Below are 72,089 nucleotides of genomic sequence, written 5' to 3' on the forward strand. Positions count from 1 at the left end.
CCCCCAGCAGTGCAGGGGCACCCTCCACCAGGCCCCCACTCATGTCTCCCACCCACCCCCACCCCCCCAGCAGTGTGGGGCAGCCTCCACCAGGCTCCCACCCATGTCTACCACCATCCCCACCCCCCAGCCACCATGGGCAGCCCCCACCAGGCCCCCACTCATGTCCAACTCATGTCTTCCACCACCCCCACCCCCCAGCAGTGCAGGGGCACCCTCCACCAGGCCCCCACTTATTTCTCCCACCACCCCCACCCCCCAGCATCCAGGGGCAGCCTCCACCAGGCCCCCACTCATGTCTCCCACCACCCCCACGCCCTAGCCACCAGGGGCAGCCTCCACCAGGCCCCCACTCATGTCTCCCACCCACTCCCACCCCCCAGCAGTGTGGGGCAGCCTCCACCAGGCTCCCACCCATGTCTACCACCATCCCCACCCCCCAGCCACCATGGGTAGCCTCCACCAGGCCCCCACTCGTCTCCCACCACCCCCACCCCCAGCCACCAGGGGCAGCCTCCACCAGGCCCCCACTCATGTCTCCAACCACCCCCACCCCCCAGCACTGTGGGGCACCCTCCACCAGGCCCCCACTCATGTCTACCACCACCCCCACCCCCCAGCCACCATGGGCAGCCCCCACCAGGCCTCCACTCATGTCCAACTCATGTCTTCCACCACCCCCACCCCCCAGCAGTGCAGGGGCACCCTCCACCAGGCCCCCACTCATGTCTCCCACCACCCCCACCCCCCACCCACCATGGGCAGCCTCCGCCAGGCCCCCACTCATGTCTCCCACCACCCCCACCCCCCAGCATCCAGGGGCACCCTCCACCAGGCACCCACTCATGTCCTCCTGCACCCCCACCCCCCAGCAGTGCAGGGGCACCCTCCACCAGGCACCCACTCATGTTCCCTATCACCCCCACCCCCCAGCAGTGCAGGGGCAGCCTCCACCAGGCCCCCATTCATGTCTCCCACCACCCCCACCCCCCAGCACTGTGGGGCAGCCTCCACCAGGCCCCCACTCATGTCTCCCACCACCCCCACCCCCCAGCATCCAGGGGCAGCCTCCACCAGGCCCCCACTCATGTCTCCCACCCCCCCACCCCCCAGCCACCAGGGGCAGCCTCCACCAGGCCCCCACCCATGTCTACCACCATCCCCACCCCCCAGCCACCATGGGCAGCCTCCACCAGGCCCCCACTCATGTCTCCCACCACCCCACCCCCCAGCCACCAGGGGCAGCCTCCACCAGGCCCCCACTCATGTCTCCCACCACCCCCACCCCTCAGCACTGTGGGGCAGCCTCCACCAGGCCCCCACTCATGTCTCCCACCACCCCCACCCCCCAGCATCCAGGGGCAGCCTCCACCAGGCCCCCACTCATGTCTACCACCATCCCCACCCCCCAGCCACCATGGGCAGTCTCCACCAGGCCCCCACACATGTCTCCCACCACCCCCACACCCCAGCACTGTGGGGCACCCTCCACCAGGCCCCCACCCATGTCTACCACCACCCCACCCCCCAGGAGTGCAGGGGCAGCCTTCACCAGTCCCCCACTCATATCGTCCTGCACCCCCACCCCCCCAGCAGTGCAGGGGCACCCTCCACCAGGCCCCCACTCATGTCTCCTACCACCCCCACCCCACAGCCACCAGGGGCAGCCTCCACCAGGCCCCCACTCATGTCTCACATCACCCCCACCCCCCAGCATCCAGGGGCAGCCTCCACCAGGCCCCCACTCATGTCTCCCACCACCCCCACCCCCCAGCATCCAGGGGCACCCTCCACCAGGCACCCACTCATGTCCCCCTGCACCCCCACCCCCCAGCAGTGCAGGGGCACCCTCCACCAGGCCCCCACTCATGTCTCCCACCACCCCCACCCCCCAGCATCCAGGAGCACCCTCCACCAGGGCCCCACTCATGTTTCCCACCACCCCCACCCCCAGCCACCAGGGGCAGCCTCCACCAGGCCCCCACTCATGTCTCCACCCACCCCCACCCCCCAGCAGTGTGGGGCAGCCTCCACCAGGCTCCCACCCATGTCTACCACCATCCCCACCCCCCAGCCACCATGGGCAGCCCCCACCAGGCCCCCACTCATGTCTTCCACCACCCCCACCCCCCAGCAGTGCAGGGGCACCCTCCAGCAGGCACCCACTCATGTCCCCCTGCACCCCCACCCCCCAGCAGTGCAGGGGCACCCTCCACCAGGCACCCACTCATGTCCCCTATCACCCCCACCCCCAGCAGTGCAGGGGCAGCCTCCACCAGGCCCCCACTCATGTCTCCCACCACCCCCACCCCCCACCCACCATGGGCAGCCTCCGCCAGGCCCCCACTCATGTCTCCCACCACCCCCACCCCCCAGCATCCAGGGGCACCCTCCACCAGGCACCCACTCATGTCCCCCTGCTCCCCCACCCCCCTGCAGTGCAGGGGCACCCTCCACCAGGCACCCACTCATGTCCCCTATCACCCCCACCCCCCAGCAGTGCAGGGGCAGCCTCCACCAGGCCCTCACTCATGTCTCCCACCACCCCCACCCCCCAGCATCCCGGGGCAGCCTCCACCAGGCCCCCACTCATGTCCCCCTGCCCACAGGCCCTGACAATCCTCAAGCATGTGCCTCATGGCCAGATACCACAGCCCAAAGACACAACCAAGTATTACATGTGCCCATGATACTACTCCAATGGAAACAATGTAAATCAACACATGTGTCTCACACACACACAATGGTTGCAAGTGAACCTGAAAACCCATATCATGACATGCATGAAAACAATGAGATGAAACCACACATTGAAGAATGAAAAAGTCCAAATAATGTATTAAAAACAACAGCAATGGCAATCAAAATTAACCAAAATACACAAGTAAAAAAATAACAAAATTAAGCTGGCTGTCCCTTTTCAAATTAAAATCAATAAATGATAATCCAAAAAAATATCTTCCAAAGTTCAAGTCCATGAAAAGGAAATGAAGGGAAAAAAGAAATAGAAAACCATTGCTCCATGGGAAAAAATATTCATAGTAAAAAAAATATCCAAATCCAAAATCCAACTATGTTCAAAGTATTCAGGGTCCATCCTCCCAAGAGAAGAAATGAAACCTACCAAAAAACCTATCTAAAATGGCACTATATACAAAAGGTGGAGCAGTGTCCGTCGACTCCAAATAAAAATAATCTACAAAGGAAACCTATCACTAAATAACTATATACAATGGCGGCGGGCCAGTCCAGCGGCTCACTTAGTGGTGTTCCGGGCCAGGGCATCATCGAACTCCTCGTCTATGTCCCGGAGGCGGTCCTGTTCCATGGCCCCGAGGGTCCGCAGGGACACCGACATGTTCACCTCCAACTCCCTGCGGATTGCCTCGAGGCACTCGGCCCGCCTCAGGGCCCTCCGCATGGAGTTCTCCGCCCTGACCATCGTGAGCCGCTCCTCTTCCACCTGCCGCCGCTCCGCATCTATGGCGTGGCCCAACCGCTGGCACACGGAAGACACTTCCCGTCCAGGGTCCTCCTGCCCTCTGGCCGATGCCTGCCCCTCCGATGTTGAAGGCCCCGAGCTATCGTGGCTCCCACCTACAGCCTCCTGCTGCTGCAGCTGCTGCTGTCCATGTGCCCTGTCCGATGGTGCCTGCACATCCTCCTCCAGCTGGGGTGCAGCCGTTGATGTGGCCACCCCTGCTGGACGTCCGACTCCCGACTGTGGCAGGGATCTGCTGTCCACCAGCCTGGCCGCACGGTCGGAGGCAGCTCCACAGGGCACCCAGGTGACACATGGGTGGGAAGATGGCATGGAGGACGACTGGGGCATAGGGGGTTCTGTGGAGAAGGGGGTCGGAACAAGGTCCAGGAAACGGAGGAATCCAGCCCTGGTGAGCTGTCCCAGTGGGTCAACGCGGTCAACGAGCCATGCGAGAAGACGTGCAGACTCATCATGAAAAGACTGCAGGTCAGCTCGCATGGCCCGTTGACGCAACGCCACCCCACCCTGGCAGGCTCAACCTGGTGCAGGATAGCCACATCCGCAGGGAGAGGAAGGCCAGGTGTTGTAAGCCAATCCTCTCCCTGAGAACGGGTCTGGAGGTAGGCATCCCCGCTGGTGCAAGATGATGCAGTGAAAGGAGCAGGGACAGGACCTCCCCTCGGCAGCTGCGGCCTGGGACACGGCACCGGACTCCTCACTCCCCGACGAGATCACAACCTGGGAGGGGATCCGGTCCTTGCGTCTCCGGCTGGTGGTGCGACCCCTGCCGCTGTGCTCCACAGCACCTTCTCCGCCCTCTTCATCAGTTGACGCTGCAGACAGGGAGAAAGAAAACACAGGCATCAGGGCACTGTAAAATGGACTCATACACACATGACAGTTATACATGAGAGGCATTGGTAAACCTCAGACATGGCATCACAATCCCCAACACACATGTCATTTCAACTTGCACACATGAGCCATACCACAGCCATATAGCAACAGCCAGCACCATCCATTCACATACAACAGCATGAGCAGCCAAAGGTCATCTACACATCACATGCAACATATGGAGTATACTACACATGCACACACAACACCAAACTTGCATGCATGTGTACTCCTCCGCCAACTGTCGCAGTGTTTTGATCGACACCCATGTCACACCTGACAATCATTCCTCCACATCCTGTGCCATGCAAGCCCACACACACACAAGCACCATCCATGTGTCACACATGAGACCCCTCGCATGTGTCACCCTCACGGCCCTGTACACCCCCCCCCCCTACTTGGCCACATAAAAATACATGTTCAACCTGCACACTCCTGGCACACCACCACACGCACAGCATACAATCAGTATGCATGTACACTTACCGCTCGACTCCAGACGGGTCTGCTTCTCAAGGACCTGGATGTGGAGCGCTGGGGATATGCGTTCCAGGACCCTCATCTGATCTTCCCACAAGTGGCCCCGGCGCCCCTTAGCATCCGCTGCCTTCAGGAGGCGCCGGGCCTTGTTGAGGGTCCTGGACCTGAAGTCCTCCCAGCGCTTCCTGACACGTTCGTAGTCGCGGACTGTCACCTCCTCCGCGTTGATGGCAGTCACGATGTCCATCCAGATCCGAGTCCGTCCTTCCTTGTCGGCGCGCAACCTTCCGAAGAGGGCATCATACTGCCACCAGGACACCAACTTCGGTGGCAGTGAAGCTGGTGCCCCTCTGCCTCCTTGGCCGGGGGTTGCCACTGGTGCCAGATGTTGCAGTGCCCGACATGGCAACCCCAGAGGCAGGAGTGGGTGGGCAACTAGGTCCTGGGGCTGGGCTGTGGGGCGATGGAAAAGCAGTCGGGAGTCTTCGGTTCCGGCAGGGGTGGTCACAGCAACAGCACCCCTGGCTGATGTGCAGGCAGCAAATGGCAGGGCACGTGGGCAGCAGGCAGTCAGGCAGCTGCAGATGGCAGGTGGGAGCGTGCTCAGGGCTCTGGGGGGCAGTAATTTGGCCTTCTGGGCAGGAGCGTTGTCTTCCGTGTGTGAACGCGTGGCCAGCTTGATACGGAGTGATTTTGCACATGAAAATCCAACACGTCTGCGTGTAATTTGAGGAAAGGCCCTTAGCGCGTAAACGCGTCACCAGCGTATGCGCGTCTATGAAGTCACGTGCACGTTGAATAGGGCACACGTTGGAAATGTTGCGTGTTAAAAAAATGAAAGACACGTCCGAGTGTCAAAGTGTGTAATTGGTGGAAATGGCCTTAGCGCGTACACGCGGAAGTGACAAAGCGTGTAATTTGTGGAAATGGCCCTACACGCAGAAGTGACAAAGCGTGCAATTGGTGGAAATGGCCTTAGCGCGTACACGCGACAGTGACAAAGCGTGTAATTGGTGGAAATGGCCCTACACGCAGAAGTGACAAAGCGTGTAATTGGTGGAAATGGCCTTAGCGCGTACACGCGGCAGTGACAAAGCGTGTAATTGGTGGAAATGGCCCTAGCGCGTACACGCCGCGTAAGTGACGCTGGACCTGCATAAAAGGTACGTGTAGAACACCATTTCCTTGTACGTGCTTTTCGTGGAGAGCGAGTGGGTGAATTCTGTACTTCTTGTCGTTTCACAGGCGATTTACTTCACGGCGTTTCAAGTTCGTACTCCCTCTTACCTCTGACAGCTTTTTCTCTTTTTTCTCTTTTTCTGGTTTTCCTGGGCCTTTTCCCTCAAACAGTGTTCCCTTCTACTGTTGTCCTGTCTCCTCAGACAGCGTACAAATCTTCTTTTGGCGGGGGTGTTGCCAACCAAACGCGCTTCTTTTTCATGCTCTTTTTCCTGGCAGACGGTGAGTCACGCACGTATCTAACATCTGTGCTTGCCCCGTGTGTAGCCTACCCCTTCAGAGGTCATTCTAGGCTGCGTGTGAAACGCATATGCTCATTCTTGTGTTACTGGGTGCCACAGTGTAGTGCAGGTTTTTTTTTCCGCACACGTGGTCTAGGAGGGGTTGCGTGCACGTCATCTCCCTTTTTTGGGCTTCCTGTGCGTTGCATGACCCGTCATCTTTCCCCAGGGGTCACATTCAGCCTTGCTAGAGCACTAGGGTACAATTACCATCTGGTACCCAACCCCTTTGACCCCCAATTGCCCAGGACAATAGTTTACAGCCACTCCCATACGCACATTAACATCAGTGCCATGGTTGGGAGGCAAGGAATCCGTAAGGGTGGCAAAGGTGGATGAGCCACAAGTGGTGGCCGTGGTGGATCCGGTAGGGGACGTGGTCGTTACTTGCAGGGTGACCCTGTCCCCCCATGTGTGGAGGACCAGTCAAGGGCACCCATAATCCCCCCCCCCCCTGGTTGAGGCTGATGTGGCTGACACCATCCATGCTCAGCCCTTGTTGGACCAGCCCATTGTGGCACCAGGCCTGGCTGACCCCATGGCTGACTTCCAGGTCAACAGGCCTATGACACGTGCGCCGGTGCACGTTGATGTCATCAGGCCACGTGGATCAGGGGCAGCAAGGTCATCTGCTGCCCCAAGTAGGCAGGGTGGAGAGGCTGCAGGGGCAGCTGTGGCTCCATCCACCCCAGCTCTCACACACCCAGCCAGGACAGTGTCGGTCCTAGTCCATCCTGCTGACATTCCCCCTGACACCATTACACTTGAGCCAATGCCTGCACCAACTCCCATGCTGAGTGTGCAATCCCACACTCCTGATACAGAGTCCACCAGGGCTCCTGCCCCTAGTGTCCAGAGCGGCGTAGGACACTCAGGATCACCACCACCTTCCAAGCGGAAGAGGAAGAGTGCTCGTCCGGCACAGGCTGATGCCCCAGACACGGCTACACAGTCCGGCCCGTCGAGGAAGCCCAGCTTCACGGATGCCGAACTGAATGCACTTGTCGAGTATGTGTCCGCACATGATAACGAGATGGTCATTGTTGCAGGATCCAAGACCACACCTGCACAACGCCAGGCACACTGGCAGACCGTTGCGGACATCGTAAGTGCCCTTGGAATCGTGAGGCGCACAGCCAATGATTGCTATAAGCGCTGGAATGACCTAAAGCGCAAGGCAAAGAATAAGCTGGCCTCAAGTCATGCCGCAACTCTAGTGACTGGAGGTGGGTCTCCAGTAGAAGACATGGAACTCACTCCACATGAGTCAGTCGCTGGGACCTACGTCACGGAGGAACAGATCCAAGGCGTGGGAGATCTGCCTGATTATGAGGCATTGTCCGGTGAGTGCACATGCATGTGTGTGTCATGCATGTGCATGGTGTGTGTGTGAGGGCTTCTGTGTGTGTGCCAGGTGAGGGTGTGTACGCCTGAGTCGTTTGGGTCACCCATGTGCTTCATGCAATACATTCTGCGCAGCAGCATTTGGCCATAGCAGTATCCCTTCTGCCAACAGTAGACATATAGCCCAACAGCATGCCAGTTGCCCTTGAAGTGTCACCTTGCACCAACATTGTTGCTTATTTTTCACTGTCTGACATGGCTATGGTAAAGTGGAGTGACTTTGTTACCTGGATATCATTTGTTTAGACATGTCCCTGTGCAATCGGACCATTTTGGACTGGCAGCTCCAGGTGAAAAATCAGACCTGTTTGAATTAGAAAAGCTATTACATGAGGGAACCGGACTGAATGAATAAGTGCTGCCCTCCTCTCCATCTTCACTCAATAGCAATGGTACATGGCATCTGTGTGATGGCATGTGTATTTCACCTGCCAATCACAGGCCAATGTGTGATGCCACTGCTAGGCAGCATGCAGCAAATGTGTTCATCTTCCATCTTGGTGTCATCAATGTGTGCCATTTGCCTCCCCTTCATACGCAGTGAGGGTGCATGCATGGGAGGGTTTTAGTCATGTGGAACATGTGTCAATCAAGTACTGGTTCTGTTGCTTTTCAGCCCTCATTGTGTGCCATGGTGCTAATGCCTGTTTCCATTTGTTTGCTTTTATGTCTTTGCAGGGGAAGACGCACGTGATACTGCTGGGGTTGTGGAGATGGTGCAGACCCAGGAGGGGTCCGAGGGCCGACCGACCACCAGTGAGGGACGTGGTGTGGTGGTGGGTGAGAACCCACAACTGCTGCAGGTCGTGCTCTCAAGGGGTGTCTCTGGCTGCACCTCCCCCGATCTGTACTCAGGTGTTGATTCGGATGATGAGACCTACGTGCCGTCGCAGGTGGGTGTTCCTGGGAGGGATTCTGTTCTGTCCCACCCACCTGCACCAGGGTCAGAACCCTCAATGGGGATGTCAGTGTTGGCAGCTACGCCTTTGGTGGTTATGGATGCAGGGTCACACTCCGCGACATCTGATCCTGTTCCTGGGCCAGCAGATCAGAGGGGGAATGCAGTCCTGCAGCCTCAGGCAGTGCCGGCACAGCAAGGCGCAGTTCGCCTTGCCCCAGACAGGTGTGGTGGCCTCCGACGTGGTGGCCGTACGCCACCTGGCAATACCGCATGGGAGAAATGCATTTACGGTATGGCAACCCAACAGGCAGCATCATCAGAGATGATGGCTCAGGCAATGGATAGGGTGGCCTCTTCCATTGTCCCCCCCGAAAGGCTGATGGAGCGACTACAGCAGGCAACAGACTCCATCTGCCAGTCACACAGGGCATGTTGGCGTCCAACAGGGACAGGCGGGCGGCACTGGCGACTCTGCAGGAAGCCATCTCCATAGAGTCCCAGGGCCACAGGGAAGCCCTGAGGCTGGAACACCTTCACCTCAGGACGACTCTTGTTGAGCTTGAGGCTTCAACAAACCGAAGGACAGAACAGCAGCTGGAGCGTCTCACCCGTACGCTCTCAGCTGAGATGCAGGCAACTAGGGCGGAGGTCCGGGCATCCCGTGAGTTGTTGCATGGGGACCTCCGCACACTCATCCTCCAGAACGAGACCTACCACACCCGCATGCTTGCAGCCATGGAGGAACAGACTAGGGCCTTGCGTGGGCTGCCTCCCATAGTGCAACCACCTCCGGATGCAGCTGCACAGGGTGATAATAGTGACAGCAGTGATACTCCCACAATAGGGTAGCCGTGTGGGCCATGTGCCCATGGAGGTGTTTTTTTTTTCGCAAGATCCACACAGGTGGGTTTTGGTGTGCACCCTGTCCTCGGACCTCCTGGGTGGCCTCCCCAACCCCCCCCCCGGGCCCATTAATGGGCATTTTTTTTTGTTTTTAATTTATTTATTTATTTTATTTATTTGGGACAATGTGTTGCCTTGTGTGGCTCCCGTGGGCATACGCTGCATTGTGGCTGGGCACATGCAGGCTTGTCATGTATTTGGTTCAGATGCTTGGGTTTATGTCACACACACCCCTCCTGCTTCCCGTTTCCATGGGCTTGCAAAGGGTGTGCCCAAGTGACATTGACGTACATGGTGACATTGGACTCCCACTACATGTGTGGGCAGTCTAGTCAATACTTTGTATACATTCCTAGTGCATATTGCTGTTGTGTTGTACACTGCATGTTGCATTGATGTGTAACTCATCATCCGTGTCTACCTCCTAATTTGCAGGTCCTTTCCTCATGTCTACACAAGGCCCTCTACATTGGAGATGGGGTCCATGTTGGCAGCAGTGCACCTACTACTCTACATGGCGGCAACACCATACAGTTGGAAGTGGTGGGAGTGCAGGCATTTCCAGGTGGTGAGACTACTAATTCCTTACATTCGTAATTTCATGTTAATGGTAGTTTTGAGGGTCAGTAGATGATAAGTGTTTTTGCAAAATACCTGCTCAAGTGTGTTGTTGGTCCTGCATTACTGTGAGCATTTCAGGTGTCGCAAGTTTCAATTAGGGACATTGTACATTGTGACACTTGTGTCATGTTGTGGGGATTACTTTGTTTACCTGCACATAGCATGACATGGCACGGTGTGTCGTGTGGCGGTGCTGGGGATGGGTTGGGTGACATGGCACTGTCCTCATGTTGCATTTTGCAAGTGGGTGTTCATTTTAGCTCCATGAATGTGTTTTTTCACGAAACTGCATTGGTGGTGTCTGTGTAGGTAGGGATGCACACATTGTAACACTTCCAGGTGAACAATCTCAGGCTGATATGGTTTTGACGGTTGATTCTCCAGACATTCAGGATCAGTGTCAGGTTGAGTCATCATTGATTGTCAGATGGTATGTGCCAGGGCAGTGTGCACTCCACAGGGGTGTGATTTCTATGTGAAGTAATTAGCCACTAGCTGTGTACGGGCTGCCTCCCCCCGTGCCCTTTCCCCTCCCATGCGCAGCGGGCGTGCATGTGGTTGGGGATGTGGGGGCACCACCATGTCCACAGGCAGGCCCCGGCGTGTTGCAACGTTGTGCAGGACACATGCTGCCACTATGATCCTGCACACTACTGGGGGAGCGTATAACAGCTGCCCGCCAGAACGGTCAAGGGAGCGAAAGCGTGACTTAAGCACTCCGAATGTGCGCTCCACTATGCCCCGGGTTGCAATGTGGGCTGTGTTATATCTTACCTCGGGTGGCGTGGTGGGGTTCCGAATTGGCGTCATCATGTGGGGGCTGAGAGGGTAGGCACTGTCCCCTGTGGAGGTGGTGATTGGTATCATTGGTGGGGTTGTGACCTTGCTCAGGATCTGACATGCATGCATGTGCAGTGGCATTCATACTCACCAAGCAGCCATGTATCGCCATGCCGCCCAGCTTCTAGGTCCCGGTTTAGGGTGGACATTCGGTAAATGAAGCTGTCGTGGGTGGACCCGGGATAGTTGGCATATACTGAGGTGATGATTCCCTTGGCATTACATACTACCTGCACGTTGATGGAATGCCAGTGCTTGCGGTTCCTATAGATGTGCTCAGATGCCCTGGGGGGACGTAGAGCCACATGGGTGCAGTCGATGGCACCTAGCACTTTGGGGAATCGTGCCACACCGTAAAAATCCAGGGCGGCAGCATGCCTTTCTGCATGTGTTCTGGACAGGTATATGTGCCTGCGGACTGATGGGCGCACCCCTGAAATCCACGTACCCTGCCAAATCGCGTGTGAGACTTCCCGCGCACCCCTGAGATCCACGTACCCAGACAAATTGCGTGTGGAAATTCCCGTGCACGTACCCGGCCAAATCGCGTGTGGAACTTCCCGCGCACCCCTGAAATCCACGTACCCTGCCAAATCGCGTTTGAGACTTCCCGCGCACCCCTGAGATCCACGTACCCAGACAAATTGCGGGTGGAAATTCCCGCGCACGTACCCGGACAAATCGCGTGTGGAACTTCCCGCGCACTCCTGAAATCCACGTACCCTGCCAAATCGCGTGTGTGACTTCCCGCGCACCCCTGAGATCCACGTACCCAGGCAAATCGCGTGTGGAAATTCCCACGCACGTACCCGGCCAAATCGCGTGTGGAACTTCCCGCGCACCCCTGAAATCCACGTACCCTGCCAAATCGCGTGTGAGACTTCCCGCGCACCCCGGAATACACGCACACGTTATTTTTCAGTCAGCGGGTGTCCGTGTTTGTGGGTACCCCTTTGCACGTCATTTGTCCTGGAGGGCGACAGTATAGGACATTCATCATGGCTGTATATAGGTGCTATTTGTTGGCGCACCTTTTGGCGCACATTTATTACAGGCGCAGAGACGCTACCACCTGCCTTCTTGTGGCGGTCGTGTTTGTGCCTGCGCACTGGTTTGACCGTGCGCTTTTTTGCCCTATTCGATTCCATGAATACGGATTGTAGGCGAGCGTGTGGGCGTTCCGCGCACTTGCACCCTGTACTTCCCCCGTGACGCCCACATTTTGGCAAGTTGTTCCCCATTCCGAGTGTTACGCCCCGTGTTCCGCCTACTTTTGTTGTGTGCGCTGCGCTATGTGCGATTTTCGCTGTGGCCTGTGCGATTTTCGCTGTGACCTGGCGCACGCCGTTAGATGGCCTGTGCGCCAACGTGCGCCGCGCACTTTTTTAGCGCTGCTTTTTGTGCGATTTTCGCACTTGCACTGCGATTTTCGCTATTCCACTGTGAATCGCACGTTTTTGGCCACTTGCGCCGCGCTAATTATTCCATGAATCGGCCTGTTAGTTTCTTCCTCTTATCTAAAGCAGGAATAGGGCACCTAGCAGAATCCATTTTCTGCTTGTCGGCCCTATGCCCTGCTTGCACTGATTTGACTCTTCTCCCTGGACTTACCATAGAGTACACTTACTCACATACCATTTTGTACATCACGTACATTATTCTCTACTACTAGCAGACGAATGGCACCCAGTCGAATTTTGGCTGCGTTGCCATTTTGCCATTTTCTCATTCACAAAGCACTCGTTTGGGTGTGTATGTGCGCAAGGAGGGAGATACCCAGCCATGTCGGCTGATATGCCCCACATCCTTTTCCCTCTACTCACTCAAAATCGACTGATAGAAAAAGCTGTAGATAGAAAGAGTCTATCTACAGTGAATACCTCGGTCATTTGCTCACATATAGGCATTAGATTCATGAATCCATCTCTTTACTATTATGAGAGCCCTGGGAGAAGCCGGCCTGACTGCCAATCAGCCGTGAAATACCTCAGCTTCTTTGTAGGGAATGGCAGTGTCTGGCCTCATCGAGGAAAAGTGAAAGCCGTTCTACATACCCCCACGCCAAAAACCAAGAGCGACCTTAGAGCATTTTTAGGGTTAATCGATTAATACTGTAGGTTTATCCCTAACCTCTCAGACAGACCAGCTAGGTTGACTGACAGATTGAAGAACGCCGAACCCCAGAAACCTCATTGGACTGACGAGGACGCTGTATGTTACAACAACGTTAAAAAAAACCTGTGCCAGAACCTGATCCTAAAGGTAGTAGATTTCTCTAAGGAGTTTGTTGCAAACAGACACCTCCCTTACAGGGTTGGGAGCAGTTTTGTCACAAGTTTGTGATGGATTAGAACACCCTGTCCTATTCACTAGCCGCAAACTCTTCCCACGTGAAAGAAATTACTCTGTGCTGACATTACAGGCCCTTGCCATAAAGTGGGCCATCACCCACCTTAGATACTGCCTCCTAGGAAGAAAGTTCAAACTCGTCAGGGAACATTCTCCATTAGTATGGATTAGCCAGCGAAAGGACTCTAACCCTCGAGACATGCAATGGTTCTTAGACCTGCAACCCTACTGTTTCACTGTGGAGCACCGAAAAGGCAAAGACCAGGGGAACGTCGATTTCCTTTCTCGGTTTCCCTGTGGAACAGATGCGGCTACATCACATAGGGGAAGGGCATGTGAGAAACCAGAAGGTGTGTCACCCACTAGTCCCCGGGGATCTGTCATCCAGGTGGCCAGGACACGGCCATCGCTTTTGGATCCAGTTCCTGGGGTGAACCAGTGCGGGAGGATCACCTGGGTGAAGGGTCTTCGGGGAGTGGGACACCTGATGGCGAGACGCGGTATCCCCTTCTTTGTAACACCTTTACCCCATCCTACCAGGTTCGATATTTAGGAACTCAAACCCTCCCTCCCCCTTTTACAACACAAACACTTTCTCACGGACAGCCTGCTATGAGAGAAAACAGACTAACACCCGAGCAGTATACCTGATGTGTCCCAATACAATGGTCAGGCGAGGTCAGGCAATTACTGGCAATCCCACAATCCTGACTTTCATTACACTTCCCCACACAGATAAAAGGCAGAGCATGAGAGCACACTCTGAGCGAGGCAAAGCACACGAGGAAACAGCAGTTCCAAAATGGCAATTTAACAAGAGGAGAGGGACGGCGAAACATAAGGGGATTGCAAGGTGACCTTTTCGACAAGGAACCGCTACTTTCATGAAACCTCGAGAATAGAAAGCCTAATACCAGGAACCCCTGCTGAGGAGTCCTGTATTGTGTGTCGGAGGTACCAGGGCTCTCCCGCATTGATAATTAAGGCGGGGAGAATCACCAGCTGCCACGGTACTGTCCTTGGCTCCAACAACAAAGCAGCATCAATGAAATCAACACAGCCGGTGAGTTGGGGAGACCTATACAGGACCGGTCTGTGTTGAAACCAAGGTTGCAAGCAGCAACATTGTATAGTGAACGCTGAAGCAAACATTGTTTCATATGCGTGTGATAACCAACGTGAGTGAAGTTGAACGGCAGATGAGTGACTGAACTTTGAAACCAAGATACGATACCTTTGACAAAGTGGCCCGGCCCTGCATGGGTGCTCAATCAAAGGTCTCTGTAAGGTATCCAGCTCAGAGTTAACAAAAGTGAAAGAGTGGCAAAGGATTGTGAATCAAAGAGGTCCTGCGATGGGTTAAACAAAATCCTGCGCACAGTCGAAAGTCTTCGATGTTGATAAAGAAAGTTTATGGCAAAGGAGATAAAGTTGGTTCGAGCACGGCAGAGGGAGATCAATTGAAAGCTTTGGGTTAAAGCAAGTGTGTGTTATTGGTGCGAGCCGGGCGGAGGGAGACTGATTGAAGATTTGATGTCCAAGTGGATCTGAGTCCGGCAGAGGGGGATCCGGGGTGAACAGTGAATCCCCTGAGAAAGTGGATATGTGAAAATCCTAAGAAATAGTTTAAAGCAGATCTGAGTTCGGCAGAGGGGGATCTTCTGAGGTGGATAGTAAAATACCTAAGAAGATTGTGTATGTGTGAAATACAAAAGGAAAGGAACTTTATTGTTTGTTGCATCAGGCCTTCTGAAAGAAGAGACTTTGTATGGCAAAAAGACTTAGGCACAGAAGGCCATGATGATGAAGGCTTGAACTGCACCCTCGTGCTAGAGAAGCAAAAGTCTGTGCTAAGCTTGTGTGTGCCGCATTGTCCTGTGCTATAAAACGTGGTGAAGGGAAGACTACTGCTTGAATATCCTGACATATGATTTCTTTAACACTTTTTCTTTTACATAACATTGTTTCCCACACTATTTGTATTTAGAGGTAAGGATTGGCAATATGTTTATTAGTATAGGTCCTTTTATTTTGATAAGACACCACTAGGACTGCATTATTATTATTTGATGGTCGTAGCTTGCGCCCATTTTTAGATTTAGGATTAGATACACGTTTTTCAAACCCTTATTGAAGCTCAATAAACACCCTTGAATTCCCTTGAGTCTGTCTTATTGTTGATACCATGCCTTCCTTACAGGAAACCGACAAACTCTTCCTCTCCACTAACAGATCATTTTCCCATGAGAAATACATTAATCAACTCTCCGGAGAATTCGCCTATCAAATGGGGGTTATCTTTCATCCTTTGACCCCACAGGCGATTCCTCCTGAAAGGAAAGTGGTAGACTCTATCAACTTCTGTGTCTCCAAGAATATCTAGTACCAGGGAGAGACAAGATCCTAAGCTCTCTGGATTTACAAATAAACCTTTCCATGAGCTCAGCTATCTATGTAATACTCAGCCGAAAGAGATAACTAAAAATACTACCCCCTCTCTCTTGTGAGGATGAGCTGAGATTTGTTCTGCTCAACTTCTCTTCCACTCCTATAGGGATTAATCAGGGTAAGATAGTGGGAAACCTTGTGTAGGAGAGTATGTGGGAATCCCTATCCAAGCAGACCATTGAAACTGCAGATATACTTGATTACCCCCCGAATGGTCAACCTGAATGGTTTAAAGAAGCAGGAGAGGAGTTTTCTCACCCTGAAAAGTATAGGTCTCTGCAGTTAACACCCTTATCAGATAAAAAGGCACCATCTGACTATCCACTTGTTCCCTTGGAAAACCCAGATCCCTCGTGGATGGAGTTGAAATTCTCTATGGAAAACTATCCTCTTAAGCATAAAGAACACAAGCCACCTTGCATAAAAACATCTCTATAGGGCCCAGCCAAAACGGAAGTTAGGTGTGTGGGTAGTGAACCAATCCCAAACATGTGAGGGTTCACAGGAGCCAGAATTTGGGAAACCTAGAATATGAGATACCATGGGAACCACAAATTCTAGGTGTTGGGCATCGCTATGGGTAGGTTCAGTATTCTCAATAGTTTATTGGTAATTCTGGTTAATGTCAAAGTGAGGGGTGCATACCTATTGAAAAATTGTCTCTGCACTGGGCATTCAAGATAATGGCAGAACTGTGGACCTTTGCTAGTCAAAGCCAGCAGTGTGGGTTGCACACCCTTAGTCTAGCTAAAGAGCCAGAGCAATGTATGTTAATGGTGTCAGTGATCTTGTAGTATTCTTAGGTTGAAAGAATACATAACTAGAGATTCTTGTTGAGACAAAACAATGTTGTATTCAATATGTTGACCACTATACTGCGGCCAATGCCAAAAAGCTACAAAGCCTACACATTTCGGACCAGTGTTCAATCTCAGGGCATATAGCTGTGCATGTCATTAGGAAGGCCATCAGGTCCCCAAACAATCAGTTTAGTTTAGTTTAGTTTCTTTATTTGTACCGCGCACCAAACCCTCTGGTAAATGGGCGCCCAAGGCTTATGCAAGAGTTATAGACAATTTAGACAACAACAAAAAGAATAATAACCGTGGCAGAAATAAGTGCAGGTCGACCATGGTTACGTGGGGGTTGAGACATGGGAAAGTCAATTACAATACCAGGCTGCTCATGTGACAGAAGACATAAAGAGAATAAGCAGGCAAGGTGGATGCGGGGTGGATGCAAAGGTGAGAAAGCTGGGCACTCCTGTTTCTTACCGAGGAGCCAGCCCTTTACTCTGGCTCTAGAGGTCCAAAATGCAGGTTCCATTCAGTGGTGCAAGGGTAATCCCATGCCAATAACAGAAAGATACATCATTAGAGAATCGCATGTAAACATTGCAAAATGCATCCAGTGGTTACATCCAACTGCCGCAATTACATAATCGATGGTTAAAAAGAGACAAAATGTCATGAAAATGTCAGTAATCACATAGTCCAATAAGACAATATCATTGAGTAATGGGCATCAATAAATCAAAGTAATGAAAACAATGCAAAAGGGAAGGAAAAGAGAAGGGAGAAAAAAATAAACAGACTGGAATTAGGAAATGAAACGTACAATGTAGGTACTACAACTGACTGGAAATGAAGTGATGTGACTAATCAACTACTAAGGTATCTGAACGAGTCAAAAGGTGCCTTATCTTAGAGTTAGCTAGGTATGTTTGTGCCTCATGTGCAGACTCAAGTGCTGCTAGAAAGTGCAAGGGTGGGTAGCCTAACTTGCCGAGGGTAGAGTTAATGGTGGTATGTGGTAAAATTATGAAGTACCAGGATCATGTAGACTTAAGAGTGCAGTGGAACTAGTCCCATAGTGAACTGTTTGGTAAAAGTTGGCAAGAGTGAACCTGGCAGAGTGAAGCCGATACAAAGGGGCGAAGCCTGAAGACCTGATTAAAGAGACATTAAGACTTGTGAAAGTAAGAACTATTGGATGACCAGGGGGAAGTGAATTGTCCCTCTTGTCAAGTGGGTCCGAACCCGGTCGAGGGACATCCAGGGGTGAAAGGTCCTCACCCAAAGTCCATTGACAAAAGAACTTTTTGTTTGTTGTTGAATACATCAGGCCCTCGAAGGCAAGATACTTTATATTGAAAAGAGAACCTGATCGCTGGAATGGAACTGTCGGCTCGTGCTGAGAAAGCTTGAGCGTGTGCTGTGCTTCAAGGTGCCACCTTGTCCGATGCTGAAAATGTGGAGCAGGGAGACCCCTGGCAATCACATCGTGACTTATTATTTGTAACACATCTTTCTTTATTGAAACCCTATCGCACACTCTTTCTGTAATTAGTTGTAATGAATTGGCAATAGATTTTTCTTTAGTATAGGCCCTTTTATTTTGACACAACGCCACAAGGACTGCCTTATTTTTCATTTGATGGTCAGGGTTTGCTTCCATCTTAGATTTAGGTTTGGATGAGGCATTTTTCTACCCTGCATTTACAGTTTAATAAACACCCTTGAACTGTGATCACTTGTGTCTGTCTTTAGTGTTGCCACCATGAGTTCCTTACAATGCACACACAGGACAGGCACTGCTGAAAACAACCTTTAGCGGGCCTCACAGCCCTCTACCAAGTCATCCTCTTGATCACGCAATCAGGCACACATTAGACTTAAAGCAGGTTGCAGACGAGGAACTTCTTTCTAGGTGAGTCGAATGAACACTCGCCACTGCTTTCGCAGGTAAGACTATGTCAGACCCGGGATGGGTCATTAGTTTTGAGTGCAGGATGCACTATCGTGCTACATTTGTGTTATTTTGTTATCTTACTTTCAACAGTAGAAGCAGTTTGTCGCGACACGTACTTTGATAACTTTTTGCTGTCATTTGCAAGCAAACGCCAGGGGTGTGCAGCCGGATGGGCAGCTGATGATTGTGACACATTGAGACACCCTGACCACAACACAAATTCTATGTGCCAGGAAGATGGAATTTTGCAACATATGTGTTTATTGAGTAACATTAGCTACAATAATGGGGCACTTATTTCCAGTAGGTTGCAGTACCTACATGGTACGGTTCATTTACCAATTCCAGTCTGTTTATTTTTTCTCCCTTTTCTTTTCCTTCCCTTTTGCATTGTTTTCATTGCTTTGATTTATTGATGCCCATTACTCAATGATATTGTCTTATTGGACTATGTGATCACTGACATTTTTGCAACATTTTGTCTCTTTTTAACCATAGAATATGTAATTGTGGTGGTGAGATGTAAACACTGAATGCATTTAGCGATGTTTCCACACGGTTCTCTAATGATGTATCTTTCTGTTATTGGCATCGGGTTACCCTTGCTCCATTGATTGTCTGGGGTCCTGATGGCCTTCTTAATGACATGCACGGCTATATGCCCTGACGATGGACCACTGGTCCAAAATGCAGAGGCTTTGTCGCTTTTTGGCATTGTCCGCAGTATAGTGGTCAACATATTGACTACAACATTGTTTTGTCTGAAGAAGAATCTCTAGTTATGTATTTTTTTTCAAGAAGAATACTACAAGATCAGCGACACCATTAACGTATATTGCTCTGGCTCTTTACCTAGACTAAGGGTGTGCAACCCACACCGCTGGCTTTCACTAGCCAAAGTCCACAGTTCTGCCAATACCATGGGAACCAACCACTAGGTAAGATAAGGGAGGAATAGAGAATAACAACGTCCAAGAACATTTGTTTTGTCACCTGAAAGAAGAGAGAAAAATGTCAGGGAGGTGGGCGTGGCTAAGAGGCCATGGGATAAGCCGTGGTTCATAGAGGCTCCTGCAAAATCCTACATGATCCTTGGTCGCAAGCACGCAAAGACCGGTGTTTTGGGGACAGAAAATACATTGCTGTTGTCGGAAGAAGCAAGGATTGTGATGCTGGCGTCGGCGGCAGAAAACTGGATGTGAACGCGAATATACTGGTGTAAAGATGCGGGGATGGAATGTTTGAAGAGGGGCTAAAATGGCAGCCGCATGAGAACAAAGGGAGAGGACGGCGAGCCCGCAAAAACAAACAGAAACTGAGCTGTGTGGCGTGAAAGTCTGCCCAAGGACATTGTCGGACAGAAGCCGGAGCGGAGACCTTACGCGCCCACCGAAGACGCAAGGGTTAATGCGGATGCAAAAGCAAAGTTGAGGGAGCCAAGCCGGGGTTACAATTGCAGAGCCGGAGCGGACACCGAGTGTACAGAGATTGCCGGGTGTTGGTGCCGCTTGGGGCTCATTATACATGACACCCAGAGAAACGCTCGCCCCCGCCATGCGACAAAGTGCGGGAGGTGAACGATTAATTAAAAGCAGTGGACGAGGGGGACAAAAGCAGAGTGCCCCAATTAGCAGGCGCACGTTGGGACGGGTCACCGGGAGGTGCGGTGACGGCGAATGCCACAGGAGCGACAGTTGGTGGGGGTGCAGGGCGCATCATAATACGTGCTGAAGGCGTAGGCTGGACGGGCCCGAGCACACAACAACAGTGGCAATGAGAGATGAAATGTAGCGGAAGCCTCAAGCTACATGATAGAAGGTTGATTCTTCGATCTCCGGTGCATGTGGATAAAGGAAAGGGAGAGCAGATACATTGTAATGCTAAATAGGAGTCGCACAGGCATTGGAGCCTGGGCTGCTCCGACCAGGCGGGACACGCCAGCTGAGCCCTGGTAAACGAAGAGTGGGGCCTCCACCCTGCAAGTGGGCAGCTTGAATTAGGCTGCACTTGAAACAAAATTAGACAAGGCAAACAGCCGCGCATGGAAGACACATTATTCAGTGACTCGGGGAAGCTGCGCACTGCAACAATAATAAAGCGGAGAAGATGCTGGCAAAGTGGGAGCCTGGCAAACTCTGTTAAACTGAGGCTCGGAATAAAGTGAGGGGGAGACAGGAGGACACAGCGCTCGATGAATAGATGGCAATAAAGGCGCATTAACCCACTGAATAGTCCAGAGCTTGACCAACAGACCAGAAGCATGCGCTTCATGTAGAAACCGCTGGAAAAGCTGGAGCAAGGAAGAACATACGGCGCATGGGACTGGCATAATAGCTGCATAGGCCAATTCACCAAGAAACAAAAAAACGGGAGCAGAGAGAGAAATTAGTGGAAGCCTTGGTGCTCATGTCACAAACTGCAGCAAAGCACACAAATAAAACTCATATCACAAGTTTGGCAACCCTTGGCAGGGGGAATACTAACGGATCTCGCAGGGTTACAATAAACTGGCCCAAGTCCACGATAAGCTGGCAACAAATGAACAGCCTACTGAACCATCGGAGAACGATAAGAGCACAGAACAACACGCATTGAGACAACACTGGAAGACTCGAGCCAGCAATCTGGGTGCTAGTAGGGCGTAGACAAAGTGCAAAGAGATCCCCGCTGGCGCACAAGTGGGCTGAACTAACTCTAACCGGTAAGACAACCCTCGGGGGAGGTCTGATGCACTCGGGACAGAGAGAAGATCCTGGAATTCTTCCGCAAAGGAGGCACAATACGCAGGGCGACAGCATCCATCACGGCAGACCCAGACTATATGCTCCAGGTACAGAGAAAACGGCTGAACTTCGGAACTGTGAAGAAGAGGCTCTGAGATGCGGGCTATAGGTACATGTTGATGTACCCAGCAAGGCTGAAAGTGCTCCACAAAAACAGAGCCCTATTCTTTGCAACACCGGAGGAAGCGGCAGAGTGGCTGGATGGCCAGAGCTGTCCGGATGAGACAGACCAGCAGAAGGCAAATGGACTGGAGAAGTGAAGCAGTGTCGCCGAGAACCGAGGTGCTGCATGATCTGAGACATTGGGACTAGATTATAAATCAGTATACATAGAGACGCACCAGTGCATACTAGTCCCAACATAAGGAGATTAGCATGCGCAACATATTGAGCATAATGCAGGAGCAAAATTAACCCGCTTTCATACCCCAATAGTTTAGATTAGACAGGCTACTGGTAGAGTGGTAGCCACCCTGCTGTGTTCCTTGTACCGGCTAGCCGAGACAGGACTAAATGCGGGATCGCCTGAGATCCAGGGATGGAGCTGGGCAACAGTTGGGGACGGTTAGGGAGGGGGGAGTGGGGGAGTTGAGGGCATTGTTTGGGGATAGTTTGAAGTTGGGGAACGAGCCTACACATACGAGCAATGGCCTTCAAATGAGACCGGGAGACTTAAAATGGTCCCCTACTACTGCACGTTACCTGGGTATAATAATGGTTACAGACAGACCAACACTCCTTGTAAACAATCATGAAGCGTACCTGAGCTCCCTGGAACACAAACTAAAAATTTGGGGGGGTGTTACCAATATCTACTTATGGAACAGTGTCCATACTTAAAATGGTTGTGGTCCCTAAACTCCTCTACTTGTTCTGTGGGGTTCCCGTTTGGCCAGGAAGGGTCTTCTTTCAAAGGCTACAAAAACTTTCTACTGCATTTGTGTGGGGAGGGAGGGCAGTCCGACATAATTGGCCGAACATGTGCGAAAGTTATGAAACTGGAGGTTTGGCGGCTCCAGACTATTTACTATACTACCATGCAGCGCAGGCGCACTACGCTCAATACTGGGCTACCACGGCTGCCCAGCCCATGTTTGGGCCGAAAGGTTTGCAGTAGCCCCCTCCAATATTCAGGCGATGCCGTTCTCCGTGGTTAAAGGGAACATAACAGATATTGATCCTGTGGCCACCACGGTCAGAGCCTGGTCATCCCTGTTCGCTAGGGTGGGATGTGAAACCCCTTTCTGGCCGTTACTTTCCTTTTGGCACTACCCTGGGCTGGAGCCTTCGTTTGATTCAGCACTCCAAAAGAGATGGGACCCCGATAGGGAGATGAGAGTGGGCGATCTACACCCTGGGGGGAAATTTGTCACGCTGCAACTGGTGCAGGAAAAACTGGGGGCTGGCCTAATCATTACCCTGCAATATTGTCGGCTTAAAGCTGCATGCAAGAAACAGTGGCCCACATTTCCTAATGCCCCAGAAACCCATCAATTTATCACTGCTACGCTTTCTCCAGACAGGTTTACGGGCTCTATTTCTAGCCTGTACAGGGCAACGCAGTTATATTTCCCTTCCAAAAATGACATGAAACGTGAGAGCATGATCTGCGTATCACGATAGATGATGCTAAATGGTCTAAATATTGTCAGCATACTAAATCCATATCGCTCAATGTCAACTTTCGATTGATACAATTCAAAATCCTGAATCACCTGCATATTACACCACATAAAGCTTCCAAATTTAACCCAGAACAACAGCCCATATGTCCTAAGTGTAGCTCTGACCTTGCAGATTCTATTCACATGTACTGGAGCTGCCCCCCGGTTCGGGCATTCTGGGAGGAAGTTGCTGAAACGGTTAGTGATATTGTTGGGTTATCCATTCCGGCAACACCTCTAAAGTACTTATTGGGAGATATTGGCAAGGCATCTGTCAAGATCCGTCACCTTGTAGCTATTGCAAGTGCAGTTGTTAATAAAAACATTTTACAGTGTTGGAAAGCTAAAGTGGCCCATACTCATAAAGCCTGGCTGAAAGACTTAGTGTACGTCCAAGAGGTTGAAGAGCTATATGTCAGACCCGTGCTGTCAGTGTGCAGACCGAAAGACATTTGAGCCCCGCTAAGAGCATACTTAGATGGCAATCGAGACAGTGGGGATGAATCGGACTCCTGAGTCTGTTTAATATTTAGCCTTTCATGTCTGCCTGCTCATTTCTGAATGCGCTGGTTAATTAACATGTGCAAAGTCCTTGAGTAACTTGGTGATGCTTTACTCGCTCGATTATAACCTGTCAAAGTTACTGTGTTTGATATGCAACTCACCTAGGGAGGGGGGGGGTTCTTCTTCTTCTTGTTGTGTCTCCCTTTTGTTGTTTGGGAGGTTCACATTTTATATCTGAAAATGTTGGAGTTGAAAGTGGAATATTCCGAGGGCATATATGGATAATTCATGAGTGAAGGTGTTAATTTGGATCATTTGCTTTGAACTGTGGTTACATTTGAGCTTGGCTAGTAAGCGTTCAATCTGATTTGAATTTTACAATGTAGAGTCGCACCTTCATCTTCTCATGTATTGTTCCATTATTCTGGTTAAAAATGTGAATAAAAAGATGTTAAAAAAAAATTAAATGAGACCGGGAGACTTGCAGAGGGAGGAGCGAGCTGTGATGGGAATATGGGGGACCTTAGAGTGATTACTTGGAATGTTAGAGGGCTCAATAGCTATCTGAAAAGGAATACGGTTATGATGTACCTGCGTAGACAGAAAATAGATATAGCCCTATTACAAGAGACTCACCTCACAAAAGACTAATTAGAAGTGATCCGAAGGAAGTGGAAAGGGACAGTTGTTGGTGCAACATATTCTGCTTACGCTAGAGGAGTGAACACCTGGGTGGCCCTGCATGTCCCATTCCAGTTATTACAGTCCACGGTGGAAGCAGATGGGAGGATGGTTGCAATGAGGGGATTGGTGGAAAACAAAGAAGTATGCATCATAAATACATATGCCCCGAATCAGGACATGGTGGCATACTTTAAAACCTTGTATGACAAAATGAGCATGTATCTGGGGGGGAGGGCGGTGATTGGGGGGGGCGATTTTAACTGTACACTAAACCCGAAGTAGATAGATCAGATGATGAGGTAGACAGACCCACCCCGGCTTCTAAGGCATTGCAGACACTGCTGACGGATTTCGGGTTCGAGGACGCACGGAGGCTGGGCCACCCGCAGGGCAGACAGTATTCACATTACTCAGCTCCACAAAAGTTACACACCAGACTAGATTATATGTTTGCCACACAGGAGTTAATGGCAGAAATAGTACAGACGGAATACAAAGCGAGGGTCCGATCAGACCACTCGCCACTGGTCCTTATATGGCAATATCGACCCCCAAGAGCAAGGATACCAACGTGGCGCCTCAGAGCTGAAGCATTAAAAGATACAATGTTCAGGGAGGACTTAAGGGAAGAAATAATAAATTATTTCGAGACCAATACTGGCAGTGTTGAGTCAGCCGGCACGCTGTGGGAAGCCTTCAAAGTGGTGGTAAGGGAGGCAGCCATAGCCAAGTCCTACAAGGGCTACAAGGTGGGATATTGACTGAACTACAGGAAGCGGAAAAAGAGCTAGAAATAGCGCTGAGCAGAGAGGGTACCAACAAGGAGGACACTGAAACTATACTAAGGCTGCAACAGAAGTGTGCATGACATTGGGAGAGACTATGTAATCTAAACTACAAAAAGTATGTGGAAAGGCAACATGCAGGATGAAATAAACCGGGGAGGGTACTGGCATGGTTATATAAAAGCGAGTCCTCCAGACCTACAATCAGAGCAGTAATAAAAGAGGATGGAAGTATAGTGGACACCCAAGAGGGAGTGAATCAAGAATTCCTAAAGTATTACCAACAACTATATGGGGATGGAGGGGGAAGCAACTGCAGAGAAATAAGAGAAACACTTGAGGACATAGGCATGCCACGTATCAGCACGGAGGAGCGAGAAGATCTAGATGCCCCGATAACCTTGGAGGAAATTGAAGAGGTGGTAAAGCAGCTGCCCACTTGCAAGACCCCAGGCGCTGATGGACTCCCTAGTGAGTTTTATAAAATGTATAGAAACGAGGTGCTACCCCCACTATTGGCAATGCTAAATGAAGCATACGAGATAGGAAAGTTGCCAGAGTCCCTGAGGGAGGCGATTATCACACCGCTCCCTAAACCTAATAAGCCAGGCAAGGACTGCGGATCCTTTAGACCGCTGTCAATGCTCAACCAAGATAGCAAAATGCTCACAGCAGTTCTGGCAAACAGAATGAGACGGATCATTAATAAACTAATACACCACGATCAGACTGGATATGTTCCAAACAGGAATATATACAATAACCATAGAAGACTTCACCGAGTTATAGAATGCTCGAAAGGGGACACAGGTGAATTAGCAATTGTATCGTTGGATGCAATAAAAGCCTTCGATTCAGTTAAATGGCCTTGGCTGATTGCAGCCCTGTCCAGTTATGGGATAGAGCCTGGTTATCGTAAATGGGTGAAACTGCTATACAGTGCACCGCTGGCCAGGGTTAAAACGGGAGCAATAATATTGGAAAGGTGGCAACTCAGTAGGGGTACCAGATAGGGATGCTCATGGTCCCCTATGTTGTATATTTTAGCAATGGAGCCCCTGGCGATATACCTAAGGTAACAGTATGACGTAATAGGCATTAACATAAAAGGGGAACCACACTTAGTATCCTTGTACGCTGACGATATGCTGCTGTACTTGCGATACCCAGAAGAAAACCTCCAATATGTTTTGGAAGTGATGGAGCGATTTGCACCGCTATCTGGAATAGCAGTGAACCCAAAGAAATCATGTATATTTCCGCTGGGCAGGTATGTGGGGATCCCGCAGGATCAATTACCAGTCCTACAAATACCATGGGAGGTCACCACGTTCAGATATCTTGGGATAGACATTCATCACATGGGGGAGGCAGAGCACCAACATAATACTGAGAAGGCGGTCAGGAGTATAGAAAATAGTATGAAATTCTGGGTAAAGCTCCCCTTAGCGATGATGGGAAGAGGGTGTTACTCACCACACCATGATTCGGAAGATTGAAACCGGACCTCGAAGACAGAAGTGGTGGAACTCTCAGATCAACCAGTCTCGACCTCGGCTACCCTGAATAATAAGTTGGTTGGAATAGCAGATCAGATACAGAGCCTAAAAGAACAATGCAAAGGACAATAAGGAAATAACTACTGAGTTAACAAATCCCCTTGAGCCCCTAGGGAATGCACAACTGACCTGGAAGGAGATGGTTGAAGAGCCAAGAGGGAGGTCCAGTTCAAAAGGACACAACAATAGGAGAAAATAATAAACAGGAAGGTTAGTGAGGGAGGAAACACCCGAACGGCACGAGGAACGCACTAGGTACGGGTTGGTGCAGATAACTGGAAAGTTTCCTGAACTGTACTTGAAAATGTAAGAATACAAATCCAGCACAATGTCCAAGGAAGGTAATTTTCTTCACAGCGGGAGTAGACAGTGTTATCCAAGAAGTAAATCACCGGAAATATGACAATGAAGCCACACTTACTGAAAGCAATTAGTGTCAGGCGATGATTGTTTTAATGCAGCCCTTGTGGAAGGAACCAAAAGGCTACAGAGCATAGGAAAACGACTTCTAACAGCCATCACCAATCCACGAAACGTTCCGAGTCGTAACAGCGTGTAGAAACAAAATCAGCTGGGCAATCCGTGAACAGTCCGAGTGGAGGCAAGGTCGAAAACCAGGAATTCTAGGTTGGAAGATTTGAAGAAGAGATTAGCTCGAGGGCTAAACACGTAAGAGTACGTGTAGACTACAATTAGCAGCACCGAGCCCCGAGCGGAACCGGATTAAGAAGGCAAGGGGCGGGGCATCGGTGTACGTGTAGTGCGTAATGCGCGTGTCAGCTGACGCGGTCGATACTGATACCGACGTCCAGACAGTCTCCATGGAAACCGATCACGCTGCCACAGCGATGTCTTTCCCCGGACGGTGTGAGCCGGTGTAACTGCCGAGGGAGGCTGGCGAGAACGGAGCTGCCAGATGGTTAACAGTGGGGCAATCTTGAAGATAGTAGTGCTGCTGAGATTGTTGCATTATTTTGGGAACAACCGTATCTAATACCGAGGCGATTTTTCACCAGGATACATAGCATATGCAGGGAATTCCTCTGGCATGGGACGAGGAACAGACTAGCCCTCTGGAAGTTACAAAATTCGGAGGATAAAGGGGGAATAAAACTGCCAAACTATGAGATCTACTATTTAGCGAGCCAACTACAATATGTGGTAAAGTGGCTATCAGAAGATCCAACCTCAGAATCTAGGTTGTTTAGACAGGAGTGTGGTCCATTTTTCCTGAAAGAAATGATATGGTTGCCCCAATCAGATATGAAGGAGCGTTCAGAGATGATGACACTGGGATGAAACATATGGCATACGGCATGTCAGATAATGGAGAACCCATCCCGTGCTCCCCGCAAGTGCCACTGGTCCCATTGACGAGAAAGGAAGGCCAATTAAGGAAGATGACAAGGAAAAACTGGGAAACGGTAGGGATAGCAACAGTGGGAGACATGTAGCAAGAGGGTAGGATGAAAGAATTTGGGACGCTGGTGGAAGAAACGGGGTTGCATACGGGACAATATATCACATATCATAGGATGGTGCGGTGAATCCAAGAGACAGGGTCCGAAATAGTATTAGAGGGGGAACCGGACCCCACCATAGAAATGATATATGACATGGCAGAGGGAGGGCACGAGATATCCGGATATACGAACTGGTGATGGCCAAAGTGGGAAAGGAAGTGGCGAAACTGAGACAGGACTGGGAGGAAGAAGTGGGTGCCCTATGAATGATGGGATGTGGGAAAGGGCTCAAAGGTACCATAAGAAAGTGTCGAGGAATGCGAGGCTACAGCAAATACAACCGTACATAACCCACAGGGCCTATATGACACCTCAGAAGATAGCCAAATTCAAAAACGCAGAACGACAAGCTTGCCCAAAATGCGGCAAGGAAAACGCTGAGATGACCCATATGTTCTAGAAGAAAAATGGATTAAGATAATCGTTGACATAGCATGGGCATGTCTGGTAGGGGGGATTCCCAGATCACGTAAACTTAAACATGTAAGTAAACTGAAAGATTTGGCATAAATACTGGTGAAACGGTGAATTGCTATGGGATGGAAGGCAAGCTATAGGCCAAGGATATACATATGGTGGAAAGACCTTCAGAAATGGGCAGAAGCGGAAACGGCAGTATGGCAGGAAACTAGTAACACTGGAGGGGAGGAAGAAACCCTGAGAGCCTGGAAACATCTAATAGCTACAGTGTTTGGGCCCACTCAGAACGGGTTCAACAACTAGGACCCAGAAGAAAACACAGTAGAGGGAACTCCGCTGCAAGATGAGGAAGCAGATTGTGCAGTAGTGTAGTGTAGGCTTGGGAGGGGGGATGGGTAAGGGAGAAGCAGCAGACATTTTTTGAATTACATAACATTTGAAATATTGTAATCTGTACTGCAAGTTTGGTTGTTGGTTGTTTGTTTGAAATAAAATCAATAAAGACTTTTTTTTAAAAAAGAGCTGTCAGGGAGGTTCAAATAAAGTACCATCTGATTTACTGCCTCTCCATCTTACATCCATCTCCCCAATAACCCAGAAAATGATTCTGCCAGATAAACCAACACCCGATTCTCTAGGACAAGAGAAAAGGAGGCACTTGCTGTGTTTTCTACCACTTCTTTAGATGAGTCAGAATCCTTCCATATAGAGTGTTATTTATATATATAGTTATTGGTTTAATGGGGTTTGGGACCATATCTTAATGTTTAGTCCCAGGAATAGAGAACAGCAGCTAATGGAGGCCCAAACAAAGGAGGAAATAGAAACCTAAGCCCGATGGAGCCCTATGTATGAATCACCCATCCCAGAAACACCATCTTCAAGATCCTTGTCTCCCACTAAAACCGAACGATTGTTTAGGGAAGGGTTGGAACCCTTTTTGGGATATTTTCCTACAGAACAGGAGGATGAGGAGGAATTAATTTCCCTGGAGTATATTCAAAGGGATACGGGAACATCTATTAAACCCCTCCCCCATGTAAACCCCACGGAATCCAAACCACAAACAACAGATATCAGTATTATGTACACCCATGCTGATGAGATGATTCCTCTACAGGAACCAAAAGGGGAACAGACACAGGGGGCCTCATTACGGCTATGCCGGTCTGTTAACAACGGTGCCGGTAAGCCTACCGGCACCGTTGTTACCGACCGCCATAGTACGACTCTGCAGGCGGGTGCAATCCCGCCCGCCAGGGTCAGACCTGGAATTCCACCCGCCCACAGAGTTTCACAGTAGCACCGGCACTGTTATTAACATGCTGGTGCTTCCGTGGTCCCCATTCCCATTGAGTCTAAAATCAATTTGGGACTCAAATGGGAATGGGGATTAACATTTACCGGCGCCTGACTTCCCGGAACGCCAGGGTCGTAATCTCCTGTAGAGAGGTGGATCATATAACAAGAAATTGCCCTTTAAATAAAATTGACTATACCGTCAGTGAAGAAAAAACAAACCCCACTTGCAAAGGAGAAGAGGGTTTGAAGCAATCTGCCAGGAATGGAAAGAAAAATAAATCCCAGGAATCGTACTCTATTCAGGAAAATTCCTGACAACCATCCCCTGAAAAACTATCAGCAGAGTTTCCTTGGACGGAAGGCCAGAGGTATAGGGAAAGGTATTTGAGAAACCTGAGATTGTTCTCACTCCTACACCCCATGAATCCTCTTCTCAGGTGGCCAGTGGACGGCCATCGATGTTGGATCCAGAACCTGGGGGTGGACAGGCAAGGGAGGATCACCTGAGTAGAGGGTCGCAGGGGAGTGGAGCAAAGATGCCTCCAAGCAAGACACAGTATTTTCAACACCATAGGGAATACCTACCTTTCATCTTTGTAGGTTTGTGCCACTCATGTGGCCCCAGGCTCATTCTACCATACATCATGAAGGAGTGTCAACCCAACAGACCAACATGGGTTTACCTGGGGTACTGACCAAGCCAAAAGGAAAAATCTTGAGAAGAGCAACACAAAGTAAAAAGAGAAATGCAGACTCTTATTGCAAACCATATCCCTCTGAACTAATAAATGTCTGAGACATGGGGCCTCATTATGACCCTGCCGGTCCGGAAATAACGATGGCGGTAAATCCGCCTCCACCGTTGTTTCCAGACTGGCTGATTCCGTGTTCTGCAGGCGGGAGGTGTAACTCCCGCCAGGTCTGACCTGACGCCACCAGCCTGCAGGCGGAAATGGAAACACTGGTTTTGTCATAGATGGAACCGGTGTTTCCATTGTCCTCAAACCCATGGAATCCTATGGGACTCTATGGGAATGGGAATTTATGTAATTCCGCCTCCGGAATTACCGGGTCACCGGAGTTGTAATGCCCCGGTGATTCCGGCAATCATGGAGGCGGAATGGTATTTGGGGTCCGGCGGCAGCCTGCCAGTTTTTCCGGCATGGCTACCGCCGGACTCGTAATGAGGCCCATGATATTCCCTCTTTCGCAGTTGTACATCCGCATACCCTCAGCCTTTATGGGATATTTTCAGTCTCATCCCATCTCCCCCTCCCCATTTCCAACATGCACTGGCACGAGGAAGAGGCGACAAGAGTTATAAAGAATGCCCATAGGAACAACACTGTGAAAATGCAGGGAGAGTCCTACTTCACTTCACCACTAGGCTGACCCATTAATAGAGTCAGGCAGAGTCAGGCACTTCACAGCAATGCTACACACCTGCACTCTATTAAACACCAATTCAGGACTAACCAGGAGAAAAGGGGTCCAAAGGGTCAGGCCTTTCCCACTTATTGGCCCAAGGAGTGTCAGGCAAGGGAGGTCAAGGACTCACACCTGAAACCCATTAACAGGGCTCAGGTGTATAAAAGGCAGGGCATTCAGCAGTGCAAGGAGAAGCAGTTGGGAGAGCAGAAGGGAGGCTACGTGGCTGAGTACAGCAGGGCATCCCTTCTTCTTCCCAGACCAGTGTTTGCCAGACAACTAGAGCAAGCTCGGGTTGCTGGATGGACCGTGGAAGCCAGGAGACAGGAGGCTACAGCTGGAGGAGAACGGGACACCAGGATGCTCACCCGGTGTGTCAGAGGGATTGCAGCATGGCGAAGGTGCCGTGTCTCCATGGACCCGGATTGGGGAAAGCTGTGACCTGTTGGCCGTATCCAGGCCAGTGCTCATTTCCCTGGAACGTGTGCAGGTTGCAGGGGTATCTGAGGGGCAGGTGATGAGACCCTGACCTCGACACACACATCCTGAGGACACTGCCTGCCAGTGTTGTGCTACTCTGTGAAATTGTTTTTTTATTTTTATTTTTTTATTGTGATATTAGTCAAAATTTTCACTTTTTACACAGACATACATTTTACATATAAAAAAGCTTTTTTATCAAACCAGAATACAACAAAGCAATTACAGCAAGCATTATATACAAACATGTTTAAAAGAGAGATCAAAACCAATAAAGAAAAAAAGAGAGTAGCAATTTTGATCAATTCCACCTCATCTCGAAACACTTTTAAACTAAAAAAAGACAATAGAAAGATACCTAAACATTCAAGTTCTTATAGAAAACAGGAAAGAAAAAGGAGAAAGAAAAAAGAAGAAAAAAGGAGATGTCTTCTAGGTCACATTCCCAGTTGGTTTTAGATCTTTTAAGAAACATGTTACTTTGTGAGTTAGAAAAGTTTCATGGTCTTGTGCCAGTCTTTGCCAAAACAATTTTGAGTTCAGAGTTTTCGGATCATGAACAAATCTTTTAAATCTTTTAATTCTGAGAGGCCACGTCCCCATACATTCTGCTAACAGATGGACCACAGTTTGTTTCACGCCCTCTTCACACTTGTCACAGATATTAGAGGGGAACGCCATTGGATCTCTAATATGTTGTAATTCCAGAGAGGGAAACGGGTTTAGCCTGAATCTCAGGAAATCAGATCTGGCCCTTGGATTTAATGATTTTCTCAGGTACACCGGAAGATAGCCAATAGGTTTATCGGTTTGCGTCCAAGACGCCGATAGTTTGGCAGCTCTCATCTTAGCTATTTTTCTAATCCAGTCCATTCGCTTAACAGATTCTTTTACCTTTAATGGGTTCTGGATTAGAATATCGATTGAGGAATCTGCCGCTTCTAATATGTTGTTACAATGGAGTCTCAGGGTATTGAGTAAGGCGTTATCATTAACTTTCAACTGCTGAGCAACTTCCTCATATAGAGACGCTTTCTGACGATATAGGATCAATTTATATAAACTCAACCATTTCCATTCCATTGCTGATAATAGTGAGCCAAGAGCTAGCTCATATCGCACACATGGGGTTGGTATAGAATTTGGTAAACCTAATACATTTTTCCATACCTGGCCCTCTATCTTATCCCAGTTTACATCAAAGGTCTCAGGGTAACACTCCAAACCATAGGTAATGGAAGGAAGAACATTCCCCACATAATATTTAATTAGTGGGACCAGGGAAAATCTACAATGTTTGGAGTATACTCTCTTCATTTGCGCTCCCATCTTTCTTTGTTTAGGGTCAATAATTGTTAGAAGATGACACAAAGAGGGATAAGACGGAATCTGGCAACCCAGATAAGTCACTTCTCTATATGTGGAAACAATAGAGTTGTTCAGATGCCATACATAGTTTTTAGTTATTTTATGAGGATGTTTAAAAATAAAATGTTTTGACTTATCTGGGTTGATGGATAGGTAATTCAGAGAGGCAGATTTGGCTAGGGCTGTGAGTAAACGTTGTAGGCCGACTTGGGTGTGATCCATCACCACAATATCATCGGCATGGGCCAGCCATGAGGTTTTACCTGTTCCAATTTTAGGAGCCACCCGACTGTTTTGCAACAGCCATTGGAGTAGGTCCGCCATGAACAGAATAAACAAAAAAAGGGGCCAGTAGACAGCCTTGACGGACCCCGATTTCTGTCTTAATAGCGGTAGATAGAAAACCAGATTTTGTAAGCCTTACTCTGAGTGCAGAATCTTGGTGCAGATAGATAAGAATATTCAGCAGGACGTCAGACAGACCCAATTTGTTTAGTTTGTACCATAATGTATTCCTATTTATGGTATCAAAGGCCTGAGAAAGATCAAGGGTGAAACATGTTTGGGGATGCTTGTGGTCTCGTGCAGAAGGGATGTGACCTAGCAGTTCGGGCTGTACTGCCCCTTTTGGGGTGGGTCCAAGCCTGATTTGCATATGGTCTTTCCCCTTCTGTAATGGCTTGGCAGGCGAAGAACAGTGGTCTGGAGGGTTGCCCAGAGCCATGCCAGTGGTTAAGATTCATTCTAAACCTTCCAGCCATCACCTCTTTGTTTTCGCTGAGAAAGATCAACCCAGGCAGCAAAGAGAGGAGTACCAGCTTTGGCCAGTGGGTATGAGGTAATACAGGTAAGAATCAATGTATTGAAGGACGTTGCTAAGCCTCTCCTAAAACCTGTCTGTTCTCTAGGGATTATACCCTTAGACTCCATCTGCATCGAGTAAACAAATAGGATGATAATTAATCGCCTGGGTACGGTCACCTTTTTTATATATTGGAATGATAATAGCCTCTCTCCATGAATGTGGAGTTGTTTTTGACAGGAGGATATTGTCAAAAAGACTCTTCAGTATTGTGGCCCACATAGCTGGATTTTTTTTTAGAACCGAATTTGACAAACCATTTGGCCCCAGCGCCCTCGAGCTGGAAGATTTCTTTATTGGGCGCTCTATATCATCTGCCTCAAACTGGAGAATCCAATTTGCCTCTTGCTGGGAATAGATGAGTTGGGAAGTAGCAGGGGCATACACCTTCAAAAAGTGGTCCACCCATGTTTTTTCGTCGATCAGTGATGTTTGAGAAGTATCAATAGTATTGTGTACCGAGTTGACAATTGTCCAAAAATTCTTAGAATTTCGCAGGGAAAGAGCTTTCAACATTTCCTCGCCATCTTTATGGGATAACATAAACCTGTGACTTTTAACCCGGTTCTTATATAGGTTATTCATTTGTTTAATTTGATCTAAACGATCTTTCTCATCTTTTACTGTTTTTTTGATTATATGTTTATTGCCTCTTAGTTGCCTCTTTATTTCATAAATTTGATTATCGAAAGAGTGTTTATGTTTTTTAGAGGCTTACCATTACCCGTTTTTGGGGATTCACACACCACAGAAAGCTGGTGAAGTTACACGGTTTACATTTCTCTGTCAATGGGCTAGGAGATGAGTGGTTAATAACTCTTTCCAGATTGCTGTTGAGTGTTTGACCCCCTTTTTCAAACTTCACAACTCGATTTCCCGCTGTATTTACTTCAAGAAGGTAAGAATACTGAGGATTCAAAGAAGTATCCTCTATTTTTATAACTAAAGCCAGCATAGCATGATCGCTGTCTTGAGTATGGGTCAATTTAAGAGGTAAACATTTGTCAAAGATATTCTTAGAGACATACACATAATCAATGGTTGAGAAGACGTTACTTCTCTCCCAAGATGGTGCACATGGCATATCTCCCGTCACATTCCCATTAAGCATAGTTAGATTCCATTCCGCCAAAAACTCATCCCAAACATACCCATTAGGTGACTTATTCTTTGAAGGAAAAGATACTAAATTTGTGGTAGTACATTGCGTATTCAAATCACCCAAGAGTATCAATTCATCGGAAGGAAATTGAGATATAACTTTAACCAATATCAAATAAGGAGTTCAAGAAAACTCTGAGAGAGGATGCTATAGGGTTCCAATAAACTGTAATTACCATCCAATAGGAGAAGGTCATATTTTCTTTAATCTGCACTCTAACCACCAAGAGTCCCTGAACAATATTTGATATCAAAGTGCATTTGTTAAAGAACTCTCTTCTGCAAACCAAGAGCAGTCCTCCACTAGGACGTCCAACACCTCTATGTTCAGCAAATTATTGAAAGACGAAGAAACCTTCAATACACGGGGCCTCCATCAACCAGGTTTCTTGTAAAGAAATCAGATCAAAGTTCTGAAAGATGAAACATCTCTGATTATCCCTGGAAAAAGAGTTATATCCTCTAGAGTTCCAAGATAGACATCTGTGTTCCTGGTTGGCTAGAGTTTCTGTTCAGGAAAACCTATCTTCTGAAAGACTTGAGCTATAATTTCTGCTACTATTTCCCAAAGATCTTTTCAACCATTCCACTTTGGACTCGAGCATTATCTCAGACGCTAGTCTTGATTTCATTCGAATTTCAGATGAGCTTGTATTTGGATAGTCCGGGAAACTTACTCGATCTATATCACTAGAGGTAAAAAATGTTAGTAAGTTCATAGACTTCATCTCTTCCAAAATAACTGAACGATTGATAGGGGTCTATGACCTGTTACCTTGGGACTTAAACAAAAAGATTCTCTAAGTTGAAAAGTTACCAGCACCATTTTTAGTAGATGAGGAGACAGCTGAGACCCTTGGCTTCAATAAGGATTGCAGTGGTAAGGAGGTCTTAGGTTTTGTTGATCATCCTTCTCCATCTGATGTTTATCATTCCGACCATCTTCAGTTAGTCTGCTCTCTATCACAATGTCCTGTCCTTTAGCTGAATCAGCTATTTGTGGGGTCTCAACATTTATTCCTGCATTTAGATTTTTTTGCCACAACAATGTATTTGAATTTTTTTGTTTGAGAACAATTGGAGCGATTTTCATAGGGGGCACATTCGGTTTAGGTTTTTGCTTTGGGGGAAGGAAAATGGGAGCAATTTTTTTGGGCGGAGCCAAAAAGTCTGTCTGACTGCTGATTGTCACTTTGATGATCGCTGGAAGGCCCTCGTCCAGATTCTTGTTTGATTCAAGCTCTACTAAGTTAGATTATGGATTTTCAGTCGACCCTAGCCTAGGGCCTTTCAAATTTACTTTGTAGTCGGTATAGTCAATTTTTTCAATTTTCTGACAGACTGCTTGGTGTTCTCCAGGGGATGTTCACTTTTCCTATTCTTTCCTGATAGCTTGTTGTTTTTTTCAGCCAGTTTTTACTCTTCCACCTTCCTTTTCCTCTTTTTTTTTGTCTTTCCATTCGGGTTCTTTGAGACTTTGTCCAAATTCCCCAGTTCGCCCGAGTTCTTATTTGGAGGATCAGCTTCCTCAATTATGTCATCTTTAGGAGTCGGAGCGGTTTCTTCATCAGCCAACTGGGCTAGGCGCATGAATTCTTCCATGACAGATGCCGATAGAGGTGTATCATCCCACTCATTGGCCATTTGGCCTGTTTCCAAGCTCGAGGGTGCAAGAGGGGAGTCATGGCTTCACAGACTTGATTCCCATTTTTTGGTCAATAAGGTTAAGCCCTGTTTTAGATCCACTCCTTGAGATAACATAAGGTCCATTTTACTTAATTGGATTTCGTGGAAAGATTTCAAGAGATTCGTAGATGTAGTTCTTTCCTCGTTTATTGCTGATTTCAGTGCCACCATATTTAGGTCTACTGACTCCATGTCCTGAATGTTGTTCCACTTCTGATTTAATATTTTCAAATACTGTCACCAGTGAAGTCAGTACAAAATTTAAGGCTACTATAGTTGGAGGCCCCAAGTCTTCCCCATCCATGGCTGCGTGTTTAGGGTCTTTTTTCCAATGTTCGGAGGCCAAGTCAGGAGTTTGTCGTTCCATTGCACATTATCCTTCTGGTGCGGGCCATCATTCCAATACAGGATTTTGCTCTGTAGACAAGTCGACATCTTGGACATCAGAGGCTTCAGCATGGGAGTGCCGGCTTTGATGGCTTCGCTTATGTTATTCATCCAGTGGTTGCTGGCAGTCTGAAATTTCGTCTGTTAACATAGAAGTACAGTCTTTTGTTGCAGACACAATGGATGAGGGGAAGTGATCTTCAATGGTATTTTTCTTAGTAACCGCCGTAACAGTATACTTCAGTTTCGACATTAATATAGTCTTAGTTGCCATATTCTGTGGGGTACAGTAAATTGTATCCTTAAGTTTGTCTATCTTACAGGGAGATAAGCCAGAGCTTGTAGGGACTTCCAAATCATCCGGAAAAGTACTCTTTGGTAGCAAAAAACTACCTCTCCCCATTTTATAGGGGTGTGTTAGGAGCTTGTCCGACATATTTAGCCTATCCATTGGGGTAGAGTTACTCTGAGGGTCAGATAATGTTTTATCTCCCAAGGGCCCACTCCGCAGATTGTAGATATTTGGCATTACCTCTTCCCCCTCGGTTACCAATCAGAAAAGGCGGGAGGGGGATTGGATAGGTGACTAGACGTAAGATTAAGCACAGCACAGCTGAGCGAGTCCAAAATACTTGACCCGCAGTCTTCAATCAGTTCTTAAATAAAGGTCTAATAAGGCTTCATATGCGGTAGAGCCGGGCCAGCGAGATCAAAGGAGATATCTCCAACAGTCTCCCGCTGCTCCGCAGCTGATTAAATTCAATAGATGTAGAATTAAGGATCCTTGCCGTGACAAAGTTTCCAGGGGCAAGGAGCTCAAGAACACAAAAGAAAACAGCTGGGGTGAGGGCCTCACTCCACACACCTCTAGCACACTAACAAGACTGCATTGTAAATAGCGTATGCTCTTTTCTCCGTTTCAGGATTGTCCACGTTGCTAAGAACACAAGATTACCAGTGGGATCAAAGAGGACTTGCCTCTACAGTCTCCCACTTTGTGTCACAAGCGGCGCTTTCAGTCTCTTACCCGATATCCCTCTGTGGGAGGGGCGTGGAGATCTCCTTTTCTTCCTACGGCCTTCGGGCTCCGTCTCTCGCCGACGGATCACTAATAGCGCTTGTACCTCCACTTGCTCTCTGCTTGGGGATGGAGGTCGCCGTTCAGCGCACAGCAAGCAGCAAACAGCCAAACAGTAGTCAAAAGCGCACCCTTAACTCGCGCGGGCTTCACGCCGTAAGGGCGTCAATGCTGTGTTTTTATTCTTTTCACTTCCTGGGTGGGCGGCGCTACGCGGGCCGTAACTCTTAAGGCAGCAGTGCCTTATTTCCTTTGATGTTCCGTTTAGGATACATTTAAATATCAGCCGCAGTCTACACATCCCGCGTTCTGTTTGTGATGAGGAGACTCAGGAGGCTCTTAGCAGGGCACATGAGGCAGCTTCAGGAGCAACAGGTAAGTACAGCAGCACAGCCAAACAGCAGTCAAAAGCGTGCCCTTAACTCGTGAGGCCTTCTGTGAGTTTCATGAGACAGAGAAAGAAACTCAGTAGCGTGCAGTCGGCCAGAGCGGGAGCAGTAGCAGCGGAAGGTGCAAGTGGCACGATAATTGAAAAGCGAGAGAAAGTAAGAGAAAGAAAGTGCTCTAGCAGCGCAGAAACAGTGAACTGTGGAATGGAAAGAAAAGAAAGAATGCGAGCAACCCAGCAGAGAGAAGAAAAAGTGAGAAAGGTGCGGGCAGCACAAAGCAAATAGAAAAGAAGTGTGCAAGTGTGCATGGCAAAGTAAAAGAAGCATGCAAGAGGCACGGCAAAGTAAAAGAAGGGTGCAAGAGGCACAACAAAGTGGAAAGTGTGCAAGAGGCATAAAAAAGTGTAAAGTGTGCAAGAGGCAAAGCAAAGAGAAAAGTGTGCAAGATGCACGGACAGACAAAAGAGTGAAAGAGGCACAGGAAGGAAAAGATGCCAGAATAAAAATACAGTAAGGAGAGGGGCCAGAAATCAGAGTGGTCGCGCATGGGAGGCGCAAAAGCCACGTGTTCTCGAAAGTCTCTGATACTGCCCTACGTTGACCAAAGGGGGTGTACAGTGCTACTTGATAGAAGGTGGAAAGGTACATCCTAACAAGGTGAACTTTGGCATTTTGTGTTTGTAAACCTTTAATTGAGCTTTTGTTTGAGACAAGAGTGGCCTAGGATTGAGGAAGGGAACCCCAAGAGGCCCAAAGAAAACTGTGAAAGGAACCGTGAATCATAACTTGAGACAAGAGGGGCCTAGGCTTGGGGAAGGGACCCCTGAGAGGCCCAAAGAAATGGTGAGAAATATTGTCAAAAGAAGAGAGGCCCAGACTTGGGGAAGGGAACCCTGAGAGGCCTAAAAGGAACTGGGTCTTTTCTTTTGGAACCAGAGGGGTCAGAGTTTGGGGAAGGGAACTCCAAGAGACCCAGAGACATTGTGCAATATGTTGACTTGCTGCAAGAGCACTACCTGGAAGATCCCAAGGGGCACCTCTTTTGCATTGAACTATTTTTTTTAAACTGGCAGAACCGAACCTGTTGGTAAGGCTACCTGAAACCAGCCTTGGCTTGCATTTAATTTTTAACTACCATTTTCCTTTAAGAAGACCTAACATGACATTTGTTTTAAGAGTGAGGGCAAGCATAGGTTTTGACACGATAGACTTTAGTTTTGGACCTACGGACATCGATGGCCCTTAGAAGCATCAGCTGAGGGAACAACACATTAGAGTTGGGGCCAGTTAGGCTTTTCGCCAACCCTACAAAGTTTTTTTTATCAAACTGTTACTTTTTATTTTGCTATTCTAAAACAGCAATTCAAGAGGAGCAGAAAGGCTACGAGGCCCTTTTTGACCCAGACCTGTGAGGCCTCTGAGAAAGAAATCGCAAAGCCAGTGTGTGGTGTAGCAGGTGTCAGCGGTGCACCGAACCCTCCTACACTGATAACCGACACAGGGAGACACGCTTGCTACCGTGGTACCACCCATGACTCCAGAGACCAGAAATACCAAGCGGTTCATCACAGCTGGTGAGTCGGAGGGAGAACCGATAGTAAACGGAACTCTGATTGAGCAAAGGTTGCAAGTGGCAACGTAATGTGAATCAAGGAACAAAGACTTTTTGTGTTACAGAACTGTTTAGAAAAACCCAGGGAGAGGCCAGATGCAGAGTGGTCTGGTGCCACGTGGGCACTCATTCGAACGACTCTGACCAGTCCCCTTTTCTTGTTGGAACTTCCGATACCAGAAGGCCGGAGGAGGGCCACCGTAAGAGGTCAAAGTGGTCATACAAGGGACGAGTCAAAAGCCCTCGTACAGTCGAAAGGCTTTGACCCATTGTGAATACCCACTGAACTATGTTTGTGGCAAATGTGAACCCGACAGAGGGATGCTTGCAAATAAGGGTGGTCAGTAACACCCAGTGAACATTGAAGTACGTGAAGCCTGACTGGGGCGGAAACCCGGACTTAGGTAGGAAAAAGACCTAAGAGGGACAACAAGAGAATGACACGCATGAACCCGACAGTGGGATGTTTACAGTGAATTGATGGTCTCAACCCGACAGAGGGAGGCTATCATAACCAAGAGAAAAACTAAGGGATGAAAATCCTGCATTGTTTCGTCAACATTTAATGTGATACAGTTTACATTAATACACTTTACACATAATCTAAATTTAAACATATACATATGGTAAAAAATATCTAAAAACAAATAGCTTAAAACAGCATACATTAGGTCCTAAAAATACATTTAACAAGCAATCCTAATAAATACATATCACATTCCAATATAACATTTAGAATGATGGGAAAATCGAATACCTATAGAAGAACAGGAGTGCAAATATGAGCATATAAGGTGACATTCATATACATAAAAAAGCAAATAATCAACAAACACTCCCGAATTTATCTTCCACCTTTTTTGTACAAATAAGCATGAAGATAAGTGAGCACGAGGAATAATAAAGATAAAAAGCAACAATCAACAGCACATCAAAACACTGAACATCACTGATTAATGTACTGAAGATACCTCAGTGAGATCAGGGCAAGAGTATATTCAACCTCTAATCAATTGGCAGTTAAAAATGATAATTTGCCACTTCACACGGCATAAATGTGAATCTATAATAAGATATATCACGCATGATTTCCCGGATGCTATTCAGATCTTGATACCCAACCTCTCTTCAATCCGTAACCAGATGTTGTAAAAGGCTGTTAATGTCCGCAGGCTCTCAGAGTTTATGCAGGTGTGCCAAAAGGTTAAGTCACTGATTGTTGACAAATCATGGGTATAAGTCCCAATGTGCTGGTGGATTATATCTGTCATACCACCACATTGGGTTAGTAAATGTCTAGCTGTTTCTAGTTCGTTATCTGCTTTACATACCCTACATATCCGTTGGTCCCTTGGGATATGCTCTCTAATACCCTTGACCATCAAGGTTGGAAGCTGGTCCATCCTGAGTAGCAGTATAAAGTGTCTCAACCTTTTAGAGGGGCAAAAATTGAGATAAGCCTGTGGTTTCATGAAAGAATATAACCTATAGTGTACAAACTGGTAACTTTTCAGTGTGTTTAGGTGGGCAAAGTTCTCTAACCAATCCCACATTTCAGCATGCTTATTCAATGCATTCTGTACCAGAGTTGAGTACACCCCTCCACGCCAGGCACAGCCAATGTCAGCTAGATATTTTGTTATCTTAGCAAGCGGAGAGCAGGGGTTCTGTTTCTTACATAATTCCTGATATACAGTAGTTAGTAGAGGATTATCTATTCCACTACACATCTTCAGAAAAAACCCTAGTCTCTTTTTCATGATAGAGGCATAGAGCGAGGGCACCCCCAATTCTAGGCGAATAATGGCCATATGGACTCCCGGTGCTAAACCGAGACACAGCGCCAAAATTTCCCTGACCTGTAGCCATCCAAGATTTATGTCAAACAGTGCTTCTAGGCCATAGGTCATCATTTGGGAGAGTACTTGCATATATAGTTGGCGCGTGCCCCATAACGTAAAGCGCCCCTGCTTGTTTGTGAAACTGGCAATTAAAGCTGTTACTTGCGCTGCGCATGTAATGCAGGAATGTTTACACGCCACATATTTACCACTGGGCTCAAAGTCTACTCCCAAATAGCGATATAGTGGCGCGTAAGAGATCTTGACATTGCCCATCATGAGATTGACCCGAAAGACTCTTTTGCGGGCGAATCTGAACACCTAGGATTTATCCAGGTTGATGGTGAGACTATTACAAGAGGCATATTCTCAAAGTGCCGTGACAGATCGACGCAGTCTGCTGATGGTATGATCAAAGATGACCAAATCACCTGCTTATGCCGAAACAGAACAGACAGCCTCCCCAATTTTTGGAGGACAATTGTTAACAGCATCTATAGCCACCGGAATGTCATGTACATAAACGTTATACACAAGAGGGGCGGTGACTCAACCCTGTTTAACCCCCCTATTCTGCTGCACTTTTCTAGTCAAATGCCCCTCTTGATCTAGTTTCAACCTTACTGAGGTGGTAAAGTGGAGCAATCTAAGGTAATGCAAAATGCCTGCAGGACAGCCCAGGGTGGCTAATTTAGACCATAACCTCTTAGGGACGGATTCAAAGGCCGCTTTGAAGTCAATATATAGTGCATACAACGGCGGTTCATCCCTTCTACGGGCCCTAGATCTCAGTAAATTCATGACCATAAGATTGTGGGAGGTTGAGTAGCCTCTTCTGAAGCCATATTGGAATTTAGGCAAAATGTTAGCCTTGTCGACCCATATCTGCAGCTCATTAAGTAGCAGGACACAAATAATTTGCCTGTCGTATCCAGCATAGACAGTAATCTATAATTGTTCGGGTCAAGCCGATTTCCTTTTTTAAAGACAGGGATCAACACGGCAGTCTGCCAAGAGCTAGGAATCTTCCCCTTCGCCATTATTTTTTCAAACAGAATGGCCAGGAGACCGGCCCAGAATTCGGGCTAACTTTTGATTACTATGTTAGCCAGACCATTGGGACCCGGAGCTCTAGAAGATTCTAGAGTCTTTATTTTACTAATTATGGCCGTTTAAGATATATCAAAGGGTACGGTTGGTATTATAGCTTTTAGAGGATAACTCTCCTCAGTCAACGTAATAACATTTCGATTCCCCAAGAATTTTTCCCATTCTGCTGCATTTGTAGGATTGACCAGTTGACCCTTAACAGTCGTCTGAGCTTCACCTAGCAGAGACCAAATGCTGCGAGTATTTTTAGCGCAGATGGTTTGTACTAATTTCTGATGGGCCTGTATTCTTTCTGCAAATCGTATATTCTTAATAAGAGCTCTATATTTTTTTTTGATTTTCCTAACGGCCACCGCAAGTTCCTCTACGGGGCCCAACTTATTCTTGCAGACACGCAGGTCCCTTCTAAGGTCTCTCTTAGCATCTCTAATCTTTTTGTTCAAAGGGGGTATCTCGCCTTCAGGTCTAATCATCTGCCGTCTAGGGGCAGTCAGTTGCATGCTTGCTAGAAAAAACAGTAATCCAGTTTTCTATAAGATCAGTAGACATGCTTTTGAAATTTGGTAAATACGGCCATTTCTCAATCACAAGGGCGTCAGCCGCTAGATTTATATTCTTGGCAGACCATCTTATACTTGTTCCTGCTTTATCAACATATACTGTGCCCAGATTACTTTTCTCAGGGTCTCCCTGTGGAACACTTAACACAAACTGGATTGCTGAATGGTCACGCCATTTATTTGGAGTGACTATCATCTCCTCAACACCCAGTAGCATTTTTGGACACATAAATAAATAATCTAGTATACTAAAAGAAGACCCATTGGACCACGTATGCCTACCGGGATGATCACTCAAAGTATAGCCGTTCAGCATTTCTAAATCCCATTCTACAAACAAATGGAGCCATCTGGGCCCCTCCTTATCAATTTTGGTATGAGTCAGTGAGCGTTTCTCCCTTAACTTTGGATTCTGTGGATAGCTCCCTCCCTCACCAGCCATGTTGCAATTAAAGTCAACCACAACAACCACCGAGGTGTTTCCAGAACCAATTGACCAAGAGGCTAGTAGCTCATGGAGAGCTTCTTGCAGTGCATCACTTAACAATGTTTGGGGAGGATTATATAAATTTACCAGCAATAATTTTTCCCCTTTTTCCTTGGGACCATATAGTACCTCTACTGCCATCAAATTACTCTCTAAATTGCAGAAAATCCATCTCGAAGTCAAAAAGCTAGCCACCCCGATCAGCAGCCCTCCAAAGGGTCTCTCTTTGTCACCCCATTTAGCAAAAGATTGATAGTTCACATAGCCATCTAGCATCCAGTCTCTTGAAGACAAATGAGATTGTGCTTTATAACGAAATTTACTGAACCCTCCGTGGACAAAAGGTGTGCAAACCCTCTGCAGTTCCAGGATAGTAATGATAGATTTCAATGCTTAGTTTGCACCTCCGGTCGGAAGTCCGCCAGCCATTTTAACACAGGTTGGACATCTGCCACTTCCAGCTTCTTTCCCTTGGGTACAATGCACACTTTTGCCGGACCTTTTACATCCTCTTATTCGGAACTGGGGTCAATTTCCTCCAGGTCTGCATAGATTTCAACATCCACTGCCCACAATTCATCCCGAAATTTCCTGATCATCTGGGCAGTCGATATGAATCTACAATGGAGAGCGTAGATACAGGGATTCGGGCCTTTCATTGGCTCCACAAACTGGAAGTCGTCAGACTTCAGAACACGAAGTTCAGGTACATAATGCAATAGGATCAGGAACTCAGAGCGGGGCAGCCATCTACGTTTACCGTCCTTATAAATGTTCTTAATCAGATGGATCCTATTGTCTGAGATATCAGTCTCAGCCTTTCCAAATTTCATTGGTGGATTACTGACTCCGTTAGTGGTATGCAGGGGTAGGGAAGGTTGCTCAGGGCTCAGAGCTTGGCTTTCTTCCTCAATTTGAACTTCACTCTGAAACTGCTCCCACTCTGCGACCTGTTCTTCTATTTCTTCTGTTGTGGGTATCTGTCCTCCCTCTACCCTCAATTCATTCCTCCCTAGTCGATCCGCCTCTTCAGGCTGCTCTTTCTTCTTCTCTTGATCGGTTATCAGCCAGCTGGTCAAACAACCATCTCCAGAGCTATTCTTTTTATTGGCTCTGGCCGCCCTTTTTGTGGATCTCTATTTCATTTGCCCCCGGGAACAGAGAGGTCAAATCTTCTTCCTCTGTGACTGGCGCATCTTCCATGGAAACCATTACCATATTAGGGGAGGCAGACAATCTACTTATAGGAAGTGAATGAACCTGAGCGCTAACAAGTGAGGCCAATGGATTATTTCCCTGGGTCAAACCAATGTCTTCGGACAGCCTGGGGATCCGTGGAGTCATCCCTCTCTGTATGCTCAGGCATAATTCTAACAATGAATTATTATCAATGTCATCATAGTTTGAGGAACTTGTAGGGTCTCCTCCACCAACATCCGGCAGTACCGATTCCTCAATAATCGTGGAATTAATTTCCGGTATGGGATTTCGGGGGGGAAGAAGCCAGTAATTGTTCCTTGTCCAGCGGGGACAGTCTTATTGGTATTCTTCTTATTATCCTTTGAAATGCCTGTCACCTTACTCTGCAAGCCATCTGCATCTAGTAGCTTCCTTGTCTTACGCAGATTGTATTTACTTTGTGTGGGTTTTTTCCCCGACGGCATTCTGGATCAATTTATTGTGTTAAAGTGCGGTCACAGCCACACCCCAATGCACTCCCAAGTATAAGGGTAATGACACACCCCCAGTTGGGCCTTGCTGGCTCCCTTTCACACCATACTGTCACAGGAACACCAGCTTTAGTCCAAGTATGGTCCCCCTGTTATGGCTAGGGGCCCCTCTTATTACAGGTCTTAGGCTTCCTCACACTGAAGTGAGGTGCCTTTTGGTGAGTGGCTTCGCTCACCAACATCTGAGGTCCAAGGTGTCAGAGGAGGCTCACTCTATACCAGATGAAAGACCAGGTTGCTCCAAGGTTAATAGTCCCACAGCCCCAACCAGGATTCAAGGGAACCGGTAACCAGCAAGCCACACCCTGGTAGCTCAAAGGCAAATGTGCCCACAGTCACCACCAGGGGTCGTGGCAACTAGGTGATACACCAGATAACCAATACACCAGTGTTTATATTGGGAGAAGAATGCAGGTAATGCAGGTAAAGCAGGGAAGGGAGGAAACGCCAAGCCGCTTCCGACAACGAAAAACCAACTTGTTTTTATAATAGCAAGTGGTGAGTCACAGGATCAAAGGGGACTAACCCCAGCAGTCTCCCACTTTCACTCAGCTCAACCCACTACTATGTCACTGCCCTACTAGTGCTGGTGATTATAATGCTAAAATCGTTGTGTTTGTTGGCGGCCCCAGGTTACTAGGCTCACTAGGCCTCAGGCTTACTGCTAATGCTCGTTGCTTACCGCGAACGCAGTCACGCTAAAGCCAAGCAGGTCGGGTCAAATTGGAATAGCCTCACTGCGAGCCTCATCGCGAGTATTTCAATAAGAGGCAGGAGGCAGATGATGAGTTGCAGGATAACAGGGTAACCGGAGACCACTAAAGCCCTTAAGCCCTTGGGTTTTCCAGCCCATGGTCCGGTCTCGTCCATGACTCACCGCCTGGCCTCTGGCCCGACCTCCAGCCTCCAGAGGTTGCAGTCACCTCACCTCTGTATTGCCAGTTCCGCCCGCTCAATCCTTCTTGGTACACTCCCCGCTGAAGGCTCTGCAGGTTCTCTGTGGGTTCTGCGGGATTTGAGGAAAGCACCTCTCGTCGCGCCCCAGACGCGTACACTGTTTCCTGAACGCTGGGCCGTCAAGCCGCACTGCTGTACTGGAGCACGAAACACAGAGCGCGCACACAGATTAGAAGCCACCTCCGACAACCACAAGCCACCTGCATTGTGTAAAGCAAAGCGAACTGTATTTGTGGCAATTGTGAACCCGGCTGAGGGATGCCTGCTGAACGGGGTGAAGTACGATGATAACCACGTTAACATTGTGGTGGCAAGAGTGAACCTGGCTAAGAGATGTCCGCAATGAAACATTGTTTAAAAAGACATTGAGACTCATGAATATAACAAGTGAAATAGTCTGAGGAAAAGGCTGTACTGAACACGATGGAGTGAGGAAAACATTGGAGAAGGATCTGAGCGTGGAAGAGGGGGATCCCAGGGTGAAGAGTCATCACCCAAAGTATATACAGAAAGGAACTTTGTTTTGTTATTTTGGATACATTAGGACCTTGGAGGCAAGAGACATTTGCAGAAAGAGACTTAACCACCAAAGGTCCTGATATCGTTGAAAGGGACTGTAGCCTCATGCTGGAGAAGCCCAAGGCTGTGCTATGCTCAAGAGTCCCACCTTGCCCCGTGCTAAAAACGTGGGGAAGGGTGAGCCCAGCTATAACATCCTGACTTATAATTTGTGAACACTTCCTTCTTTTCTTGTGGACACTATCCCACACTCTTTTGTAACTTAGCGGTAAGGATTGGCAATAGTTTTATTTTAGTACAGGCCCTTTTATTTGACAAGACGCACTAGGACTGCGTTATTATTATTTGATGGTCGTAGCTTGCTCCCATCTTAGATTTAGGTTTAGATTATACATTTTTCTCACCCATTTATACAGTTTAATAAACACCCTTGAACTGTGATCACTTGTGTCTCTTTACTGTTGCCACCATGAGTTTCTTACAGCACACATTGGTTTTCACTTTAGAGTTCAACATATTGTGATTTTAAAGTTTCATTCATTTCTGAACTCAAGAAAAGTTCTGCTTATTGATAGAGTTTTCATTCAGTTTCTGTATTCAATAGAGGTGGGTTGCATTCATAACACACTTTTAATTCAACCCGTTGTTTAATAATGAGAGTTGTCATTCAGTTCGGCATTCAAAAAAGGTGGGTTGCAATCATGACACCCTTTCAATTCAACCCATTGTTTCATAATGCTTCAGTTTGCTTTAATTGTAGAGCCCAGCCCTCAGACACGCGACCACTCCGATACAAAGTATTACGTGGAATTCATTATACAATAATGGTTCATACCATAGACATTTGAAAATGTGTTTCCTCAAACACGTAACAACTCTGATACAAAGTATTTCGTTAGAATGAAAGAGTTCAAATGCTAGCGCACCGGGTTTCTTGTTAGAAACTCACTGATCGCGTTCACAGCTTTTCCCAGCTGCATGGATCGTAGGGCCTTCTGCGTGTGATGTCAGGGCCCAACTCCTGCCCCTCAGCCACCTCTGTGGCTAACTCCTGTCAGAGGGGAACGAGAACCTTGGCCCCAAGGAAGAGGGACAGCCTCACCACAAGGCTTGCTTCACAATGTTCGGTTTGCTCCACGGAGCCCCAGCTCCTCAAACACGCTTCATAGATCACCTCCCTCCGCAGACCTCGGCGTCTCGGCATGTTTTCCAAACAAAGTTCTCTGCTGCTTACACCGGCCCCCTGCTGCTGCTTCTGTCGCTCTCTTTGCTGGTGGGCTGGTCTCCTTTTATAGACCTGCAGCCCCTTGACAGGCTGCAGGTCTGGATGTTCAATCAGCCCTGCCTGACCACAATAAAAGGGACATGCCTGACCTTCACTGCTTTTAACAGGCATTTTCCTTGTCCTAGTACCAGAGTGGTAAAAGAGTGTAGTCTTCATTGCTCTTAGTTGCTGCTTCTTCGTCTCAGTACTGTCAGGGTTTACATGTAGGAAACGTAAGGAACTCATGGTGGCAACAATAAAGACAGACACAAGTGATCACAGTTCAAGGGTGTTTATTAAATTCTAAATGCAGAGCGGAAAAACGCCTAATTTAAACCTTAATTTAAGATGGGAGCAAGCATCGATCATCAATTGAAAAATAAGGCAGTCCTTGTGGCGTTGTGTCAAAATAAAAGGGCCTATACTATGAAACACCTATTGGCAATTCCTTACAACTAATTATAAAAAGAGTGTGGGATAAGGGTTCACAAGTAATTTGTTAGGATGTGATTGCCAGGTGTCTTCCTTCCCCACGTTTTCCGGATGGCACAAGGTGGGAACCTTGGAGCACAGCACACTCTCAAGCTTTCTCAGCACGAGGCAACAGTTCTGTATCAGCTATCAGGTTCTTCCGTGGTTAAAGTATTTTTTTGGTACAAAGTCTCTTGCCCTCAAGGGCCTGATAGTAAACAAACACAAAAGTTCTATTCCTCGTATGGCTTTGGATAACAGCGTCCCGCTAGATCCCCCTCTTCTGGGCACAGACCCCTCACAGTCATTCCTCAACAATTAAATTTAACAGTTATTTTCCTATGGTAGTTAGGGTTATGACTTTCCATCCCCTGGATCTCCCTCAGCCGGGCTTGGACCCCAAATGACAAGGGGGACACTTCACTTCCCCTTATCTTGCAATATGTACTGCTTTCACAAATCTTTTTTTTTAACAGTTTTTATTATTTTTAACAACAATAAAACCAAATTTGCAGTACAGTTAACATTATTACAATAATATATACTGCTCCCTCTACCCTACCCCCTACCGAGCCTATTCTTCCACACCTTCTGTTCCTGCACCTTGCAGGTGGAGTCTTTCCTCAGAATTCTCAACTGAGTCGCAATCACTCGACCCATCATACGTGAGCCCGATTATCGTAGCCACTAAATGCTTCCAAGCTGTCAAGGTTTCTGCTTCCTCCTCCCCACCCGAGTTACTTGCTTCTTGCCACACTGCGGTTTCAGCTTCTGACCACTTCTGTAGATCTTTCCACCACACTTCTACTATCGGATCATGGCATGCTTTCCAGTTCATAGCAACTCTACGTTTCGCAAGTATATACGCTAGGTCTTTAAGTTTACTGACATGCTTCAATGTATGAGGTCTAGGGAACCCTCCTATCAGGCATGCCCACGCCAATTCTATCATTAGCTTAACCCCTTTTGTGTTCAACCTATCCACCACTTCCCTCCAGAATCTTTCAATCACTGGGCAACCCAAAACATGTGCACCATCCCAGCATCCTTCTCGTTACATTTAGGGCACACTTGCTGCCCCGCATTCGAATATTTAGCTATTCTTTGGGGCGTCATGTAAGCTCTGTGGGTGGTATAAAGCTGTATCTGCTGCAACCTAGCATTTATTGACACCTTCTTATGATATCTTTGGGCTCTTTCCCACATCCCTCCCGTCATAGGGGTGCTCATCTCTTCTTCCCATTCTTGTCTTAATCGTGTTGGTCCTTTACCCACTTTAGACATAACCATCTCATATATTCTGGATATCTCATGTCCTCCTTCTGCTATGTCGCATATAACATCTATGGTGGCGTCCGGCTGGCTTTCCAATATTATCGCTGACCACGTTTCTTTAACCCGCCCCACCACCCGGTGGTAAGTAATGTACTGTCCCCTATGTAACCCGGTTTCCTCCACCAAAGTCTCAAAATCTATAATCTTCCCCTCTTGCCATACATCCCCAAGCGTTGCTATCCCAACTGGTTCCCAGTGCTTCCTTATCATCTTCATCAGTTGGGCGTCTTTTTCCGCAAGTGCCACCAGTGGCACCTGCGGGGAACATGGGGAGGGGCTCTGTATTACCCAACAGGCCCTGTGCCATATGTCCCATCCCAGCAACATCATTTTCTGGCACTCTTTCATATTTGCTCTGGGCAGCCACATCATTTCTTGTAAAAAGAACGGTGTACATTCTGGTGTAAACAGCATAGATTCCGAGGTCGAGTCTTCCGATAACCATTTTGCTACATATTGTAATTGACTCGCTAAGTAATAGACCTCGTAGTTTGGCAGTTTTATCCCTCCTTTGTCATGCATATTTTGTAGCTTCCAGAGGGCTATTCTATTCCTTATCCCACTCCATAAGAAATCTCTACATATACTATGTAATCGGGCAAAGAATCGTTTTGGGATCAGGTGCGGTATGTTACTAAAGTAGTGCAATAATCTCGGCAGGACCACCATTTTCAACATTGCCCCTCTTCCCATCATCGCCAAAGGAAGCTTCGCCCAGGACTTCATATTACTCTCAATACTTTTAACCGCCCTCTCTGTGTTATGTAGGTGCTCTGCCTCCACCGTATGGTAGATGTCTATGCAAAGGTACCTGATGGTATTGGTAATACTGGCAATTGCTCTACTGGGGTCCCCTTATATCTGCCTAGCGGGAACACGCATGATTTTTTAGGATTTACTGCTATGCCGGACAGTGACACAAATTGTTCCATCACCTCTAGCACGTATTGGAGGTTTTCTTCAGGGTATTTTAAGTACAACAATATGTCATGTGCATACAGGGAGATTAAATGTGGCTCCGCTTTAATGGTGATACCTATCACATTATACTGTTGCCTTAGATATATTGCTAGGGGCTCCAAAGCTAGAATATATGACATTGGGGACCATGGGCAACCCTGTCTAGTGCCCCTGCTAAGCTGCCACCTCTCCAAGATTATTGCTCCCGTTTTCACCCTCGCCAGAGGTTCGCTATATAACAATTTGACCCATCTAAGGTACCCTGGCCCTATCGCATAGTTGGTCAGGGCAGCCACCAGCCAGGGCCACTTTACTGAATCAAAGGCTTTTATTGCGTCCAGTGATACGATTGCCATCTCTCCCTTTTCTTCGTTTGCATACTCAATGACTCGATGGAGCCTCCTATGATTATTCGTGATATTTCTGCCTGGGACATATCCAGTCTGATCAGGATGTATGAGTTTGGTGATAATTCTTCTCGTCCTATTTGCTAGAACCGCTGTGAGTATTTTGCTATCCTGATTTAGCATTGACAATGGTCTATATGATCCACATTCCTTGGCAGGCTTATTAGGTTTCGCGAGTGGTATAATTATTGCCTCTTGGAGGGTCTCCGGGAGCCTACCCTTGTCATACGCCTCATTTAGCATTGCCAGTAGCGGGGGTAGCACCTCGTTTTTGTATTTTTTGTAAAATTTGCTCGGGAGTCCATCAGCTCCCAGGGTCTTACTTGTGGGTAACTGCACCACTAGCTCCTCCAATTCCTCCAGGGTGATTGGGGCATCTAGTTCTTCTCGTTCGTCCAAACTAATTCGTGGCAGGCCTATATCTTCTATCATTTTGTTTATTCTCCTACGATCGCTCTCTACTTTATCACCATATAAGTTTTGATAATATTCTACAAATTCTTGATTGACACCTTCTTGGGTGTCCACCGCACTCCCATCGTCTCTCGTAATTGTCTGAATTGTGGACCTGGGGGTTTCATTTTTATAGAGCCATGCCAGCATTCTTCCTGGTTTATCCCCTCCTGCATGCAGTCTCTTTACGTACTTCTTATAATTCAGATTACACAGTCTCTCCCAACATCCCACATATTTTTGTTGCAGCCCAAGTATCTCTTTGTTCTCTGCCTCAGTGGTGCCACCCCTCTCCAGCGTTTTCTCCAACTCACTTTCAGCCTCTTGTAGTTCCGCACAATCCCTCCTTGCAGTCCTTTGGATTTCACTATAGCCATTCCCCTTACCATTACTTTAAAGGCTTCCCACAGCATGCCGGCAGATTCAACACTACAAGTATTAATTTTAAAATAGCTTATTATTTCGTCTCTCAGACTTTCTATAAATATAGTATCTCTCAGCATGAAGGCGCCAAGTGGGTATCCTTGCTCTCGGGGGTTGATATTGCCATCCCAGTATTAACGGTGAGTGGTCCAATAGGACCCTCGCTTTATATTCCCTAAATGTTACCCCAGACATTAGTCCGTGCGCAACAAATATGTAATCCAGCCTAGTGTGCAAATTTTGTGGGGCTGAGAAGTGGGAGTATTGTCTCTCTGGCATATGTTGCGTTCTCCATGCGTCTTCGAACCGCAAGTCCCTCAGTAGTGTCTGCAACGCTCTGGCCGCTGGGGCGGGTTTATCTATTTTGTTATCCGATCTAGCAATTCTTGGGTTCAGCGCGCAATTAAAGTCTCCTCCCCAGACCACCGCCCCCCCCCCAAGCACCCACCCACCTTACCGTACAGGGACCTAAAATACGCCACTGTATCCTGATCCAGGGCATATGTTTTGATAATGCTTATTTCTCTGTTTTCCACCAACCCTCTTATCATTACCATCTTCCCATCCGCTTCCACCGTGGATTGTAGCAGCTGGAAAGGGACATGCAGTGCCACCCACGTGATCACTCCTCTAACATAGGCCGAGTATGTGGCGCCCACCACAGTCCCCCTCCATTTTATTTGTAGCACTTCCAACCTGTCGCGCGTGAGGTGTGTCTCCTGTATCAATGCCATGTCTATTTTTTGTCTGCGCAGGTACATCATAACCTTGTCCCTCTTTAGGTAGCTATTGGGTCCTCTTACATTGCACGTAATAATTCTGAGTTCTCCCATTATTTGTCAATCCGTCTCTCCCCCTCCCATCGGCGCAGTTCCTATTCAAAACATTTATTTCCATGTGTAGACTCATATAAGCTCTGTCCCCAAGTACAAATAACAGACTCAACTCCACAACACCCGCACCACCCTCTATTTCTCCATCCCCCTCCCTAACTTGCCCAAACACAAAATCTACCCCGTCACTACTCCCCAACCCTCCCATTTGTTGCCCAGCTCCATCCCTGGATCTCAGGCACCCCCGCATCTAGCGCTTAACCCGACGATTCGCGCGCTCAGGGCTTAGTGGGGTGATTCAGCCCTAGTGGCTTTTCTCCTCACTCTATTTACCGGGGGTAGGCCATGTCCCTTTTATGCCTCCTGCATTAGTCATCAGATTAGGATATCAATATCAATTTTTAACAGTGCCATCTATATTCCAATCCAGCATGTCCGGCATCACTCATCTTGAGCAATCAATGTCATGCCATAAGACTGCCCCCATTATTCACTACCAGGTGTCTCTCCCACTATATCCCTTTCTCGGCAGCCCATAGCAGTGCTTCATATCACTTAGCAGCCCACAACTGTAATATCACCTGCAAAGCCCCACAACCTCTTGTATGGACTGACCACTTCCTCATATTATTTGACATCTACCAAAACAATCCTAACCTTAAACAGCGCCCTTACGCACCAGCCTGCCTGATGAGAAACAAGCGCAATATCACCGCAGAGACCCTAACACCACTTATCCTCCCCCTTCTTAACACAATCCCAGCTACCGCCGACCTTAACATTCTGGTCGACTCCTACAATGATGCCCTAACTAGCACTATTGATGCCGTTGCCCCATTTAAGCAACGCAAATGTAAGCCTATAGCTCACCTGAACCCTTGGTACACACCGGAACTCAAAACTCTTAGAAAAAAGAAAGCCAAGTTGGAAACCCTTTGGAAAACTAACCCCTCTGCAGAAAACAAAGCTAATCTTACGACCATTTCTTCCCACTACAAGAAGGAGATAATCCAGACCAAAAAAGAAGCCTATAATGTCAGAATAAACAATGCCCAATCCTCTGCTAAAGAAATCTTGACCATCCTGAAGGAATTAGAAAATCCGAATCCTCCAACCGATACCTGTGTGAAGGACAAGGCATGGTGCACCAGCATCCAAAATGCCTTAGCTAACAAAATCACTGGTCTTCAAAACAAAATCGAATCCAAAAGATTACAACTATCAAACAGCAACGCCTTCATACCTAGCACACCCACCCCTACTAGCAATACCTCCGGCTTTACATTTAAAGCGGTTACTATACCCGAAATTCAAAAAATCATAGCATCCCTTAAACCTTCAAATTGTAAAGGGGACAGCTGCCCCGCACAGATCATCAAAGACACAGCGCGAGACCTCGCCCCATTTATCTCCAAACTAGTAAACATTTCCTTCTCAACCAAATCTGTACCTAACAACCCAAAACAGTTTTGGGTTCTCCCTCTCCTAAAAAAACTCTTGACCCAGCCATTCCCACCAATTACAAGCCTATTACCACGCTCCCCTTCCTGCTAAAAATCCTCGACAGTGTTGCCTATCTGCAAATCCAGGATTACTTGGAGTCTAATCAACTGCTAGGCCTGCGTCAATCTGGTTTTCACCCTCAACATGGAACGGAAACTGCCCTTGTTGACCTTAAAATCCAGATTGAAGACATCAAGGACAAAAACAAAGCAGCTATCCTACTCCTCCTAGACCTTTCAGCAGCCTTCAACTTGGTTGACCACAAAATACTTTGCAACCAACTCTCTTCTGCTGCCCACTTCTCCCCCCCTGCTGTCATGTGGATTCAATCCTTCCTAGCCAACAGAACCATGAGGGTCTTTTCTTCTGTGGCTGCAGCTGACCCCATCCCCATCACCTGTGGTGTCCCACAAGGTTCCTGCGTCTCCCCTACCCTCTATAACATCTTTACGAAGCCCCTCTTTGACAAACTGGACCACCTGGGTGTCACCTACACCAACTACGCAGATGATGCTCCTCACCATCTTTGGTAACTATAACTCTGACGCCACTAGGATTAACAAAATCTTCGCCATCATTCAGGCATGGATGGCCACACACGGCCTCTGTCTGAATGATGAGAAGACTGAGCTCCTCCTAGTCGGGTCCCCCAATAATCTACAGAAACTCAGCCCCGATTATTCGAACTTCACCATCCCAGTTGTGAAGAACGTGAAAACGTTAGGCTTCTACCTGGACGCCAATACCAACCTCGCCAAACAAGTTAATATGACTGCCTCAGCCACCGCCTACACGGGAAAACTAATCAGGGCCTGTAGACTGTTCCTATCTACAAACAGTTGCCTCATTCTGGCGAGAGCCCTTATACAATCAAAACTTGACTACTGTAATAGCCTCTACCTTGGTGCCAACCAGGCTATAATCAAGAAACTTCAGATCCTCCAAAATAATGCGCTGAGAGCAGCACTAAATATTCCCAAGAGGGAGCACATTTCCCACACAAGAATATCTTGCAAATGGTTATCCATTCAGCAGAAAATTGACCTAAAAACCCTTTGCCTCACCTACAAAGCCTTAAATCACCTAGCCCCCCAATACTTGACTAACAAACTCACTCTTAAACCCAACACAAGAGTCACCAGATAATTTAATGCCCTCAGCCTCATCGTGCCCAGATTCACCGCCAAAAGAGCGGGAGGCTCGAGCTTCACTGTCCTCGCCCCTCAACTTTGGAACACCTTGCCACTGAATATTAAACTGGTCAAATCCTTCCAATTGTTCAGAAAATTAGTCATTAGCTGGCTACTGGAGAAGGAAACCCTTAGATAGAATAAGCTTAGTTCTATCTAAGGGTATATATTGTACATAATCTGAAATGCTTCTTCTACCTGCCTACATACCAAATATGGCATATTCCCGCCACAATTGTATAACTGCTTGTATACTGTAACATTGTAACTTGTCCTTAAGCGCCCATTTACCCCTGGGTCTGGAGCGCTATACTAAATAAAATAAACAAACAAACAAACAAACTTATCTTGTGTTTCTCGTCTCTGTTCCTCATCGTCGACTATACAGCCCTGGGCATCCAGCCAATTTGTCGCTTCTTCCGGGGTGTCAAAGAAATGTATTTTGCTCTTATTATGTTGAGTCTTGCAGGATACAGAAGCATGTATTTAAGGCCAGCTGTGCGTAGTCTCCTTTTCATGGCTACAAATCCGTAGTGTTGTCTCTGCACTTGCATGGTATAGTCGGGGTATGCCGTTATGGTCGCTGACGCTCTCTTTATCGTCCCCCCTTTCCTGAAGAACTCCAGGATCTTCTCCCGGTCTCTATAGTTCAGGATTTTCGCTATGATCGCTCGGGGCGGGGCCCCTGGTTGCGGCCTCCGCATCAGGGCTCTGTGTACCCATTCAACGGCGAATCCTTGAGAGGGCTTGCCTGCCCCGATTTCCTGTATTATCATGCTCTCCACGTAGTCCATTGGATCTTGGCCTTCCTCTCCCTCTGGAAGGCCCGGCACACGTATGTTGTTACGTCTCCCTCTCCCTTCGGCTTCCTCTGCTCGGTTCTCTAGGTTGGATACTTGCTGTTTCCTCACATGAACCTCCTTAGCATTGCCAGTGCTAGTCTCCGTGTTGGTTTTCACAGCACTTTCCAGACTAGTCGTCCTCTCCGCAAGCGCCCTCATATCTTGCCGTAATAAATTGACCTCTATTCCCACTGCGTCTATTTTGGTCTCCAGTACCACTTTTAAGTCTGCCATCGTTGTCCCCCATGAGTTTTTCGGTTCTCCAGCATGGGGTCTGGCATGGATTCACATGCTCATGAATATTCCCCGTCGTCCGGCTGGGAATCCTCGGTAAAGAAAAAATCAGTATCAGTTTCGTTTCTGATCTGTCTTTCTTAGTAGTAACCAATCACTGGTCTCTGGGTCATACTGCCCCCAGCCAATGACTGCCCTCTGCGTAAGCCCCTCCCCTGGCAGCCATCCTCAGATTTTTACTGCACCTTCAAGTGTTGGGAGTCATCGTGCTTTAGCTCTCGAGCTTTTACTGCATTTTGCGATTTTTCTAAGAGTTTAATCTCATTTTTTCGGTCAATCGAGCCTCAAGCTCCACCGTTTCTACTTCTGATCAACAGGGACCCGTTTCGGAATTTTCTACGCCCCTCAAGGGCGAAGTTTTCGTCAAGTTATGCTTCTTGGAGGATTCCAGAAGATCTGAGGCCTACTCCGTGGACATGGCCCAGGACAAGGGAAGCTCGAGGCCCGGATCCAAGCTGTTCAGGAACTGCCCTGGATGCGGATTACAGAATGTTTTGAAGGAGGATGAGCATTCGAGATGTCTCTACTGCCTTCACGAAGACAAAACACACGTGGAGAAGGACTGTGCATTTTGCAAGAACATGTCGGAACGGACCATGAAGGATCGGCGTATCCGCCTCACCAACTGGCTGGAAGGAAAGAGCCCAGCAGGTGAGAAGAAGAAGAGGTCCGAGCGGTCTTCTAAGTCCTTTGAGGGCGCTCTGGCAACGGGGGCCCAACAGAAGGCAAAGCACTGCGAGTCCGCGGGCACCGGGAGCGCCGAACGGTCGGGCTCCTTGGCTGCCAGGCAGGGTGCACTTTCACCGACGCCATCAACCACGAGCCAGCGCTCTGGCTCGGGGAAGAGAAAGTCTGAGAACCCGGGTAAGCTTCTGGAGAAGTCCCGGTCGATCTCGAAGGAGTCAGCCGAGGGGGAGTGAGGCGGTGACCCTCCCCCCAAGGTGAAGGCCTCAAGCGCGCCCAAGGTGGTGAAGGATATCGAGGGAGTCGTGGCGGCCCTGGCGAGGCCTGTGGAGGCTACACCAGTGGTGGTGATCTCGGGGCCCAGACTTTCCCTGCCACTGCGGAGGGAATCCTCTTTTCAGCCCATCAATAAGACCCCCGTGAAGACCCCGGTGGAAAAAGAGGGGGGGCGGTGGCCATTACGGACACGGATACAGCTTCTGAGGAGGAGCTGGTTGAAGTTGTGAATGGCCTTAACAAGAGGTTTGAGGATGTCCGGTCCCACGGGAGGAATCCCGAGGAGACAGACGAGGAGAGTGACGGTGTCGCCAATGAGGCTCCCGTGGAGGAGGAGCAAGCATCGCGGCCGTCGCAACCAGTGCCCGAGCCTCAGGATAACTCTGCTGCCATTTTGATGGCCATCCAAACCTTATGCACGGAGATAAGGACAAGGTTGCCTCTACCCCCAACCGACGACCCAGCAGAACCGGGCCCGTCGGGAAGCCCTCCAAACAAATGGAGGAGAGTTCATCCCCCCGCCCTTCCAGCCCTTGCGGCCTGCTCAGCCTTCATCTCATTCCCCTGATCCTAGGGAGGACACGGGAACAGATACGGCCACGACGGGGAATGATGACGACGGTGGTGACGGCGGGATGGGCCTTCCATCACCACCCCTTCAGGCCTCCCCGCCCGACGAAATCGGCTCCTTCCATGCCATGATTGCCAGGGCATCCAAGCTTTTCCAGCTCTGCCCCGAGGAACAGAAGAAGGAAGGCTTCCTCTATCAACGGCGCGAGGCCAAGAGGAAGACGGTCCTCACGGTGCCGTTGCTTGATGACATCTGGGACGAGGGACTTGCTCTTCTGAAGAACCCGTCCACGACGCCTGCCAAGAGGGATCGGTACGAGAAGAAGTACCGGGTCCCCGATTCCACCCCTTTGTGCCTTAGGGCAGAGCCGACCCCGGATTCGGTCGTCTCAACGGCGGCCAAGAACAAATCGGCGGGGACAACGGCTTCAACCTCAACCTCCCCACCTGACGGCGAGGGAAAGAAACTGGACGCCATGGGATGACAAGTCATCTCATCTGCGGCGACGACAATGAAGGCGGCCAACGCCCTAGCGATTGTGGCCCGCTATGACAGGGAGTTGTGGTACAAGATCGCTCCCCTGCTGGACTTCCTACCGGACGACAAGAGGGCGGAGGCCCTGGAGATCCTTCAGGAATGTGAGGTGGCGTCGGACCACGCCATAACCGTGGCCACGGACATCGCTACCACCGGGTTCCGCCAGTTGGGCAACAGTGTTTGCCCTCGACGGCGGGGATGGCTCAAGGCAACAGATTTCCGCCAGGACGTGCAAACTAGAGTTTTGGAAATGCCCTTCGACGGGAACAACCTGTTTGGGAAAACAGTGGATGAGTCACTTCAGGCCATCAAGGCCGACAGAGACGGCTCGGGCCTTGGGAGTTTTGCAGTAACGACGGCCGCCCTTTCGGAACTCCGGAGGCAAGCAAGGTGCCTCCAAAGGATTCGGCAGTGGCTCCTCTACGTACCGCCGGGCAGCCCGTTCCTCGTCGCAAGAGGCCTACAGAGGGCGCGGCAAGTCAGGAGGATCTCGTTGCCGTCACCAGGGAGGCCAGGGCGGCAAGGCCGCTGCCAAGCAGGACTGAACCTGCCGTGGCGTTGGGCCCCCACCTGAGCACCCCTGTGGGAGGCCGGCTGGCGAAATTCGTCAGCGTGTGGGAGTCCATCTCCACCGACCGTTGGGTGCTGGATGCCCTGGCCCACGGGCACACTCTCGAATTTCTAAAGAAGTGCCCCTGCATTCCTCCCGTGCCCAGGAAGGAAAATCACATCCCTCAACTGCAGTTAGCGGTAAAGGCGATGCTCACGAAAGGTGCCATCGCAAAATTTAGAGCTACAAGCGGAAGATTTGGAAAACAGATCGAGAAGAACGAACATTGAATCAAGTCACTGCCGGAAGATATCCAAGACCAGGAGCTGGCCCCAGTGTTGAAAGAAATATTTGGGGGCATGCTAGACGCGAGCTCGGACTTAGATATGCAGTTTGACAGAGTCCATAGGTACAAGATCGCTCCCCTGCTGGACTTCCTACCGGACGACAAGAGGGCGGAGGCCCTGGAGATCCTTCAGGAATGTGAGGTGGCGTCGGACCACGCCATAACCGTGGCCACGGACATCGCTACCACCGGGTTCCGCCAGTTGGGCAACAGTGTTTGCCCTCGACGGCGGGGATGGCTCAAGGCAACAGATTTCCGCCAGGACGTGCAAACTAGAGTTTTGGAAATGCCCTTCGACGGGAACAACCTGTTTGGGAAAACAGTGGATGAGTCACTTCAGGCCATCAAGGCCGACAGAGACGGCTCGGGCCTTGGGAGTTTTGCAGTAACGACGGCCGCCCTTTCGGAACTCCGGAGGCAAGCAAGGTGCCTCCAAAGGATTCGGCAGTGGCTCCTCTACGTACCGCCGGGCAGCCCGTTCCTCGTCGCAAGAGGCCTACAGAGGGCGCGGCAAGTCAGGAGGATCTCGTTGCCGTCACCAGGGAGGCCAGGGCGGCAAGGCCGCTGCCAAGCAGGACTGAACCTGCCGTGGCGTTGGGCCCCCACCTGAGCACCCCTGTGGGAGGCCGGCTGGCGAAATTCGTCAGCGTGTGGGAGTCCATCTCCACCGACCGTTGGGTGCTGGATGCCCTGGCCCACGGGCACACTCTCGAATTTCTAAAGAAGTGCCCCTGCATTCCTCCCGTGCCCAGGAAGGAAAATCACATCCCTCAACTGCAGTTAGCGGTAAAGGCGATGCTCACGAAAGGTGCCATCGCAAAATTTAGAGCTACAAGCGGAAGATTTGGAAAACAGATCGAGAAGAACGAACATTGAATCAAGTCACTGCCGGAAGATATCCAAGACCAGGAGCTGGCCCCAGTGTTGAAAGAAATATTTGGGGGCATGCTAGACGCGAGCTCGGACTTAGATATGCAGTTTGACAGAGTCCATAGGGTGGGACCCCGTCGGCTAGAGCCTGGATCCAGACTGCGCAATGTGCTGGTAGCCTTCTAAAAGTATGCGGTCAAAGAGCGAATTATGGAAAAGGCGAGAAGGTCAGCCCCCGTTACATATAAAGGCCATGAGATCTCCCTTTACCAAGATTTGGGAATGATTACACTAATTAAAAGGAGAAGGATGGGCCCGGTTTTGTCATTCCTTAGATCGCAACAAATTCGGTAAAGGTGGACCCATCCCTTCGGCTTAACGTTCACCTGGCAAGGGGCCCATCATAAGATCACGATGTGCGAGCAGGGGATGACCCTGCTGGGGTTGGAGGAACAGGCCTCCCCCCCACCGAAGGAAAAGGAGGCTCCCCCGGCACGCCGCAAACCATGGGAATGGTCCACTACCAAGCATAGTAAAGGAAGGAAGAGAGCTATGGACTTGATATCTAAGGAAGTGACCAATGGTTAAGTCCGGGAACCCATGTCTGTGCGGGGGAGCCCTGGGGCCGCCCCATAAGAATGTCAATGGTCAGGAAGTGTCCCAACTAGAGTCCGGGGAGGGCGCTACCGAGGTCTGTTCAGATGTTGCTGAGGGTCAGTGTTCTTTTTTCTTAGAGTTGTAAGGTTGTTCAGGTCCGGGGAGTCGGGGGGACGGGGAGGTCTTGGGATGGGAATGGGTTTTCCCGCGTGGGGTGTTTCTGGGTTTGATATTGAGATCGGCTCTCGTGGTGGACTCGCGTGGGGGGCCGAGGGCCAGTCGATCTCGCCTAGAGGGGGTGGGGCATGGTGGGGGGTAAATGGTTTCAAGGTACAGGTTGGCACTGCTCAAACAGCGAAGTAAGGGGAAAGGGCTCCTTACATAGGATAAACGGAGATGAGCTCAGTAACCCCAGTTTGGCTGGTGAAACTTCACTTGAAATGACCCCTGGGTAGCCCAGAGGCGTTAAAGTTTCTTTCCCTAAATGTGAACGGCCTCAACTCCCAGGTGAAGAGGAGGATGGTGGAGAGGTTTCTTAGGAGGGAACAGCCCGTACTGTTGGCACTGCAGGAGACCCATGTACACACTAAAGATGTCCATAGGATTCGATTTTGGGGCTATTCCCAAGTGGTTCAGGCTACCCAGGCAAGCAAAAAGGGAGGAGTCTTGATAGCTTTGTGGGACGGGTCGGGTCTGACTATTGGGGATTTGCAGAAGGACCACCAGGGAAGGTATCTGGCGGTGCAAATTGAGGGTAGAGGAGAGTCTTTCACAGTAGCGACTATTTATGCTCCAAACCAGACGCAAGACACCTTTATACAAAATACTCTCACTCGCCTAGGGAAGTTTGCGCGGGCGAACATCCTCTTGATGGGGGACTTCAACATTGCCTGGAATTCTTCCACCATCAATAGGAGTTCTTCCTTGTGGGAGACTCAGGGGGGACCGTCAGGAGACCTGGAGAAGAAAATACGAGACTTAGCCTTGGTAGATACATGGCGGGAGTTATATGGACAGGCGGTTGGCTACACCTTTTATCCACATGCCCATAGGTCTCACTCAAAAATCGATTATATTTGGATCTCAAAACCTTTATCGAGAAGGGCAATGTCATTGGAGGTGGGCGTGGTCGCCCTTGGCGATCACGCGCCGCTTACTCTGCTTCTAGCTAAGCCCAGGGGACCCCGAGGTATTTGGAAATGGAGATACCTGATCTCATTGTTTAGGGACCCGCTCTTGGTTAGGGAAATGGAGCAGGAAATATTGCAGTTTATGGACCATAACACATGGGAGGATACGACCCCCCAGGTTTGGTAGGACGCCCTGAACGCCACGGTGCAGGGTAGGATCATTGCAGTCAAGGCTAGAAGGGAACGGGAACTAAGGTTGGAGGAGCAACAGCTAGAAGCTAGACTTGAGGTCATGGGCCGGATGGGCCCTAAGATGTCGGCAGCTGTCAAAAAGGAATATAGGGCAGTGAGAGGCCAATTGAATCTCATACAATCAAGGGCGGCCGAGCGCGTTCTCCTTCGGTTACGACAAAGGTTCTACATCAAAGGCAATAAAGCTGACCGATTGCTGGCCAGAAAAATGCGCAAGGCGGCAGTAGACAAAACTATATTAAAAGTAAAGGGGGCGGGAGGGGTCATGCTCACATCGAGCTCAGGTATTGAGGGGGAATTCACGAAATTTTATGCGGCCCTATACAGTTCCAATTATCCCGATGGAGCTGACCAGGAAGCTTATTTACGGGGGGTTAGCTTTCGGTGCGTTTCGCAGGATGATAGGGATGCGCTGGACGTTGAGATCTCTGTAGACGAAGTGCGGAAATCATTAACAGTCTTCCAACTAGTAAAGCCTCGGGCCCTGATGGGTTTTTTCGCTGAATTCTATAAAACCCACAAAGAAGTGTTGATTCCCATCCTAACCAAATTATTCAATTGCATAGGGTCCTCTGGGCTTCTTCCCGATTCCATGAACGAAGCCAAAGTTATTCTGATACATAAACAGGGTAAGGATCCGACGGATTGCGCATCCTACCGTCCAATTGCGTTGGTAAACGTAGACGCTAAAATATATGCTAAAGTATTGGCGAATCGCCTCAAGAGCATCTTACCTAAACTTATCCATAGAGACCAGTCAGGATTTATAAAAGGCCGACAAACTTCAGATAACGTCAGGAGACTGGCCCACCTGATCGAAAAGGTCCAGAAAAAGGATATACAGGCCCTTCTTCTGGCAATTGATGCTGAGAAGGCTTTCGATCGGGTTGAGTGGGGGTTTCTGTTTGCGGTCTTAGGCAAAATGGGGTTTGCCCCGGGCTTTATTTCACGGGTAAGGGCATGCTATCAGAACCCAGTTATACGGTTAGCCATAAATGGCCAGGTATCCACCCCAATACGGGTGGCAGTGGCACTAAGTAGGGTTGCCTGCTGTCACCGCTTCTTTATGCTCACCACTTGGAGCTGTTCCTGGAGGTGGTGTGAGCAGCTGAGGATATCAGGGGAATCCCGTTTGGGGGCGAGATACACAAGATCGCAGCTTTCGCAGACGATATGATCCTGGTTTTGACCCATCTGATCACCTCTCTACGAGCAGTGGCGAGAGAATTGACTAGATTTAGTCAAGTTGCTGGCCTGAAAATTAATCCCCACAAATCGGAGGCCCTTTCCCTCACGGTGTCACCCGCCGACATCCGAGACCTAAGGAAGGCCTACGATTACAGATGGGTTGATACCTCCTTGAGGTACCTGGGGATTAACCTGACCAAGTCGGTGGAGCAACTGTATGTGGCGAACTATCCTCCGCTCCTTCAGAAAGTTAAGTCGAAGTTGGTGGATTGGGGACCCCTGGAGATCTTGTGGGTGGGTAGGATTAACACGCTGAAGATGGCAATCCTGCCGCTTCCTCTACCACTTTTTGGTTCTGCCGATCGGTGTCCCGCCATCCTTTTTCCGGGCTTTGCAAAGAATAGTCGCCAGGTTCATATGGAACCCGAAAAAGCCAGAGGGTGGCGGCCTCCATTATGAAAGCCTTGCCAGATCGAGGGGGAGTGGGGCAGCCGGACTTCTGGGTGTATTATCTAGCGGCGCAGATTAGAGTGATTAGGGACTGGCAGAGGAATGACAGGGACAAGGTGTGGAGACAGATGGACAGAGCAGTAATAGGAAAGGACCTGGAAGGGTTTTTGTGGATACTGAAGTGGGATAGGCCAGTTAGAATGTATTGTAGTATTATAACGGCGGCTACAGGGGACTCCTGGGACCAAGCAATTGAGAGGGCACAAATCACCTCTTTCCCCTCACCGTTCTTGCCCCTACATGGTAACCCACAATTCACACCGGCGGCAGCGAATGAGCCGAATTTTGATCCTTGGTTTCAGGGTGGCTGTAGGATGATACGGGATATGTTAGCGGGGGGGGGGGTGAAAGACTTTGAACAGTGCAAGAAGGACTTTGGGGTGGGGGAGAAACAGAGGTTTTCTTACCTTCAGATTAGACATTGGATCTCCCATCCTTTAGTAAGACAAGCGGGGACACGATCTCTTACCCAGTTCAAGAAGTACCTAGATACGGACACAGGTGATAGAGGGGTGGTCTCGTCCATTTATAAACTTATAAAACAGGAGGAAATTGTACACTCCGGAACATATATGAGCAAATGGGAGCAGGATCTAAACGAGGGCATAGAAGAACAGCAATGGGTCAAACTGTGGTCCCAAATCCTGAGACTAGCAAGATCTCTCCAAATTCGCGAGATTTGGCTGAAGCTGGTACTGAGATGGCATTTAACCCCTCTCAGGTTAAATAAAATTTACCCCAAGATTTCTGTTTATTGTTGGAGGGAATGTGGCGCTGTGGGCTCTTGGGCTCACATTTGGTGGGAATGCCCAAAAATTGGTCCCTTCGGGTCTTTAGTTCAGCGAGCAATCGCCCAGGTGGTGGAGATCCCTCTAGGAGGCAACAGGGCGCGGGACTTGCTGGGCCTTAATATTGTGCTCACAACGCTGCCATCCAGAGCCGATAGCAAATTGTATATGATAATGATGATGTCAGCAGCATTAGTCCTGGCCAGGAAGTGGAAGTCAAGGGACCCTCCACAGGAGCACGAGTGGGTAGCGAAGCTGTGGGCTCTGGTGGCAATGGAATGGCTTAACTACTCGATCCAGGGGTCTCACAGGCGATTTAATTCAGACTGGGCCAACCTGTTGACATTTTTAAAGGCCGGAGCCCGCCATGCATGGTGCCCCAAGGCCATGGAACTATTGGGCATTGCACAACCTCAAGACGAACTGGACTTGTGAAGGCTTACATTCTGTTCTTTTTGAGATCACTTCGCCTGGGAGGCGGGTTACTGGGCTGTATTCATGAGAACAATGTCCCTGATTTACTTCTTTAACCTGCTCTGATGTTAAACCTGTATGTTTTCGGGGGGGGGAAGGAAAAGTGGGGGGGGCCATAGAGGGATAAGAGGGATTTCTGTTCTTGGTTCATTCAAATGCTAATAAAAATGTATTGAAAAAAAAAAGAAAGGTGCCATCGAGCTCGCCCCGAAGAGGCTCCGGGACTCCTGAGTATACTCAAGATACATTTACTCGTCAAATAGAAGACAGGCGGTTGGCGCCCCATCCTGGATCTGCGTCGGTTAAACAAATACATCAAGGCCCAGAAGTTCCGGATGGTCACCCTCCAGCATGTGCTGGGACAGCTGGAGGAAGGCGACTTCCTATCGTCGCTGGACTTGGAGGATGCTTACTTCCACATCCCCATTCTAAAAGGACACCGAAGGTTTCTCAGATTTGTAGTTCAAGGACGGCACTACCAATTCAAGGCCCTGCCATTCGGATTGAAGTCGGCGCCCAGGGTATTTACTAAGTGCCTAGCACCAGTGGCGCCGCGGCTGCGCCTGCAGGGGATCCACGTTTACCCCTACCTGGACGATTAGCTCATCTGAGCAAGGACAAGGGAGCTCGCCGTCGAGCACACAGAGAAGACCGTCAAACTGCTCACGGATCTGGGATTCTCCATCAACTTCCCCAAATCCCACCTGGTTCTGTCAAAGGTTGCCCTGTTTCTGGGAGCCAAGCTCGATACAGTGGCACGATTGGCTTCTCCGTCAGAAGAAAGGACGAAGGCCATTCTGGGCAAGGTGCAGCGCCTGCTGGCCACAGATGTGGCCAGGGTGAGGTCCATCAAGTCCCTTCTCGGCATAATGTCCTTTTGCATCTACCTGGTGCGCCTATGCAGGCTACGGATGCGCCCTCTATAAGAGTTCCTCGATGCCCGTTGGATGCAAGCGGCGGGCAGCTTCGAAGACAAGATCCCGCTCAATGAGGTCTTTCGCCAAGCTATTCGGTGGTGGGGCACCCACGCGCATCTCGCGGCGGGCACAGACTTTCAGACCCCAGCACACCAGGAGACTGTGATGACGGATGCCTCCCAGGAAGGATGGGGAACGCACACCGGAGATCTTCACGCCTTTGGCTCCCAGAAGGGAGAAGTCACTCCACATCAGCATCCTGGAGCTCCGAGCAGTGTTCTGGGCTGTCAGGTCGTTTCTCCCATCCCTCAAGGGCAAGGTGGTGAGGATCTTCACCGACAACACCACCACGATGTTCTACATCCGGAAGCAGGGAGGAACCAGGTCCCCAGCCCTATCCAAGGAGGCCCAGGATCTGTGGCATTGGGCCGTTGCCCAGGGGATGTTTCTGGTGCCCTTCCACCTAGCAGGGATAAAGGACACCATCGCCGACTTGCTCAGCAGGGAGCTGCACTCGTGCCACGAGTGGGAACTGCGTCAGGACCAAGTGGATCGGCTTTTCTGATGATGGGGCAAACCCCAGATCGACCTGTTCGCAACGGCGACGAACTCCAAGCGTCAGAGGTTCGCCAGCAGGTTTCCCCAGCCGAGGAGCATGGGCAATGCTTATTCGTTCCCCTGGGACGGCCGGTTCCCTCAGTTTCCGTTGCTACTGCGACTCGTCAACCAACTCAAGAGGTCCCGGTGCAGGATGATCCTCGTCGCACCGGCATGGCCGAGGCAAATCTGGTTACCGGACCTTCTGGACTTGTCAGCGTCCCCCCCAGTCAAGCTACCGACGGACGTAGATCTTCTCTGCAGAGAAGGAGGCGCCATCCTCCATCATGACCTGGGGTCGCTGAACTTGCAGGCCTGGCTCCTGCGACACTAGAGTTTGGAGGGCACGATATCTCGGTGGACTGCAAGGAGGTACTTGCAAAGGCCAGGGCGTCCTCAACTCTCAAGTGCTATGGATACAAATGGAAGAGGTACTCTGTCTGGTGCCGTGAACAGAAGATTAACCCTCTGCGAATTACGTTCCCGCAAGTGCTGCCGTACCTGCTGTCACTGGCCAGGGCAGGGCTGGCTCATGCCTCCATCAAAATACATCTAGCGGTGATCTCCCACTACACCAGAACTACGGGACGATCATCTCTGTGGTCTCATCGCCTGGTGAAGGAGTTTATGAAGGGACTGTTCCGTTCATTCCCGCCGGTGAAGGCTCCGGCCCCGGCGTGGGAGCTCAACGTGGTGCTGACCAGGCTCATGGGGGCGCCCTTTGAGCCTATGCATTCGGCACTGTTGAAGTTCCTGTCGTGGAAAACAGCATCTCTTGTGGCCATCACCTCCGCACGACGAGTGGGAGAGATCCAGGCCCTATCCTGCAAGCCTCCATACTTGACTTTTCACGAGACAAGGGTGGTGCTGAGGACGCACCCCTCCTTCATGCCCAAGATGGCATCGGACTTCCATCTCAACGAGCCCTTGGTGTTACCAGTTTTCTTCCCGTCGCCTTCGTCACCGGCGAGAGGACTTTGCACTCTCTGGATGTAGCTAGAGCGCTGAAGATCTACGTGGACTGCACGAAGAGTTTTCGGAAGACATTACAACTGTTTGTGAACTTTGGACCTGTGAATCAAGGGAAGGCCCTCTCGAAGGCTTCCATTTCCAGATGGCTCTCCGGCTGCATCATGCACTGTCACCGGTTGGCAAACTAACCACTGCCCGGCCGTCCGAGAGCCCATTCAACCAGAGTGATCGCTGCTACCACAGCGTTCTTGTCTGGTGTACCCCTGCTGGACATCTGCAGGGCTGCTACGTGGGTGTCGACGCACACCTTCACGAGATTCTACTGCGTCGACCGGGATTCCAGGGAGGAGTCCAGAGTCGGCCAAGCAGTGCTGCGCAACCTGTTCGCCTGAAGGTGGGCCTGGTGAGGAGGTAAGAGATGCTTAATGTTGAGTTTATGTAATGCTTAATGTTGAGCCTTGCTACCTCCCGTGGTTGTGCATGTGTGTACTGATTTGTATTCTTATATTCATGAGCATGTGAATCCATGCCAGACCCCATGCTGGAGAAGGAACAAGTTACTTACCTGTAACTGTTGTTCTCCAGCATGGGTCTGGCATGGATTCACATGCGAACCCTCCCTCCTTCCCCTCTGCGGCTCTTCACTTGGTCATACTGCCACTTAACGTGCTACCAAATCTGAGGATGGCTGCCAGGGGAGGGGCTTAGGGAGAGGGCAGTCATTGGCTGGGGGCAGTATGACCCAGAGTCCAGTGATTGGTTACTACTAAGAAAGACAGATCAGAAACAAAACTGATACTGATTTTTTCTTTACCGAAGATTCCCAGCCTGACGACGGGGAATATTCATGAACATGTGAATCCATGCCAGACTCATGCTGGAGAACAACAGTTACAGGTAAGTAACTTGTTCCTTCTGTAATGGCAGCTAGGATCGCCTGGTCGTCTCTCAAGGGGGCGGTTTCCGCTGACACGCTAGTGGGGGTCTGTGCCGGGGTGGTCGGGATCTTAGAAAATATGTCTATCGTTGATTGTTTAGCCTTCGCTTTGCCTCCTCTCACCGACATTGTCCCACACTTGGGTGATCAAGTGCGAGTCGCCGACACCCGGTCTTTGCCCGGAACTACTGCTTTATGTGCTGTACTGACCGGGTTTTGGTCTCTGCACCTCTGACGTCCTTTAGCGCTGATATGGCCATGGGGGTTATGCACAATGCATGTCTGCTTGCTGCTCTGTTACGTTCAGCGCTTGCGCCAGCTGTGACCGTGTGAACAGCCTCCCCGCCACAGCCTGCGTTATGCTTATTTTCGGCCTGTGGGTACCGACCTTCATGTGGGAGCAGGCGCCATCTTGTTTGCTTCGGTGTCTTATGGTTGCGGTTTCCCACTTCGCTTCCCCATTAGAGCTTGTTTTGCCCCTCGCTGCTCAAGCACCCTCAGCTTTGGGCTTATCGAGTTGTCTTGTGCACCAGCTCTATCATGTGTGCCTGTTCGGGTATGGCAAGATCAATTGGGGTCCAGATGAGGGCAGCGTGTCTCATCATCCCATAGTAAACCTCCCAACGTGCGTGGGAGGTCCCTTGGTCTTTACCCAGAACCAATGTCACTACTGCTTTGTGTGCTGTGCTGGCCGGATTTTGGTTTTCCGCCCCGGCTGTGCCTTCCAGCCCTGATATGGCCGTGGGGGTTACACACAATGCGTGTCTGCTTACTGCTCTGTTATGTACAGCGCTTTTCGCCAGTTGTGACCGTGTGTCCGGCCTCCACGCAACATCCTGTGTTATGTTTATTTACGGCATGTAGGTGCCGACCTTCGTGTGGGAGTAGGTGCCATCTTGTTTGAGTTTCTGCCGTTTTCCGCTCCTTCAGTGTTTTATGGTTTCAGTTTCCACCTCGCTTCCCCGTGAGAGCTGGCTCGCCTCTCGCTGCTCAAGCACCCTCAGCTATGGGCGTATGAATTGTCCCGTGCACTAGCTCTATCATATGTGTCCGTTCGGGTCTGGCGAGGTCAGCTGAGGTCCAGATGAGGCCAGCGTATCTCATCATTCCATGATGTACTTCTCAACTCGCATGGGATGTTCTTTATTCCACTGCTTGTCCAACCGCACATATAGGGATCCACCAACGGGCTGTGTCAGATCGCATGCTTTATTCTCTTCAGGCTGTGCAGTTTGCTTCCTACTATCCCGGCGTCTCACGTATCAGCACTCTCATTGTACTGACTTCGCCGGCTGTATACTTCACGGCGATACTTTGTTGCACGTAGGCCGCTGTGTACGCTGATCTGCCAGACTACCAGGGCGTGTCAGCTGTGATTCTTACTGCAGCCGCTCACTTGTATCCAAGGCACCTCGAATGTATCACATCCGCCTTCGCTGGCAAGCTCAGCCGTTCCGCGATTTCTCAGTGCGGCCGTCCAAAAGCTTGTCTCTTTGTTCTCCCATAAACGCCATTTTGTATCTCTCACCGACCAGAGCTCGTCAACTTAATTCACTCGCAAGACAGCACTCCTTGCACAGTTATTGCCGGCTCCACGACCTCCGCATGCTTCCCATGTTCACGTGTTTACAGTTCCAATAAGACGGCACTCTGCAGGCTCAGAATATGATTTTTTGGTCGGATCAGTGTCGGATTAGCAGGAGCTCGTAGAGATCACGTCCTAGCCCGTGGCCATGTAGCCACGCCCCCCCCTGCTTTCACAAATCTTAATGTTTTTTCAAACAATTCAGTGTGAGTCTCCCTCGATTTGGTTCACATTGTCAACACACTATTCATAGGGACTTTAGGCCTCGCCCCTTTTCGTTAGCCTCCCTCTGCCGGGTTCACTCTCGCCAACCTTTACGATACACAGTTCATTACTGGACTTTAGACTTGGCCCCTTCTCGTTAGCATCCCTCCACTGGGTTCACTCTTGCCAATCTTCAATGCGCTTTATACAGTTCATCAGGCTTTGCCCTTGGTTGTCAGCTTCAATCTGCCGGGTTCACTCATGCCAACTTTACAAAACACAGTTCATTACTGATTTCACCATGCAGGATTCACTTCCCTCCTTCACAATCATCTGTCGGTCAAAGACTTTCGAAGGTACAGAGGATTTGACAAGACCCCTATATGACCACTTTGACCTCTCTTCGCCTCTTCCCAATGCCTTCTGGTTATGGTAGTCTCTACCTCCGGGTAATCGCCCAGAGATTCCTGCATGAGCACCCACGTGGTGCTGGACGCCTCTGGTGCAGGCTTCTCCCCCACTTTCTCAATAGTTCCTTTGTTTACTCAAAGTTCAATTAGCTGTTTGCTACATTCGTTCAACACAGTTTGGTTTCTTTATCGGCTTTCCCTGCGACTCACCAGCTGTGATGAATTTCTTTGCTTTCTTG

The sequence above is a fragment of the Ambystoma mexicanum genome, chromosome 2q (assembly GCF_040938575.1).
Source record: "Ambystoma mexicanum isolate Mex_15411 chromosome 2q, UKY_AmexF1_1, whole genome shotgun sequence".
NCBI lineage: Eukaryota > Metazoa > Chordata > Amphibia > Caudata > Ambystomatidae > Ambystoma > Ambystoma mexicanum.